Here is a 72089-nt window from a genome sequence, read left to right as displayed (position 1 = left end):
TGCAGCCTATGATCTATGTCTATGATCAGCACTTCTGTCAGCCCTAAAATAGAGCCATTCTAACCTTCTGAGATATCAGATTCCCATCTGTCTTCAGCAGACAGATGCCAGATAGTCCCAATGGCAGTAATTTCATAGTATAATGCAACTGAATGGCCATCCCAAGCACCTCTTACGTTATATAAAAGATATAACCAATCAATAATTGCTTGTGTGTTTGTGTCTGGAGCAGAGGATTTTGCAATAATTGTATACATTCAGTTTACAGAGTATTTTTTCCTTCCATGTTGGTCCTTAAATTGTTCATTCTCCATCTCAGGGTACGTCTACACTGGCAGAGTTACAGTGCCATTCAGAGAGTGCTGAAGGGAAACCACTGTTGTGTGTTCACACTTGTGGCACTTGTATGGGTATTCAGAGTGGTGCATCTGGGCAACTATCCCACAGAGCATCTCTTCTTCTGCCGTTAAGAGTTGTGGATCACTCAGAGTGCATCATAACATCACGTAGAACGTCCTCTTTAGTTCTTCGTGGCCGCTTTCTAATTCTGCACAGCTGTTCAGCTGGTGATAACAAAGAGGGAGGCTGGGCTCACAAGGTCATCTCTGTGAAGCCAAAACGCAACACTTTACAGAAGCAGTATTGTTTGCAACACAGAAAACGCTGATTCAGTGATTTAAAATGCAGCCCGTTTTCACATACCTGTCACTAACTGGCTGACTCCAGGCAAGCACATATGAGCCACAAGACTCCCAAAGTGGTGACTAACCTCAGGGGCAGGAGAAATCAGTGCTCCTGGACCCTACTGTACACTGGGCACATGGCTCTTGGGGAGAGCCAGCACTGTGGGGGGAAGAAGGGGTCTGATAATCATTCCTGTCCCCACGTTTTCCACAGGCTGCGATCATGGAAGATATCTTGCTGCCGAGGGTGAACAGGGAATCAAGGGAGTGTCTTCTCCAAGACTGCGGCTTTCACCCAGCTGAAATTATAGTGGGAATCCAAACTCCAGCCATCCAAGGTGCAGACTTTGAACACACAACAGTATGGGAACCTTGTATGCAAAGCTGATTGCTTGTAAGCAGATACCATGCTTGTGTAGTTTAAAACAAACCACATTATTTTCCCCACAGTAAATCAAATGAATTGGTGAACTTTGTATTTTTAATGCAATCCATTTCTTTATATTCTACCAGTTAGGTTGTTTCAGTAGATGAAACCTATCATTTTCCAAACAGTAGGCATTCATATGTTGCCTACAGTGGTGTTTGTAACTAATGGTGCAGCTCATTAACAAGTTCCCTCTATCATCTCCCTTGTATATTCACAACATTATATCTGGTTTCAGAGTAGCAGCTGTGTAAGCCTGTATCTGCAAAAGGAAAAGGAGTACTTGTGGCACCTTAGAGACTAACAAATTTATTTGAGCATAAGCTTGCTCACTTAAGCTTAAATTTATTTGAGCATAAGCTTAAGTGAGCAAGCTTATGCTCAAATAAATTTGTTAGTCTCTAAGGTGCCACAAGTACTCCTTTTCTTTTTGCGAACATTACATCTGTCTCTCTGTGGCCTGTCTACATAGGAAAACTTACTGATATAGTTATACCAGTATAAATCCATGTGGACACTCCTATTCCAGAACAAGCTAACCAGAAAATTGGTCCAATAAAAGATATTACCTCACCCACACTGTCTCAGAAAAAGGCATTCATTCTGAAATAAGAGTGTCCACATGAGGAATTATACCAGTTACATCAATCAGTATAATTATGCTGGTAAATTTCCCCAAGACGACAAGCCTGAGATATATGTATGTGTGTGTGTGTGTGTTTCTTTTTTGTGATTAATCAAGCTTTTTTTAATTGAACATCTTTGGAAATGTTAGCAAATATCAGAAAATATGATGTTGCTGAAGTGTAAATTGTCCCTTATACAGATTAAACAATATTGCTATTAATCCACTGAAATATTTTACTTTATTTTAGTGTGTTTCACTGTGTTTTTAAAATCCATTGCACCTACTGAACACCACTATTCAGACCAGGCTTCATACATAAGAATGGCCATACTGGGTCAGACCAGAGGTCCATCCAGTCCAGTATCCTGTCTTCTGACAGTGGCCAATGAGAGAACAGGTAATCAAGTGATCCATCCCATCACCCATTCCCAGCTTCTGGCAAACAGAGACTAGGGACAGCATCCCTGCCCATCCTGGCTAATAGCCATTGATGGACCTATCCTCCATGAATGTATCTAGTTCTTTTTTTAACCCTGTTATAGTCTTGGCCTTCACAACATCCTCTGGCAAAGAGTTCCACAGGTTGATTATTGTGTTGTGTGAAGAAATACTTTTGTTTGTTTTAAACCTGCTGCCTATTAATTTCATTTAGTGACTGACCCTAGTTCTTGTGTTATTGTTATACCAATAAATTAAAAACCAGCAGGATCTTATTAAAAGGGAAAAAGGTCAAAATACCACATTTATTGTGAATATAGAAAGAATCATAGTAAGCAGTTAGTTATAGTTATAACATTCCATTCAATCTCATATTTATTCACACATTCATTCATACAAATACACACACACACACGTTCTACAAGGTTGTTATTATAGTTACCAGCCTTAGAGTTGCTCATACCAAGCCACTGGCCAGGTGGCCTGGACATGAGGAGGGAGCAGGGCCTTGTCAGATGCTCATCTGATGCTCCTGGAAGTTGGTTTGCAGAATCAGACCCCCCCCAAAGTTCTCACTTTGTAGAGTCCATTTTTATAGGAATTTCTTCCTATGCCAGTCTATGGGAATTGCTTCATCATGCTGTTGCTGAATCAATCAGTGGATGGCACATTCCTGAAGGCTCCGTGCTGCTAAATGTTATCTTGATCTTTGGTTCTCCCATTCTTGAGGCTGTTGGGTGGATTCCAGTCTGCCCTTGTGGGTCCTCTGATTATTTCCACTTGACGCCTTCTTCAGCCGATGGACACTGGATTCTTAGGCTGGCACCTCCCTGATCATTCAGTTATTATCCACACCAAGCATCCATCTCTATTTTAATCACAATTGTTAACAAAGCAAGATGAATACAACAAAAGGGCAGGGAGTCTCTGGGTGCTGTTTCTATTGTTACAAAGTATTGCTTTGAGTCTCTCTGTGTGTGAGTAGTTGTTGTTACAAAGAATTGCTTTGAGAACAGACTCTGACTTAGAATGTACTAACACAATTAGCAGCTTGCAAGTTTCACACAAAGCAGTACCAAAAACCAAGAGACCTCTTAATTAGTAATACCCTGGAATTTAAACTCTGGGGAATCAAACTCATTTGTGATTTTAATACAGAACTTCTTTAATATGATCCAACATTATGAGAAGGAGTAAAATAATACTTCCTTATTTACTTTCTCCACACCTGTCATGATTTTATAGACATCTATAATATCTCCCCTTAGCTGTCTCTTTTCCAAGCTGAAAAGTCCCAGTCTTATTAGTCTCTCCTCATATGGAAGCTGTTCCAGATCCCTAATCATTTTTGCAAAAAGAAAAGGAGTACTTGTGGCACCTTAGAGACTAACCAATTTATTTGAGCATGAGCTTTCGTGAGCTACAGCTCACTTCATTTGTTACCCTTATCTGAACCTTTTCCAATATATCTTTTTTGCGATGGGGTGACCACATCTGTATGCAGTATTCAAAATGTGGGCATACCATGGATTTATAGAGAGGCAATATGATATTTTCCGTCTTATCTATTCCTTAATGATTCCCAACATTCTTCCCTAAAGCTTACATATTACATTACTATCATGTATGGTACTATAACTTTATATATATATATATAAACCTATAACTTAGCTAGTAGCATACCTGGAAACAGAAATCAGGGAATATTTTCCTAGAAAATGTAATGTTACATGCTTTATGTATATTACTGTAACTCCTGGACTATACAGGAGTCTATACTCAATAGACTTCACGTTCAGAACTGATACTGACAACCAGGAGATGGAACTCTGGTACATGATAAAAATATATTTCAGCCAATGAAATTTCTTAAAATGAAGACTTCTTAAACTTCACTTAAAATGAAACTTCTGCATCTTTGGAAGTCAGTTGCCCAAAAGAGGAACTGCAGAAGTCTGAATCTCTCAGATTCTTTCTTTCTGACAGGTATTTTTTCAGTTGCACATACATCAAGTTCAGAAGTTCAGAATACAGTCAGATCCCACAGGCACAGTGTGCTAACAGTTACTGTGGGTGAATGGTGTAATGTGAGGTAAAGTTGTCTCTCTGCTTGGACCTAGGAAATGCTCATCTCTGCAGTAACACATGGCCTCAAATATGATTTAGAGTCTTTGAAACCATATTTAATATCCTGAAATAGAATAATAGAATATCAGGGTTGGAAGGGACCTCAGGAGGTCATCTAGTCCAACCCCCTGCTCAAAGCAGGACCGATCCCCGACTAAATCATCCCAGCCAGGGCTTTGTCAAGCCTGACCTTAAAAACTTCTAGGGAAGGAGATTCCACCACCTCCCTAGGTAACGCATTCCAGTGTTTCACCACCCTCGTAGTGAAAAAGTTTTTCCTAATATCCATCCTAAATCTCCCCCACTGCAACTTGAGACCATCACTCCTTGTTCTGTCATCTGCTACCACTGAGAACAGTCTAGAGTCATCCTCTTTGGAACCCCCTTTCAGGTAGTTGAAAGCAGCTATCAAATCCCTCCTCATTCTTCTCTTCTGCAGACTAAACATCCCCAGTTCCCTCAGGCTCTCCTCATAAGTCATGTGTTCCAGTCCCCTAATAATTTTTGTTGCCCTCCGCTGGACTCTTTCCAATTTTTCCACATCCTTCTTGTAGTGTGGGGCCCAAAACTGCACACAGTACTCCAGTTGAGGCCTGAGGCCTCACTAATGTCGAATAGAGGGGAACGATCACGTCCCTCAATCTGCTGACAATGCCCCTACTTATACATCCCAAAATGCCATTGGCCTTCTTGGCAACAAGAAATAGCCTCCTGCTAAAAGCATTCAGGAACTCTTATTTTTGAAAACAATCCTCTTTGAACACAAAATAATAAAAAGCCTGATTCTGCTTTCCTTGGCAAAACTCCCACTGAATTCAGACCTGAATTCATTGAATTCCCAAACCTGGAGAAGAGCTCTGTGTAGCTCGAAAGCTTGTCTCTTTCACCAACAGAAGTCGATCTAATAAAAAAAAATATTACCTCATCCATCTTGTCTCTAATATCCTGGGACCAACACGGCTACAACAGTGCCTACGTTGAATTCAGTTGTCATGTAAAATAAAGGCTTGTTACCAGGCGGAAATTGAGACTCACCATAAAAATACGTGGGGCATAATTCAGGCTCTAATCACTTGTAACTTTGACATTGGCTAGCAGACCATTATTGTGAGCTATTCAGACTTGTTGCAGCTATGTGCATTAGAGACATGGGGTGGCCAGGCCAAATCTGTCTGTCACCTTCACTTTGTCACTTACTGACTTTTGATCATTTAACTGTGCAACCTTATGGCCAGATTGTGTCTTTAAGGGCACCCAGCTCCAGAGGGAGAGCCGGGAGTCCTTGTATGACAGGTATCTTTTGCCATCAGAGTGCAAGGGGAGTGTGCATGCTGCATCTCCCTTTAGGACAGCGCAGTATGCTCTCCCCCACCTATCTGGTGCTGAGACAGTGGTTCTGTGGCTAGATACCCAGCCGGTGCTAGCAGAGGAAAGTCCCTGTGTGTTCTGGGGTGCTCCAGCACTGCAGTTGGGGTTGGCCCTTGGGTAGGTGGGAGAACAAGTAGGAGGAAGGTTCCTTATACTTACCCTTGCATAAGTGTGAGTACAGACTAAGGCACCATCTGGCCCTCAGTGTTTTCTTATTGTAGTTTTTCCGATTACAGTGCTAGAATATGGCTACCCCCTCTTTAATAAGGAGGGATGGCCCTAGAAGCTCCTACCTCTAGCATGCTCCTTGATGTGAATGGAAATCTGCTCAAAATAAGGGAGGGTATTGCACAGTCTTTGAGATCCACATCTCTGTTAAAGATGGGGGTAGATAGACGCAGACCGTCAGAGTATTGATAAGCTGCCAATGCGGCCGTGAGCTGGCTAGAACTGGGGGGCTCCTCAGTCTCAGATGTCCAGCAACCTGTGCCATTGATCAAAGAAGGTAAGGGCAGAGCAGCCGCCACAGGAAAAATACATTGGTTGACTGACAGCAATTTCCACAACTTGTCTCCCTGCAAAGTGCACAGGTGTATCCCCATAACAAGTGCAAGTTTAGATTGATAAGCTAGGCATTTTCCTTATGCATTAGGGACCATTCATTGTTTTAATCAAGAGCACAAAAATACGCTAGGGAAAAGAGAGGAGCAAATGTGATGTATATTTTCAGATTCAAAAGTGCTGGAAGTACTGGTCTGTCACGATATCATCATTTCTTGGCTGTACATGTCAGATGAGGCCTAAAGAAGTAAGGGGGTGGAAATAAGAGGACTCTTTGTGCTCTTAAAAAAGTGGCAGAAATAAAAACAATCTTGGTTTTTGAACACTGCAAACTGCACATTTTTATTCTAATTTTAGCCAGAACAGTGGAGCATCTGATAAAGGGATTAAATCTGCTCATCCACCACTGTGACACTAGCATGCACAAATGGGCCATGACCTCTCCAATTGTTATTAGCAAACTTTGTGTCTGGCTGCAGAGACTATAAGGGCCAAATTCATCCCTAGTGTAGCTCAAAGTCAGGGGAATTACATCAGGGATGAACATACCCCTAAGTGTCTGTCACTGTGACTATATGGCATGGGAAGCGTCCAACCGCACTCAGAGTGATTTTTTTCTCTCCTCACGTGATAGTTGTCTCAGTACTGATCACCAGCTATTTTTTTTTTAACCCGAGTGTTTGAACTGGTTAGTGCTGGGTGTCAAGGGTTATGTTACAGCCACACTTATTCATTGCTGCTGGTTGAAAACAGTGGAAGGGTCTGAGGAAGAGAGGTCAAGATCCAGAGAGGAGAGGCCGGAAAAAAAAAAGTGGAAGCAGGCTGGTCATTCCCCCATCCATTTGAACAATGCTATAACTTTGTATCCTAAATGGACAATGCACTAAGGGTACGTATTCACTACCCCCCGAAGAGGCGGGTAGTGATCAATCTGGGATTGATTTATTGTGTCTCGCCTAGATGAGATAAATCGATCCCCGAATTGATGCCTGTACTCCACCTCGGCAGGAGGAGTAAGCGGAGTCGACGGGGGAGCCACCGTGGTCGACTCGCCACCGTGAGGATGGCTAGGTAAATCCAATTAAGATACGCAACTTCAGCTACATGACGTTGAAGTGTCTTAGTTTGAATCCCCACCCTAGCGTAGCCCAGGCCTAAGCCAAGGTAGCAGGGAGTTTTAGCAGCACAGAGGACATTTAGAGTGTGTCTACACTGGCAGAATTACATCACCGCTCAGAGAGTGCTGAAGGGAAACCACTGTTGTGTGTTCACACTGTCAGCTGCCTTTGCAATAGCATGTTCATACTTGTGGCACTTGCACTGGTATTTGGAGCGGTGCACTCTGGGCAACTATCCCACAGAGCATCTCTTCCTCTTCTGCTGCTAAGAGAAGTGGGAAGGCGGAGGGGGTCGCGGGGCATCCTGGGTCCTGTCCCAATGCCCTATGATGCATTGCTTCGCATCCCAGGAATCCCTGTGCTTCCATCTGCATTTGGCACCATCTTTCAACGGTTTGTGTCCTGTGTGCTCTGCCTCTTCCGTCTGCAGGAATGGATCCCACACTGTTGACCAATATGAGCTCAAGCTCACTAACACATCACGAATGGCAGTGGAGTTATTCCTTAAACTACAAAGGTGCGACACTGATCTCACCATGTGTACTAACTTCGACACGAGATTGCTTGTGGTATTCATGGAGGTGCTGACCACAGTGGAACGCTGCTTTTGGGCTTGGGAAACAAGCACTGAGTGGTGGGATCACATAGTCATGCACGTCTGGGATGACAAGCAGGGGCTGCAGAACTTTCGGATGAGGAAAGCCACATTCATGGGACTGAGTGATGAGCTCTCCCCAGCCCTGCAGTGCGAGAACACGAGAATGAGAGCTGCCCTGCCATTGGAGAAGTGCGTGGCAATTGCACTGTGAAAGCTGGCGACTCCAGACTGCTACCGCTCGGTTGCTAACCGGTTTGAAGTGGGAAAGTTGACCGCTGGACTTGTGTTGATGGAAATGTGCAGGGCCATTAATCACATCCTCCTCCAAAAGACTGACTCTGGGCAACATGCATGACATTGTGTATGGCTTTGCACAAACGGGCTTCCCTAACTGTGGAGGGGCAATAGATGGCTGATAATATTCCTATGCTTATAGCCATGTGCTGTACGCGCCATACACCCTGTTCCACCACTCAAATTAAGCATGCGGTGGTACACACATCATACACAAGCCTGCTTTCTGCAACGCTTCTGCCCACAACAACTTGCTTTAGCGATTCCCAAAATCAAATCCACTTACCAGGGGCCTCCTCTCCTGTTTGCACTTTGCCAAGCTCTGACAGCTGTGACTGGCTAGCCTCCTCCGGCACAGAAAAGATCTCCTGGCTGCATGCATCTCTGACCTTCGAGTCGTCCTGTGCCTCTGGGTCCCCATCCCCGTCCAAGATTTCCTCCTCCTCATCCACTCTCAACTGGTACGCGAGTCACGGAAGTATCCACAGTGGCTTTTGCAGTGGAAGTGGGATCGCCACCAAGTATCGTGTCAGTTCTTTGTAAAACCAGCAGCTTGTGGTCACAGCACCGGAGCAGCGGTTTGCCTCTAGCGCCTTGTGGTAGGTGTTCCGCAGCTCCTTCACTCTGACCCTGTATCGCGGTGTGTCCTGGTCATGACCCCTTTCTGTCATGCATCATGAAATCTGTCCATAGGTATCATAATTCCTATGGCTGGAGTGCAGCTGGGACTACACAGCCTCTTCTCCCCATATGCTGATGAGGTCCAGCAGCTCGGCATTGCTCCAAGTGTGCGTGTGTGGGGGGGGCGAAGAGAATCACCTGGTGCGTGGAGCAGGCATGATCTGGAAATATATGTTGAGACCACTGCACCTATCACTGAGCAAACAGGAAGGGGACTTTAAAAATTCCAAAGGAATTTATGGGATGGGGATGATGGTTGGTCACCTGAGGGCAGGGCAGTAGAGTTCAAACTGATGACCAGAGAGGCAAGAACAGGCAGTGTGGGACACCTCCCGGAGGCCAATTGCAGCACTGTAATTGACCAGGGTGCCTAGACTGGCACTGCGATTCTGTACTCCTGGCACAGAAAGCTGTACATCTCTCGTCGAGGTGGTTTTTTTACCGCACTGCAACTGCGCAGTTTCTGCGCACTGAGTGGCTTGGCAGTGTGTACAGCGAGAGTTACACTGCAGAAAGCTGCTTTACTGCGCAGAAACTTGCCAGTGTAGACAAGGCCTTAGTTCATCCACATCTCTGTTTGCATGACTTACAAAAAACTAAAAATGGATTTCTGGGTTGTGAACTAAGAAGATCCAGATACAAAACATACCAACTGAAAAATGCCAGGACAGTATGTAAATGCCAGAGACAATGTTTGATATTCACACAAATTAGAATGAATATCAGAGTCAAAATGAACACAGAACTGACTCACTGTAAAAATGCTCTTGAAAATCTGTTGGTAAAGGCAAATATTATGGCAAAATTCATGTTATTTTTTTTGAAAGCTTGCTGTGGTGCCTGCTTCTCTGATTTGACCCTGTGTAACATCTAAACTGTAGGGCTACAAAGTCTGGCTGATACAGCTAAGATAGCCAGAGAGAATTCATTTACTTCCACGAATCTTGTACATATTGAAATTAGCAAGCAAGCTGAGTGTTTAAAGAGAAGCTTAAAGAGAAATTAATTTGCAATTTATAGAAATAGATGCACCTAAAAGACCAATTACCCAGTTACTGGATCTTTGCTAATGATAATGCTTTTCATTTTCAAGCTGCTTTGCAAACATTAACTATAAAATTAAGCCTCATAACACTTCTATTGGGGAAGGAAGCGTGACTGTGTGTCCTTGTTTCACTAACGGGGGAATGGAGTCAGCTATTAAATAACATGACAAAGGTCACAAAGAAAGCCAGTGTCAGAGCTGGGTTCCTTCCTGTGCTCTGTCAAGTTCCAGTTAGCAAAGTACAATGTTTTCATTTGGTTACTCATGGATTTTATTACATTTGATATTTTTAACCATCTTAAATGTGGTCTCTACGGCTATGTATTCACTGCAAAGAGGAGTGTTATCTCAAAATAGCTATCTCGGTGTAAAATCCTAGTGGAGACAAAACACTGTTCCCCCCCCCCCCAATGTAGTTAGTCATGGTCAACACTATACCCGCCCCACCTGGGATTAACATCCACTAGCTACATCAGGTTATAGTGTCTTGGCTCCACTAGGATTTTACACTGATAGCTCTCTCCGATTAGTTATCTCAGTGTAAAACACACACCTTCTTTTGCAGCGAAGACACAGGGCTAGTCTACGCTAGAAGCTGTAGCGCATCTGGTGAAGACACTATGCCGAAGGGAGAGAGCTCTCCCATTGGCATAATTACTCTACCTACGTAAGACGCAGTAGCTAGGTCACTGGGACATGGAAGAGTGTCTCCCACCACGCCGACATGGCACTGTCCACACTGGTGCTTAGGTCGGTGTAACTTGCGCAGCTCAGAGGGATGGCTTTTTCACACTCCTGAGCAACGCAAGTTCTATCTGCATAAAGCAGTAGTGTAGACTTGCTCACAGCCAAAAGTTCAGGCTCTGTTGATCTCAGTATTAAAAAAGTAAGACTGCAGATGTAGACTACAACCTCTAGGTTATAGTGTTGTGCTTCCACAACTGGAGACAGAAATACATAGCTCCCCGATGCTCTGCTGCTCACAGGATACAGGGAGCTTGTGTAATTTGCTGAGAAGGCTTTTCTAAGAAATGCTAAGCCAAGAACACTTCAGTAGATGGTACAAACAAGCTTTCAAGGGCTCCAATGAAAGCTGCAGAACCTTTTTTCAAACACATTTTTATAGCGCCTACAGGCCGCAACCAAGCTTGATTCCCCATTGTTCTCTGCTTTGTACAGATGCATAATGAATGAGAGACCATCACTGCCCCAAGAGCTTGCAATCTACATTTAAAGGCAGGTTAAAAAAATAATAAATGGTTTGAATGAAGCCCCCCCCTCCCCCCCATCTGATGGGTGCTTGGCAGCCTACGTGAAATGAGTTTCAAATTTATTTGCAGGGCAGTCCCTCCAGCTCAGGTTTGAAGTATAATGCATTGCTGGGAAGCTTGCACTGTTGCTGCCTATTTGCATCATACTGTCTCTATGCAAAATAAAGACCTTAAGCCTGATACAGTTCTGTCCTGGAACACTAAAATTCATTCTCACACGCAAAACTGTATGTAATGAAAGTTGACCTACACACAAAGCATTTTAATAAATAAAAGACAGTAGTGCAACATCAGTGGTTCTTGCCCTCTCATTTCATCAAAGCACAGAATGTAGATCCACGATATTAAGCAGTTAATATGCCACTTGCTATAGGGCAAACAGGTAAGTCAAAACAGGGGAACATTCAGAGACCCAAAGAGGCTCTTTTACCACAAATGCCACTCCTGTCTTTGGCATTGCTTATCCTTTTCACTCTAGAAGCACTACTTAAAGCAGGTTAGTTCTGAAAAGGCTTCTGCAGCAGCTTGGCTGATTCAGCAACGTAGTTCCCAGAACAATCACTTTTTGGAAGCAACACTCTCAGGAATGACGTTGCGGCACGAAGGCTCAGAGAGCACAGCCGTGAGCACAGTGTACATTGATACATCCTGGGCAGTAACACCATCCTGAAGTGCACACACGTCACTAAAGTTTTCTTTTTTGTGAATTTGGTTCTGGTGAACTGTCCCAGATCCTGTGCCCTAGAGTGAGCTCCTCTGTAACCACAAAAGAAGGAAATCACAGAAATTAGCAATGCAAGTTTCCTTGACAGTGCTAATATTCCCCCTTCCCTGTCAGGGGATGTACCTACTTGTATCATGTCCAGGTAATCTTTGACTTATTTTTTGCTGAAACTACCAACAAGTGGTGCACTCAAGAGTGAGGTTTTGGTGATGTGGACATCTATCCATTAGGGAATGGATTGAAAACATTGACACATTTCCCATAAACCAGTAACTGTTAACAGTTTTTGGTCACTACAGTACTAGGCTGAATTCTAACCTGTGACCTAGAGATTAAAGCCTTTGTTCAGTTACCAGTCCCTCGAGCCATATGCTACTCACCCAAAATATTTTTAAAATTACTCATTACTTAAGTGCCAACAATGTATTTGGCACTGTACAGGACCCAGCCAAGGAGCCTCTGCCCCATGGAATTTACAGTCTTTGTCCTTGTCTAGATTAGGAAGATCAATAGATTGATCTGTTCCATTGCTGGAAAGTATGTAGCTATGTAAAATTTTCCTCTCATTGACATTCTTCTGATTCCAACTCAAGAGTATTTCTGCATCAGCCTTACCGCCATTAACTGAATCCCGATGTGAACACTTTTCACTTTCAGGGTAAATACAGGGCATGCTAGGAGACCCAGAGCAAGGTATTAATTTAAACAATGCCTCCTCTCTCCCCTTTCTCCTCTTATAAAGTTGGTGTGGAGCAGGCATTTAGCTAATGTGGACTATATAAATTATTGCTTTGCAAAGCACTTTAAGATTCAGTGATAGTAATGAGCAATTTAAATGCCAGCTCAATACAATATTTATAGGGAGACAGATAATTACTAACTCCACTAAAAATTAAAAAGAATTATTTAAAAAGGACAGTGTGAATAAATGACCTCAAGAATTATGCAACAGAACAAAATATACTTGAGACACCTTCATCAATTTGATTTATTTAGAAATAAGATGAGCTTGTTTAATGCCCATTTTGAATATAATTCAGATGACTAAGACAAATATTTATGACAAAAGGAACAAGACAGAACAAAACGCTAGACTAGATCAATAACAGCTATTAATGTGGGTCACAGGGCGCCAACTCACTCAGCAGCACCGCCTGCTGGTCATCATCAGGGAATTAGCATCCAGCCTCCAGAGCACCTCCTTGAGGCTGGTGTCTCAGTGCCCCTGGCCCCCCATGTCTCTCCCAGACCCCAGTGCCCTTGTCTTGGGTGCTGCCCTCTGGCAGTACCCCTACAGTTCTGGGTCTCCCCCTCCCAGGGGAACCACCACCCTCTATCCCCACCTCACCTCACCGCAGTCTTAGGCTACTGCCAGTCACCAACTAGCCCCCATTCCCTAGGGCAGACTGTAGTATAAGCCACTCATCACAGGTAAGGGGGTTTGGACCTGCTGCCTCTGCAGCCCCCATACCTAATAGGCCTTCCCAGACCTGCAGCCTGGGGCTTTCCAGGACAGAGCTCCTAGCTCCTCTGGCCCTTCCTCAGCCCTGCTCCAATCTGGGTGTCCTACTCAGCACTTTACAGCCAGGCCCTTCTCCCTCTACAGGCAGAGGGAAACTCTCCTGGAGCTGCTGGCTCAAAGCCTTTATAGAGCCAGCTGGGCCCTGATTGGGGCATGGCCCCCAGCTGCTGCCACTTTCCCCAATCAGCCAGGGTTTTACTCCCTTCCCCAGCCCCAGCCCTCTAGAGGACTTTTCCAACTTCTTCAGGGCTGGAGCAGGTGCTCACCCTGCAATAATGAGGTACAGGTACAGGTACAGAAATAAGGGAATTAAAGATAGTGGTCTGAGAAAGGAACTGGGGCTCAGTTGCTCCCCTGGTGTAAATCCACATAGCTCAATTAACTTTCATAGAGCTACTCTGATTGACACCAGCTGAGAAGCTGGTCCCCGGACTCAGAAGTACTGGATGTTGTTTACAACTCTGTCAACAATTTGCTGTAAGACTTTGAGCAAGTCACTAGCCCCAGATTTTCAAAGTGGCCAGAATTTTGGGTGCCAAAAATTTTCAGTGACCAACTTGAAGCTTCATCTTCAACAGTGCTGAGCACCCAGAACTCCAAATAAAGACACTGTTAAAGGAATATTATCCCACAGTAATGTAATGAGGTTTCACTCATATATGTTTGTTTTAATATTGCTTGAAAAGTGATCCATATGTTTATGTTGTGATCCCAATGTTTTAAGAAAGAGCTCCCACAAAAATGTCCCCTAGCTGTGTACCAAGGATGCATGTGCTTACAGAAAGGAAAGGTGAGGGAATAGGGATCTATTCATTTGCTATCTCATAAACAAAAATGCTTTCTTTTAACTTGAGCCAAGGAAGGAGGCAATGCCACTTGCCAAACAAACAGTAGGCAGCACTTTGATGGGAACATTTATGTATAGCTCCTGAAACATTTAAATAGTATATTGATTATAAAACAGAGTCCAGTTTGCACAACCATTTGATGCAGTGTGTGGGGATGAAGCAGTTGTAGGGGTGGCATGAGTCTATCCCTCCCTGGGAAATGTTTTAATAGTACCCGCCATTTGGTGAAGCCTGGTCTGTTCCAAAGTTTTTTTTAAAAAATGCTTTCCAGGAGTAGTTTTACAAGCCCACTGAGATGTATTAGCAAAGTCCAGAGAAGGGATGGGCACTTCTAGTGCAAGGAAATTATCAGACCTTCTTTTCAATTTGATGATCCCGAATATTTTTCAAGGTGCTCACATGAGCCACCAGAACTGCCCCCCACCCAGCACATTACAAACACCAGTACAAAATATTATAGTTCAAAAGTACTAAACCCAAAAGGACCTATACTGCCCTTCTGAGGAACCACTTGCATACTTGTGAATTTTCCTAAAGGTCTATACCTGGCACAAGAGCTTACTGAATGTCTGATTTTTGGTAAGCCCACCATTACAAACATAGATGAGGGTGACAATTCACACAGCGAGCTTCCTATTCATTTATTTACCTGCAGCAGCATCGACTATTTTAGTAACTGTGAATAGCATTATCTGATGAGTAATTTATGTTGGGAACAGCTGATCATATACCAAATTATTTCACCAAGCTCTCTAAACAATAGCTACAATAACTGTCAGATGTTGTAAATAAGATTAATATTACCTTATGCAGGATTTTCGGTCACGTAACAAGGTTTAATGCTGGCTTTTGGGAGTCTAGTGTTTCAGCCAAACAGTGATTATCATTTGGATAATGGTGTTTTTAGTTAGCAAGACATTCAGTGCTATTTCTCCTGCCAGAAAACAGTTGAGGGCCAGCACGTTATGAGCCTGATTTACAGAGGTGCTCCGTGAGCACTTGCAGCTCCCTTTTACTTAAACTGGAGTTGTGGTTGTTCAGCACACCTGAAAATCAGGCTTAGTATGTTTTTAGAGAGAAATGTAAAAAGCAATTTTCAAGAACTACAAGAAATCAAAGACTCGGTATATCCACACATCCTCAGTAATTCTTTGGAGACAATATATCTCCTACAAGAAAATGCAAGATCATGCATAAATATTACGGTTTCTTGGATTCTAATAATGTCTTTGGAACGCAAAATAAATATACTCTAGTGATATAATATACCTGACAGCTATTTATTGCATTATTCTCTACAAACAAGGTGTTCTCTCACATATTGTGTTCTTAAACAATTAAGGTAATTAAGAAAAATATGAAATTAATGGAGCAAGATAATGTATTCCAAGTTGTAATTATTATATTTATTCCATTCATTAAAAAGCTAAGTTAATAAGAGAACATTAAAGCCACAAGATTAAGCACTCAGACAGTGCCAAAGTTAAGGTTGCATGTACAATCAGAACTCTTTCCCTCTGCATGTGTGCATTTTGATACTCTTTAAATACCTGATAACATACTATTTTTCAAATACAATAATATCACACATTTTCCTACAGCCTTATGATACACACATAGCATTTTCTAGTACAGTATATATGTCAAACAAAAGAGATTATGACAATGATTTACATACAAGATATGCAGTGCATACTGAGCCTTTGCCATACAGTATTCACAATGAATGAGGCAAGTTTTTTACAGGATACAAAAGGCTGCAGAAAGAATTGTCTGATATGTTGTATTACTTGAAATATAGAATGTGACCATTTAACTAAAGCTGTATATTTATTTTGCATACCTACTGGGGGCAGACTTCAGGCTGCATATGGCCTGACTTTTGAGCACTTAACAATACATCTTTCTTGTTCTCTTTACTTTCTCTTCAGGCAGACACACCAGGCCTGGAGACCTTCTGTCCAACAGATGGAAGTTTCACAAAGTTATGAGAAACTCAAAATTGGAGCTTAGAGAGTACATCTTCAGGCAACCTTTACTGTAGCTGTCATTAGCACCACAGCTATATCATAGCACCTTTCACCCCAAAGAATACCAGTGTTTTATACAAATTACACAATATATGAAATGCAGATGTGTCTTGAATGGAACACAGAAGTTATTCAACAGTGCAGAGTAACACTACACAGCAGTTAAGCAGAGGAAGAATAAAGGGCTAGATCCTCTGCTCCTAGTAGGTTGTTTAACAGTGCTCCGGCAGCATAAAGCAACATTAAAACTGGCAGATCCTGACACATGTGTAGGGGAATCTCTGGGTGGCGCAGAAGTATTGTAGTGGTTCCAACGCCAACTCCCTCTCAGTTCCTGATGCAGGGGTGGGGCGAGGTAAAAGGGAGCTTAGTCAGGTGGTCCTCAAGCCCTAGTGATTCCCAGTTGCCAGAATGGCTCCTTAGAACCATGGACAGCCAGTGTAGCCTCCCCCCAGGACTAATCTTGCAGACAGACTAAAATCCATCTTTGTCCCATTCCTGACCTGTGCTGCTGAGTACAGCTCAACTGCAGTTCAGTATCTGGACTATAGTATTTAGCTGAACTACAGGGAAAATGTAGGTAGGCAGAATACATTTACCCCAAAAGAACATCAGGGTTAAACATGCCTATTCTTGTGAAAGATCTTTAAAGCCTTTGTTTTACATCACCTCCAACAGCACAGTGCTTACTAAGGGCTTGTTTATGTGGGGAAATTGATTGAAATAGCTATAATCTGCAATAACTATTCCAATCCATTTCCTCGTATAGACGAGCCCTAATACAATGCATTCATGTAATACTGACTCCGAGGGAAGAGTGTCATTAAATCATCCAGTGCAACACCTTGGCTCTTCCCCTTAGAGATCTTCCATTCAAATACAGATAAGGCCCAATCCTGCTTAACTTGGCAAGACCACAGCCCAAGCAGTAACTGCTGCTAGCCATATGCTGTACCATAAATTTTAAAACAAAGAAATGTAAATAGGAAATGACAAGTTTCTACCTCAACACAAGACACAGTTTTATCCCTAATTTAAAATTACAGGAGTAAAGGCTCAGAGACTTTAGAAACACATGTAGCCAGACAGTTCTTAAGTAACTAATCATCAGTACAGTCTCAAAGATGTAACACCATAAGAAGTCAATTGGGAGGAGGGAGTGAACTGGAGTCTAGCAACCATGAAGAAAGAAATGTTCCTAGTTAGTTCCCGAGTAAACACAAGGGAAAAAAGCCTGATATAACCTTCATTAGATTAAGGATGGATGCTTTGCAGCAACTTTGTGGGTCACAGCCACAGCTGGGTCCCAGAATAAGAAGTCATGCCCAAAGCCAAGGACAAGTAGGTCCAAAGGGTTTCTTTGGACTTAAAACTCTAGCACTGGAATGCTCATTACAGCAGCCATTTTGCTTTTCTCTTCCTTGCTCAACCTAGAAAGCTTCATCCAAGAACTTTCAGAATTACTCTGCCAAAACAGATGGATTTCATACAAAAATGTCCTCCTGAAAATACTGACAAAAATAAATGATTGTGAATGGATTTATGTCCAAGATCTAGCAGCAGCTGGATATGGTGGAAAGGAACATAAGGAAATAGTCAGTGAAAGAATTAAAATCAGCATTTATAAAAGACAGCACAGATAGAATTTACAGAAAACCAAATCCAAGCCCAAAATAGGCAAAGCCCTGGCATTCCTAAAGGAAAATCCAGATCCCTTTGTTATCTTGGAGCAAATGATTCCCTCAATATTAGATCTGCAAGTGCAATGTGACCTTATATATGCTAAACACTATAGGATTCTGGCCAAAGAATAGTCTACAATGAACAAAACAGGCCATACTATCATTGCTCCAATTTCAGATCACAGAAAGAGAGTGAGATTTTAGAAGCAGTTGCAGGGAGATGGGGGAGGGAAGAAGGAAAGAAAACAAAATTTTAATTTCCCCAAATCTTAAACTCAGTGAGATGGTCCCACAGGATAGAGCTAGTGGAGGTCAGGAGCCTTCCAAAACGAAAACACAAAAGCTACAATTCTGTACTATTCAAAGCTTGGAATATGCAACAGAAATAGCCCATTGTTTCAGAACACAAAATTAACTTAACTAAAACTGCCTAAAGATGCAGATAGGCCCCTAGTGGGATTTTCAAAAGTGCTTAGCAGATTATGCTCTATGTGCCTAAGTCACTTGAAAATCAAACCTAGGTTTCTGTGTCACTTAGGCACGTTAGAAAATTTTATCCATAAACCTTTGTTCTGTTTGTTCAAGTGTTTTGGTGACATACCTGAGTAGAGGTTTTTTACTGCTTCCTCCCCAACAAAATGGACTAATGTATCTGGGGACTACAGAATATGAAGTTATATTACAAAGACGGAAAAAGAAAAGGAGTACTAGTGGCACCTTAGAGACTAACCAATTTATTTGAGCATAGGCTTTCGTGAGCTACTTGAAGTGAGCTGTAGCTCACGAAAGCTTATGCTCAAATAAATTGGTTAGTCTCTAAGGTGCCACAAGTACTCCTTTTCTTTTTGCGAATACAGACTAACACGGCTGCTACTCCGCAACATTACAAAGAAGGTAAACTTGACATTTATGTATTTATATATTTACGTATTTATGTATTTATATTTGATTAAAGGATCTTTGGGGCAGGGACTATGCCTTTTATGTTTATACAGTATGTACCACATGGTGGGCTTTCTTGAAAACAGGTAATAATCTTCCTGCAGCTCCCATTGGCCGGGAACAGCGAACCACAGCCACTGGGAACTGTGGGTGGCCGTGCAAATATAAACAAACAGTCTGGCAGCTGGCCAGCAGCTTACCCTGACAGGCCACGTATGGCCTGCGGGCCGCAGCTTGCCCACCACTGCTTTAGACCCAAGTTATATTTGTGCATCTTGGATTTAGTTTCCTCTGTATTAAGATATTAAAAGAATAAAGTTTTTTTAAAATAAAAAGTCCGTTGTGACTTATGCATCCAAAATTAGAAGAATGTGACTACAGAAAATGAAAAAAAATTGGCATTTTAGTAACCTGGATTTTTTTGGTTTGTTTGTTTAAATGCACTGCTATGCAGAGATTCATTTCCATTAATGTGGGTAGCCTGGTTATCTCAAGATGCGTGAATTTTAGAAGACAGATGAAATCACACAGATTGCAAGATCAAACAGGAAGCAGATTCCAACCCTCAGCAGTTTAACTTATAAATAAGCAAGGGACATGCCAGAATAGATTTAATAGCAGAATTTGGCCCCAGGTACTCACTGACATTTGTAAATTTTTATATCAATCTGCAAAAAGAAGAGGAGTACTTGTGGCACCAATATATCAATCTGGTCTGTGGTTACAGCTTTGGATGGAGTGAATAATGGATTTAAATCAGTTCCCTAAAGGACATTAGATGAAACCCCAATCCTTAACTTCTCGCATGTTCACAAGAAATTTAGCATATAATTAATTTTTCAGCTTCAAGTAGAGACTTCTGGGGCATGTGTGTATATGTTGGGATTTTACAAATCCTTTAAGAATCATTCACAAATCTAACAAAAATGAGCTCTGCATTCCTATGACCAGGAATATCATTTGCTGATCACAAGGGAAAATGACTGATTATTTTTTCACCCCAGCCAATATTCTGTAATAAATCATGACAATGTTTAAAACCAATGATTTTAAATTAAAGCGAATAACTCTTTTTCAGAGCACTGCTTCTCATCCAAACCTTCTCATCTAAACTGTGCCTGAAGCAGTTTAGCTCTGCTGCATGCAACTAAAACCCAATCTTCATTTTCTGTTTCTGCTTTAGTTTTAGCCATGTATGCTATTTGCAATTTACCTAACCATTTGTAATTCCTTCGGCATCTGATCTGATTTTGTATTGGTTAAAAGGTGCCTTTTGTAAATAGGTTTCAGAGTGGTAGCCCTGTTAGTCTGTATTAGCAAAGGCTGTGGGTTTTAGCTCACGAAAGCTTATGCCCAAATAAACGTGTTAGTCTCTAAGGTGCCACAAGTACTCCTCATTCTTTTTGCAAATGGGAAAGCCTTCCAGACTTATCAAAAAAAGATATCAGCCCAGGTTAGAATGGGTTAGCTAACATATGCTGTGGGAGCCATAGGCTTTGTCTACACTGCACTTTTGTCATTAAAACTTTTTTTATATTTTTTCATATTCTCTCTGTATAAATAAAGTCTGCTGCAGTTTCCACGGCATGCATCCGATGAAGTGAGCTGTAGCTCACGAAAGCTCATGCTCAAATAAATTGGTTAGTCTCTAAGGTGCCACAAGTACTCCTTTTCTTTTTGCGAATACAGACTAACATGGCTGTTACTCTGAAACCTGTCATTAAAACTTCTGTCACTCAGGTGTGAAAAAAACCAAACCCCGAATGACAAAAGTTTTGACGACGAAAAGCGCCAGCGTGGACAGCGCTTCGTCCGTGGGAGCCACTCTCCCGTCGACGAATCTACCGCCTCTCGTTCAGGGTGGTTTTATTTTGTTGCTGGGACAGTTCTCTCCTGGTGACAAAGAGCGACTACGCTGTGCACCTTACAACAGCACGGGTGCTGCGGCACAGCCATGCCACTGTAAGGTGCGCAGTGTAGACCTAGCCTAAGAGAGGTCGCTATCATTTTCCAACATCACACCTTTACATCCTAAACTGCATCTACACTAGGAGGGTTTGCTGGTACAACTATACCAGTATAGCTATGCTAGCAAAACTTTTCTAGTGTAGCCCAAGCCTATACTACCAAGTTTTGTAAGCATAGCTGTGTCAGTCAAGGATGTGAAAAAAGCACACCCCCTATCGATGTAGTTATGCCAGCAAAACCCCCAGTGTAGATGCAGCTTTAGTCTAGATAAGGCCATAGAAAAAAATATCTATTAACCTACCCTTGCCATGACACTAGCACATAGTCCCTCCATTTGCCCCACCTCATGTCATAAATACCCCCTATAAAACCATACATATACCTCAGGCCTGTCTATATTGGTCTTATTTGCACTGATGTGTTTTTCCCAGTGACACTGCCATGTGTAGATATGCTGCATCAGTGCAATTTACCCTGGTATATTACTGGGGTAAGTTGCACCAGTTCACACCCTGTTTTACCCCAGGACAATGTGACTACATGAGTGGTTTACATCAGTGTAATTATGTGATTACACCACTACAAATTTCCTTAGTCTAGATAAGCCCTAAGTGCACCTACATATACACAACGCCCAGACAGCCACTCTCTCTCTCACACACACACTCCTAGACTTTCTTTTTCACACACAGTTCAATACAGTAATACTTTATTGTCATGAAAAGCTTCTATGCCAGTGTTGCTACTGTGCAAGTACATCTGAACACAAACTCACACTCATGCACACGCAAACATTCACGCCCCATTAACTCATTCACTCTCACAGTCCTAGGCATGTACACACAACCAATTCTCTCTCACACACACACACAGGTATCTGTTTCTCACAATCACACTTCACTGATGTTCGCTCACTCATGGCATGTCTACGCTGAAAACTATGGTTCACGCAAGTTACGTCGGCATAAAGCTGCCCCAACTAGTACATCGCTTGTGTGCATGCAGTCTTCTCTCCTTGTGTCAGCGCTGCACATACTCTCCAGGAGTGCTTATATCGATGCACGGTGCAGTGCCCCACAGGTAGATGTCCCAGTGTACAATGTGCTAGCATCTAGCTCACCGTCTTTTGAGAAGTTTTCGCAGTGCATAGTGGGGCAGAAACAAGTTACACAAGGATTACTGGGAGCAAAGGGTCAACTTCCCATCATGCAACTGTCTCCATCCCACAATGTCATCTATATTCCATAATTTTAATGCCTTCGTAAAACATCCCATGAATCCACGGCCCTCCTCACTGTCTACCATCTGTAACAGATGCATGAAGCCTGCACAGCTCTATGTTATTGTCATAAGCATTGCAAGCACGATCCTCCAGGAAATTTGCAGAGTCATAAGAAGAACCAAATCAGCGGGGAATATGGAAGTTTCTTTGAGGACTGATTGCTGTGGGACATAGCATGAACCAATTTAAGTTAGCTGGTGGCATTCACAGAGCACCTGCAGATGGTGGAGTGTCGCTTCTGGGCCTGAGAAACGAACACTAACTGGTGGGATTGCATTGTAATGCAGGCTTGAAATGACGAGCTGTGGCTGCAGAACTTTTGGATGTACATGGCCACATTCCTGGATCTGTGTGCCAAGTCTCACCCTAGCCTTCAATTGCACTGAGAGCTGCACTGACAGTGAAGAAGCAAATGGTGATTGCACTGTGTAAACTTGCAAGGCCAGATTGCTAATGGTCAGCGGGAAGTCATTTTGGAATTGGAAAATCCACTGTGATGCAAGCATGCAGGGCCATGAATATGTCTCCTGTTTCGCAGGATTGTGACTCTCAGCAATGTGTAAGACATAGTGGATGGATCTGCAGCAATGGAATTCCCAAATTCACTAGTTCGATCCTCTTCCCACAAAAACTAACCAGTTCCCTTCCCTCAGATTCATCAATCTCTTTCTTATATTTTCACCACGCATTATTACTTGCATGATAGCAATGCCTAGCGTCTCCAAGAACAGAACAGGGCCCCACTGTGCTAGGCACAGGTAACAAAAAAAGACAATCCTAGCTTGAGAGAGTTTACAGGCTAGGTTTATGACAGGATGCAAGAGCAGGATGAAACAGGGAGATAATGGTCAAGGGAGCACCCCAGGGGACAAAAACAGTAAAACAAGCAAGTTTTTGCATAATAAATAACTAACCACCTAGCCTTTGGCATAACCTATCTCTGAAGACAGGGATAGCCTATGCTACTGTATTTCTGCATCTGCCATTGATCAGAAAAAGAACAGGAGTACTTGTGGCACCTTAGAGACTAACAAATTTATTTGGGCATAAGCTTTCGTGAGCTAAGCTGTAAGGTGCCACAAGTACTCCTTTTCTTTTTGCGAATACAGACTAACATGGCTGCTACTCTGAAAGCTGTCATTAGATCAGAGTGGCATAGACATTTGTTTCCATCTTTTCACAAACACTTGGCATTTGAAATGTAAATGAAACTGTAAAAAATCCTTTTACATTCATTCTCAGGACTGCTGGAGACTCTATTAGGTATAAATGATGACAATGTTAGCATTTTAATGCTTGCTGTATGACATAAGCAACACTTCTGGCAAAGCAGGGTGATTTCAGAAAGCAACACTGCAGTTTTGGACGAGGAATTCTTCCATGTTACTCCCATCCTTTGGAAGTCTGAATTTAACATAACAAAGAGCCTGCTGGGCTGAGCTACTGGATCTCAATGTCCCATTAGTTCAATGACTGAGTAGGCTCTTTGTATTGATTGGTGACTTCTTGTAGGCTAGAAATTACTGCCATTCTGCTCTACTAGGCCCTGGTTACACTACAGAAATGAACTGTGGCTAACTGAACTGATGGGATATCACTGTTCTAAGCACCAATGGTACAGTGTATCCACACTAACCATGCTGTTTTGAGATAAAACCCATGACAGTTTTGTCCTCATCTGCAGAAGTGCTGTTCTACAGCTTTGCCATTGCCCTACTCCCTGGGTATCTCTCACAATTCCTATCACAGGCTTCTGGAACTTATTTTTGCGCTGCTTTCACTGGGGAGTAATAGCTTGCCCTGCTACTGTTGCTTAATTGAATAAGGTGGTAAATTCCTGATTTTGGGGAAGGGAATCTCAGTTTTCTAGGAGTCTCTCATCTTGTCACAATTCTGGGGAGTTGCAATAACATAGGAAGGAAGAGCAGAGACCTAATTCTCCTTACTGTCCCCTCCTGCGTCCCTCTGAAATGAAAAATATTTCTGAATCATTCATAGCCTTTGAAAACCTTTTGGGGCCAGTGTTATTTTGTCCCCAGTACACATACCAGAATATACAGAACAATTCTGAAATGCAAAACTGGGATCTTACCTCTGAAGTGAAATTGAAATCATTGCAGAGGGGCAGGTTTTGGAGTTAAGGTATTAGTAACTCAGCAGCAAGACAAATCTCATTATTCTGTAGAATACTGGAAACAGACATATTCAGCCCTGGGGGCTCCTAGATGGTTGCCCCTCTTTCAAAGCATGATGGCCTCAGGAAACAGTATGCAGGCCTTTAAAAATATGACCCAACAAAATGTTTAGAGACGGTTTAGGCATTAACATTAATGTTGGATAGTTCTGGAAAACCCCCAGATCGGCTTGGTTTTGTTTTTAGCCACAAATCATACAGCCATGAGTCCAACTGCTGTTTCTCCCTGACAGAGACTGACAAAGATCCATGCATGATGGAGAATAAACACTACAATTCAATATGCTACTCTGTAGTACTAACCTCCTCACAAACACATATTTTATTTCCAACCACACATCCCTTCAAACAGTAAATTGCCTGAGAACATGGTAGATTGTATAATACTGAGCTATTCAACTATTTTATATTTTAAAATTTCATTTAACTCAGGAGCTACATTTCTAAGGCATTTTCTGTCTCCAGAAATGTATGTACACATAAACCCTTTACAAACTATATGAGGCTGATGCTGTAAGCACTAGGACCTAATTCACTGTTGTCCTGCAGCTTGTACAGTCAGTTACACCAGTGCAAAGTGAGGGTAAAGCATTATCAAATCAGAATGGTGTTTTATGCCTTCCTTGCATTTGTGCAAGTCACTACACATGATGGATAGCACTGGGATGGTGAATCAGGCCCCTGGCCCTTGGGTCTACAACAGGACTACGTATGTGGTAATATGCATTATGATTGGCAGTTGCAGGATCAGGTTCTGTTTACATACAGACTCTCCAGCCCCTTCTGCTGTGATGGGAGGCTTCAAACCCAGTTCTTGGTTTATAAGGTTTTATAAGAAAGATTATTATTATTATTACTTGCATTACGGTACTGCTATAACTGCATGACACTCAATTTTCCCAGTGTGGAAAGACTAAAGGCAGTGTATACAACTAGGCTTTGAAACTGCGGAGGAATTTGCTCCAGTATCCTTTGCCAAAATTTCACTACTCCCTCACCGTCATTGCTTTATGTCAGTTGCCTGCCTAATTACTGCCTTCCAACAGAGAGGTGGCTACATTTCAGTGATGCTATAAATCACTTTAGAATCCTTCAGAAAAGACAACTATAAATCATTAAAACTATATATTTAAAAAAAAAACCCTCAAAACATTAGAGATTCAGGTAATTTCTTTTCCACAAATTTCACTCTCTGCCAATAATTTATCCCCTATAATTGCATTGGGGAGGATTAAGGCCTACAAATTGTATTCATGCTTAGCATCTCTCTGGTCTAGCTCGTCCCCTTGCTTTCTGTCTTTCTTTCACAGATCTTCTCCTTCTGCCCTTTAACTGTCCATCTATCTCTTCTACTTCATCCATGTCAACTTTCCAAAATATACAATGGTGGCTGATTTATAGTATCCCAAAGGGTTTGAATCTGGCGAGGAATGACCAAAACTGGCAAAATTTTCATAGTTTTTAGGAAGAAAAGGCTAGTGTTGATTCAAAGTATCATATGAGCCAAACTGTAAAATATACAAGTGTTATTTGCTTTTTTCTCCCTTTTCTCCCAATTCTCCACTTCTCCTTTGATACCAAGTTTTTTCTTTGATCTCTTTTAGTGTCTAATTTTTCACCTTTTAGAAAACGTTATAGTTCACTCCCTCTTCCCCTTAAAATCTTCTTTCTTCCAGACATTTTTTCTTTTCTATTTGGTCACCCTTTTTTGACTTTCCATATTTTTTCCTTCTCTTTTCCCATTTCTCTCCATCTCTGGTCCCTTTTGCAATGGGTCCTGCTCACCGTCCCAGTGTGGGTGCCTTGAAACTAGAGTTGGTAAGATCATTATATTATTTGTGCTGGAGCAACACCTGAGATGGAATCAGGACACCAAGGTGCTAGGTGCTGTATGGACAAGAAGACACAGTCTCTGTCCCAATAAGCTCCTAGTCCTGAATATGAGGATACTACCCTCTCATTGCAAGTGAGTTAACCTCCCACCTCTGTACCCTTCCCTCCCCTGCCACTCAAACAGGAATCTCCCCTTACACTGAACTCCAGGCCTAAGGCGCCCCATCTCAGTTTGATGGATGTAACTCTGCACCAATTAACAGCCTCTCAGAGCGCTGAAGGGGGAGGAGAGTCTTCCCTGCGCCAATAGGAAGGGACAACTGCCTCATGAGTAAGCCCCTTTGATCTTTAGCGGTATTAAACTCCGCCCCTTCTTCCTCTTCCCGACCCCTGAATGAATGAAGTCTCTGCTGGCCAATGAGAAGTTTTCGTTCGGCTTGATGGACTTTCCCAATCTTCAATAGGAGTTTAGAATCGTGGCGTAGCCTCCAATGAGATGCCAATGCTGAGCAAAATGGGCGGGCTCTGCCTCCCAGGCGGGCGGAGAAGGCCGCGGTTATCGATCCCGCTGCTGGAGGGAGGCGGCGGCGAAGCAGCAGAGAAAATGGCGGCCATGGCTGCGGAGGCGGCGGCGACTGCAGCGGTGCCGGGTGACGGGGGAGCCGGCGAAGCCGAGCCTGAGATGGAGCCCATCCCGGGCAGCGAGGCCGGCGCAGACCCCCTCCCCGCTGTCAGCGAGGCTGTGGAGTCGGCTGTGCCTGATGGGGACGAGGCCGACGGGGGAAAGTCCGCTCCGGGGGAGGCCGAGGAGCCGCCGCCGCCCGTAGAGCTCGCCCGGAGCCCGGCTAGGACCCAGGAGCCGGAACCTGAGAGGACGGAGCCGGAGGAACCGGAGCTGGGTTCGCCCAAGGCCGAACCTAGAGGACCGCCCAGCCCGGAGCCCGAGGAGGCGCCGCAGCCCTGCCCGACGCCTGCTGGGCACCCTGAACTTCCCGAGGAGGAGCCGCAGCCCTGCCTGCCGGCTGCTGGGGGCCCCGTGGAGCCGGAGCCCGGGGAGGAGCCGTGCCGGCCGGAGGAGGAGGAGCCGGATGCTGCTGATGCTGCCGCTGTAGAGCCGGAGCCCCCGGCCCCCGGCTCCCCGGTGGCCCCGGCCGCGGGGGAGGCGGAGGCTCCGCTGCTGCCTGGCTCGGAGGTGCGGGTCACCCTGGACCACATCATCGAGGACGCGCTGGTGGTGTCGTTCCGGCTGGGGGAGAAGCTCTTCTCCGGGGTCCTCATGGACCTCTCCAAAAGGTGAGATGCCGCTGGAGAACAGCTCCTCCCTGCCGGGAGAGATCAGCACTTCGGGGGGATCCCTGGGCCTGACCCCAAGGCCCTCAGGGACTTCCGCAAAGGGTGAGAGCGGGCCCGGGCTCCGCAGCTCTCGGTCAGCCGCCTCCCTCCCCCCCCCCCCCCGTTGAGAGATGGAGTGTAGGGGACTCAGGCTCTGTACAGTAGTAGCCCTTGGCCCACCATCCTTCCTGGAGATGGAGGCGGGGTGTTTGGAGCCGATTTACCCCCTTTAGCTCTATCTCGTTGTGTGAGGGTGGAGGAACTGCCCCGTGTTAATTACTCCCTATCTAAAGAACCCGGCCTTATCGCAGGCTAAGCCCCAGGCCGGGCCATGATGGGTAGGAACGGTGCCCCCGCAGCCTCGTTGCATTGAGACAATGCCTAACAGCACCTTCTCCGACCGCCAGTTCTGATGCGATGTAGCCTCTGCTGCTGCCACGCACGGTCTCTGGTCTTCTGGCCTACTACTGGGTTAAAGGTAAGGGAGAGGCCCTTTCATTTTAAGTAATAAAATAGGATAAAAGTTGGTCACTGACCAACAAACCTTTACTTTTCCCCCCCCCACCTTTTCGTGCTGCTGTTTTAAATAATAAGAGTTGTTGCCTTGTGGGAATTAGAAAACATGAGGTAGGCAGGAAGAGCACATGGTCAATTCCCTCTAACTCAGTTAGGATTCATCTTGGGCCTTCTTAATTCCATGGTCCTGTTAACAGTCATGAGCTTGAACTGCAGAGAATTGGCCTGAGCCTCCCCAAATCATAGGGGTGTTCAGATCTAGAGTTCTGTTTTGGGTGCTCATCTCTTAATTTACAGCTTGCATTGACCAAGTCATGTCATGCTATCCTTTAAAAGCCCGCTGACACCTTTTGGATTACAGCAGTCTTCAAATTGAAGATTCTTGGAGTCCTGAAGGGTTTACTAGTATGATTCTCCTTGCATCTGGGGAGGGGCTTTCTCTTCAAGGAACCAATATCCACCTAGTAAATCTGGGCCCGAAGAGACAGTTTTGTTAGTTCAAGTCCAGCATTTCGGGGAAACTTGCACAACTTGATGGGAGTAAAAATTGTTCAGAAAATTCTAAGGAAAGTATTTACAGATATTTATATTTCCCCAGTGATATCTTCTTTAGTGTTTGCTTAATGCTGAAGTATTAAACTACAAGTATAGAACAAAGTGACATTGACTAGGCTATTTTCATTGCCTGTTCTAAGTGAAGTGCAAAAAGTAAAAAACACAAATCTTGGAAATCAGAATTTGCAAATGTTCTTAAACTCTAGTAATCCAAGATAGTGGTTGTGACATAGAGAACCTGTATCAATTTAAATAAATTATTTACTTATATAGTCTCTCTGCTCTTAGTGCTTCCTTTAGAAATGGGGCCAATGGCTTTCTGCATTTTTGCTTTCAACCAGCTTGTTTTTTGGGGGGCAGATATTTAGAGAGGTGTATGGCCTTTTCTAAGATCAATGAAGATGATTTAAGATGTTGGAAACATCTTAAAAATCGTGGAAGCTAATTCCACAGCTCAGAAGTTAACCACCTATAGTTTGAAAAGTCTAAAGGCACTTTCACATTTTATTAAATTGATTTGAGGCTGATCTTTAAGTGTGTAATGTACATTTCTAGTGTGAAATACTGAAAAGCCCCAAACCAGTGACGGGTGCATTCAGTTAACTTATTTTTTAATTCTATTCTTTTGTAGATCTGAAGTCCAGACCCTCAGAATTGCTGGCTTTCACTCTGTTCAGTCACTTGCACTATGTGGGTGTCAAAGCACTTGCCATTAAATGACTCTGGATCCTGTATGTATGAGTAAGGAAAATCCTGATTTATTTCCCCTCCTGAAAAAACAAACAAATCACCTGCGTTTTATTAAACATGTACATTTGACCCAGTGTATCCCCATAGATGTAAATGTCTGGGGTTTTTGGGTACAAAAATTGTCTCACCACTGAGGATCCTCCAACATGTGAATTTCCAATATCCCTTTGAGGCACAGGGCCATCTGCATAGAAGCACTATGGCTCCACACGGATGAGGAGGGGCTCCTTGATTCCTGGGTAGTATGGCGTCAGTGGATCCATGCTTCCAAGATTGCCCCAAATCATTTGTTAAAGGTAGGGGGAAGCATTCCTCATCACAGAGGACTTTGTGGAAAAGGTAGTACAGCTAAGGGTTGTATTACCTCTTCTTATGGGCTGATGAGGGAATGATGCATTTTCTGTGTCTGCCCCTCTGTCCATGTGCATCCTGGACTTCATGGATGGTCCCTCTTCAGGTGGATGTGGAAGATACAGTTTGGACTCTCTCTCTCTCTCTCTCTTTAAATCAAAGCTCTGGAGCGGGCCTAGGGTGAGAATTGGGCTTCCTTACATACAGGCTCTGCAATGTTTTGCTAGTGATACCAGTGTATGTGAGCTGGCAAGTGAGATCTGGACTCAAATCCCCAAAAGAAGAATAAAGTAGTATGTTAACTTTAGAAATGTACTAGGCACTTTTTACCTATAGAATATTTCAGCACTTAATGTTAAACACATTTTTTTAAATAAACTCCACTTCTGTGCTATTTTTATTTTGCTGCAATTAGCTTATCTAGATTTTTACGCTTTGGTGGCCTGTTACTGCCTTAGGACAGTGCTGTCAATATCAGAAAACTATGATGGTCCCTTCATTTGACTTTTATGAGATGTATAATTCATGTAGCAGGACTTGTTAAAAACATCAATAGTATACAAGTTTTGACTAACCTTAACTCTTTTGGGAGTCTCTGTTTACTGAATGTTGCAGTTTTTTATAGGAATCATTACACAGGGGAAAAACCAAACCAAAAGCCCCCACAAGTTCTAACATTGGTTTACTTGAAACGGTGGGAATCCTAATATAGAAAAAAATATGTCCATTGGAACTTTGCTCCCACCAGTTCATCTGAATTTGTGGGAATTTTTCTAAACTTCTCCAGTGCAGACATGGCCACTGCCTCCAAATCTGCTTCTCCTAGAAATCTTAAACTTATCAGTTCCTATGAAAGTCAAGTACGTTTTTGGTAAGAATAAAAAAAAAATTCTAATCTAGTCCACTTTTTTTTTAATGGTTACCAACATCTTCAGTTACAGGTGCTAACTCACCCTACCCACAGTGAACTATGATTCCCCCCACCCATCTTACTCTCTGAAGAATAAAGATTAATAGCACTTGTAGTCTAGCAAATGGAAATGAGGCTGCTGTTTGCCTCATTATCGTATGGCAATGAGTTTGAAGGTTAACTTGTGTGTAAAAAATATGCATTTCATACAGGCAAGTTTACTGCCCCTCTGAATTTTAGTGCTGTCACTCCTGTATTGTGGGATGGAAGCACAGCCGAAATGCTTTCGACCAATTTTGTTGTTTTTCTCTGAACCTCTACTACTTCTGTTTCTGCTGCTGAAATGAAATGCTAGCCTTTTTATTTATTCCAGCAGAGTTTTAAATGAGGTCAACAGTGCATATATAAGGGAACATTGTCAATTACATTTTTAATTGACAAATATGAACATTTTTTCTGTTGGAGTACCCCCTTTAAATAGAATGTCCTATTTAAGTATTTATGGCCCTCATCACTGAGCAAGTGCCCTAATCACTAATGAACTTTATCCACACAATATCCCTGTCAGATAAGGATGTATTATACCCACTTTTACAAATGGGGATTTGAGGCACAAAGTAATTTAGCAGCTTCTCCATGGTCACATAGGAGGTCAGAAGTTGCTCTGGGAATTCACCTGGGTCTCCTGGATCCCACTCCAATTCCCTATATAATTCCAATCGAACATTTTTCATACCCAGGACCTAGTTCTTAAAGGGAGTTTTTGTACCCAAGCTGATGTTCTGAAGTGTCTTTTTGGAAAATTCAAGAACAAGCATCACTGAGTCCACTCTCCTCCTGTTTACATTCCCACATGCCTGCCTGCTGCTGATTTTAACTCTAGTAGTGCTGCTGCTATTACCGTTAAGCTCCTTGCATAGTCTCAGGAAGGTAATGCTTGAGAGCTCCTTCCCAGTGCATAAGCGGTGGTATCATCTTAATGCATGAGATGGGAAGTGTAGCTGACTATCAAAACAGAAATTGATCATGCACATGGTGACCTTGGATAGATATTTTTCTCTAACATTTTAATTATAGTAATATCAGTTGCCATCTGCAAAAATTGTTAGACACAATCTCCTTTTAAATTAATGTATTTCTACGCATGCAATGTATTCTGAGGGTCTTATGAGACTGCATGCGGCTATATTGGTTTGTGATACATTAATGCCACCTGCTGGCTCAGAATTGCGGCAAGGCTCACTCTGCACCTGGAGAAAGCAAACGTTAGTAAGTATAGCACTTCTAAATCTTAAGAGGTGGTGTGGGAGTGCTTTTCATCCTGTTGGAACACTATTCCAGGATTGAAAACTACATTGGGCGGGGTCTTAAGACTTCATCGTGCCGAAAAAAAAACCTAGTCCCTCATGTCTAGTTTTTTTTAAGTTATATTTTCTTGTGAACAATCACAGAATTCTTAGCTTAGAAACAGAAAGATACCAGGGCTAGAAACAAAATATCATGATGTATTGAACCTTAATCACAATTCTGACATGCAGGGTTTTCCCCCTTTTTTGAATTTCATCATAGCAGCTCTGGAAAGAACAACCATGAGAGCTAGAAACCAAAGTCTTTTGCCATTTGAAAGCTTGAGATACCAGAATTCAGAGGAGAGAGCATTAATCTCTAGCAATCTGACATATAACTTTGTCTGCCAATATGAAAAGAGGGTTTTGGTTGGGAACAAAATGGTAATGAAAATGATTTTTTAAAAGCAGAGTTGTCATGTAACTTATCCATTTGGCTTAACTGAACTTTATAAATCTTTAACTCGTTTTGTAAAATTGCTTTTTGTTGCTTTGTTATGGTACTGTCTCCCAATGATACCTCTAAAGTGGTTAGAATCTTATGTTGCTTCTGCTCACATAGAACTTCTACTTCCATATGGAGAAAGAATTTGTAGACCCCAGTGAGGTTACATGAACTGTCACAGTTGGCCCAAAGATTGTTTGATATAAACACATTTTCTCAGTGTTTACAGCTCAAACATGGCAGCTTAGTGTTAATTAAAGCATGACCTTTGTAAAGTGAAACTGATTAGTCTCTCTTCACTTTTCACCCCAAAAATAAAACGTAAGATTAACGTTGAATCTGAGTTCTGAGAATCTAAGGTTGTGGCAATGATATAGGTAAACTGTCTTTAGATATTTTTTATTTGACTGTCCCTGAAAGGGTAAAGAATTTTCTCCAGTCAAACCAATGTAGCTTCTATTAAAAAATACAAGAGTAGTGAAAAATTGTCCAAATCCCATGTTGTCATGAACAACTGCTTAAATTTTGGTTTTGGGAAGGAACTACAGTGCAGGTTGATATTGCCTTAGATTTTATGGAAGTACTGAAGTTTACAAAGCTAATATTCAGTCACAAAATTTGGGGGAGGGGGTACTAACTTCTGCCCATCGTTTGACTCTGTAGCATTGTTTCGTCTCCCTTGCGTAATCTGCAAGATGTCACAAAGGCTATGGCTACACTAAAGTTTAAATCGATATAAACTATGTCACTCAGGTGTGAATTAGCCATTCCCTTGAGCGACATAACTTATGCTGACTTAAGCGCTGGTGTTGATGTTGCTGGGAGAGCTTCTTCTGCCGACATAGCTACCGCCGGTTGCTGGGGCTGGAGTAATTAAGCTGATGGGAGCTATCAGTTTAGAGCAGCTGTGCAGAGAGTTTAAAGTGGTGGAGCTGTGCCTCTTAAGTTTTCTAGCATAGCCATAGCTTAAGAGTCACAATCTCTTTCTGGTGACTAAAGAGTATGGAAACGCAGTTGTTCTTTGGACTTGTCAAAAAGCCAGGTAGGATAAGCTGTTTAGGAAACAGCCACAAAAGTCAAACTTCTCTGTAGTGTCTGCTCTTTCTTTGCCCATAATTATGGGCCCTTGGGTGCTATTGTAATGCAGATAATTAAAAAGAATTATGGAGGTGTCAGTCATGGTGGGACTGAGTTTTTCAGTTAAAGTAGCGATTCTCTGATATATGAAAATTACAGCATATTCTCCCCCAAAGCCTAGCACTTCTTCCAAGTATAGAGCAATATTTTTGGAAATTTAAATGCATTAATCAAATTAAAGTTAATTTAAAAATGAGTCTCCTAAGGTATTATGTATCCTGTCTGACCTCTTTATTGTTCCTAATGACAAATTCATTTTAATAATGGAATAAATGTGGACTGCTCAAAGTTCCCATAGAGTAAAAAACTTCTCTGGAATCTTGTACATAGACTACTTTTGAAAGAAATAATATTAAGATTTTTCGTTTTTCCTCCTCACAAAAAAGAGGCTGAACAAGATCTCGTCCAAACTTAAATTTTGCTGGCATAGCTATTCTAAATAAAGCAAAATAAACTGTATAACTACATCTGCACTAGGACTTCAGCTGGTTTAGAAAGAAATCACACCACTGACACTCCTGTGCTGGCAAAAGTTTCCAGTTTAGACTACAGAGAACTCCACAAAGAACTGCCCTATTTTAAAATGGCTGCCATCTTCTGTTGTTCTCAGTTGGACTGACGTTCATATGTATGGCCAGTGCAAATATCTGCTTCTTCTAGTGTTCTTCTCCACCTTCTGACAGCCTAGGATGCCACCATGTTTCCTGAGGGCAACTTGGCTTCCCTTCACTTGAGGGAATGTGGGGACAGGAGGGTGGACGGGAAACTTGGGTGTACAACCTGGTATGTTCTGACTGCTTTATGTCTGGAGCATAACTAAATATGGTGCTAAAAGTTAAAATTGAAAAAGACTTCAGTTTAATCTTTAGATCATTTGAAATAGTGCATGATAGTATTTTCTCACTTTCTGGTTTAGTGTTAGTGAGCTGTAGCTCACGAAAGCTTATGCTCTAATAAATTGGTTAGTCTCTAAGGTGCCACAAGTACTCCTTTTATTTAAAAAAGAAATTCCCAGACAAACTACACTGAGGTGAAGTGAAGGTTGAGCATATACATCGGTGATTCTTTATTGGTTGAATGACTGTAATCAGTGCAACATGCTTGTTGAACTTTTAAATTAATTAAAGAATGTCTACTAAAAAGGGATTGCACAATTTTAACAAAACCAATTTAAAAAGAGTTTGAGTTTATAGGTGTGAAAATTGTCTAGATCAGCCCAGAGACCCTAGCACTGTGGCATGACAAAAGAAAAAAGCTGTACTTGGTATCCAGGTAAAAGTTCAAAAACAAAAACCAGTTTCAAAATTGGCATGTATTTTTTACCAAAGTGTAACCTGGTTATCTAGACATGCTGATGTGGAGATGAAGCTGCAGAAAACTTTACATGGTGCTTCCTTCCAATTCTTCCAGAAGGAGAGGGGAGGGACTACATTACCACCTCTGTGGGAAAAATCAGGGGGTTGGACCTACCCCATACACAGATCCTTCGGACTTCTCGGAAGATGGCCCTGTGTGTCTATACTGAATGTGGTTTCACGAAGCTGTAGGCTGCTGCCCGTGGGGTTCCCCCTATTTCAAAGAGAGGTTTTTAGCTTCAGGCTTGCACTCTTAAGTAATACAACTTTTAGCTGTTTTTACATCAGTATTTTCTACTGTTGGTTAGTGAGCTTCTTTCCCCTCACTGTTTGAAGCTGTGGATCCACAGGGTCCTCTGTGGGTGGGAAAGATGCAGTGAAAGAAACTGATTCCTCTGTACATAAGGGGACCTACAAGCATGCAGCTGCAAGCAGTACAGTGTTTTCTCAAATTCAGTGTGCGATGTGAAGCTCAATCTGGGCCTTCAAAAAGCCCTGTTGAATATTGATCCACTTCCTCTGACAGGTGTTAACTGTTAATCCCTGATGTAACTTTGTTAAAACACTCAACTCGGTATTTAACTAGAAATCTTTGACTTCAGTTGGAAGATGTTTACATGCTTAGAAGTTATACCAAATAAAGACTTTTTGCGATTGTCATTTACATGTAAGAGAAATATGATTCCATAAGTATTCTGTTTACATGTAGAGTCCATCAGTCCAACCCTGTCTGCATAGGACATGCATAATTATTACTACTAGCAGATCCTAATAAGCAATGTTTTGGGTGGTGAAAGGCATTGGCCACTTACTTCCATTTCTGTAGAAACAGCACATAGTAACTCAAATTGGAGGTGCAAGCCATTGTTCTGGAACTTTGACTAAATGAAATACTGCATTTTCTGAACTGTGAACTCTGGTGCCATATTACTCTGGATGGAAATAAACTACTAAGAACATAGTTCAGCTTCTGTGGATACCTACTCAGTAAGGTGTCCCAGTGGATACTTAGTGTATATTTAGACACTGAAATTCTACACTAAGCAGAATAATAGTGAAATGTTTGGGGTATGTTCTGGATACCTGTATTCAGGATATTGTGCTTCGTATTAAGTAGCTTACATAATATATAACCAGTATAGCTATTCTGGAATACTAATGTGCATAAAGTCAGATTGGAGCTTTATTAAACTAATTCCTTCAAATTCTAAGTGAAATATTTCAATTAATCAGGTAGATGATGCATGAAACAAAGATGCTCAGAACTAAGTGGTGCTAAATATTTTAGTAAATGTAGCCAATAGGCTACAAAATGTTTGAACCTTAAACCAAATGATTCCTGTCATGGCTTCTGTGGAACACACATAAGGAATGCTGTATGGGTCTGAACAACAAAAAAAATAAACAGAATATTTTAATTTATAATCAGACCATTGTAGGCTGACTATCAGTGATAACACATCAGAGGTCAATGGACTTCTTGTAAATGATGTGTTAGATCAAATCTGATTCTTTCCTAAAATATCAACTTCCTGTGCTGATTCAAATTAGTGATCATGCATTCTGATAGTTATGCCAAGACACCATGAAATCATAAGTCTTTTCAAGAGACTGAAGGAACATGGTTCACATTCAGTCATTAGATTTAAAACCGTCCTAGTTGGCTTCTCTCTGCAGGAGGCGTTAGCTTGCTAGAAAAGCTTTTTTTCCCCCTTCTACTCCATTCCTCCCCCATGTAGTTTGCAAATGCAGGAAGGGTTCACTGAAGTCCTCCCCATTAAAGTAAACCTCCATGCTATCATTCATTGTTTAAATGCTTGTGTGCATTTGTTTAGTCTGAAGAACACAACAGGCAACTCCTAAATAGGTTCATAATCGTAGAAGAGTGTTTATAACGTATACCCACATTTCTTGCTTTAGTCTTGACTTAATTGACATACAGGCAAAGACTCAAATACTTCACATTTTTGTGGTAGCTCACCCCACTTGAGAACAGAATGCTGAATGTGTACATCATTATTTTCTTCTCGCTACCCTTCAGAGAACTTGAATTTTGATAAACTGATAACTAGAAAAAAGCAAAATCTACATAAATTTATGTGAGATGCTTCTGCAGCTTTTGGTTTTACTGATGTCACTTAACTAGTCTATACATAATTAAAGAGGACACATAATTAGCTCTGAATATTCATTAATTCTCATAGCTTACAGGACTTGCACAAAAACCTTATGAAGTACTTGACCAGTGATGACTTCAAAAAGTTAGTGACATGGTAAACTTGGTAGTATCAGAAATGGTCTTTGTTTTAAAAGTAAGGCTGATTATGCTCCAGAAAGTTTCCTTATTTTGGTACAGGTAATCTGTCTGTGCCCTACTTCTGCTACTTCATGACTGAAACATTCTTCACTCTTCTCTGGGATTGCTAAATCTTTCTTCATTTATTCTGTTTTTAACACTTATTCTAGTCATCCCCTGATACCCTAAGCACCCAGCATTAATACTTGTGCACCCAGCTCATTATCTCAGAGGCTGAAATGACCTCTGACTGATATGTCAAGCTCATTACTTAAATGCAGCAGTGCATTACTATAAAATGTTAATAGGAATAATAAAGTCTTTCCTCAGCTATATATTGCTGAAACAAGGGGACAGGTCCTGATTCCTACTCTGTCACAAAGCCTCAGGAAAGCCAGGTTAACTGTCCCTCTGAGGGGAATTCTTTGGTAGGTGGCAAGAACTGGCGTAGCATTTTCTACATCAACCCCTTCCTGATATTGGTGGGGCTTTTTTGACACAGGCCTGGAACACATGCTGGAGGCTCACATGCAGCCATTTGTAATTTAGAGTAGCTACAGGTCTGCTGTGAATTATGCCAGGCCTGGGCTAAATACCTGGTTTAAGTACTCTTAAACTACCTTTTGCTCTGCCCTCCTCTAGTCCTGTGCCAAGCACAGCTCAATTACATAAGAGGCTCTAGCACAAGATCTTTCCTGCTTTCAGATAAGGACCTAGGGTGTAGTTGTAGGTTGTGTAATTACATCAAAATGAATGAAAAGCTATAGATTACATTGTCCTATGAACAATATAAATCACTCATCACTGGAATTTTTTCTATTTAGCAGATCATAGAAACTGTGGTGTTAACTTCAAGGGATGGCATTCTGTTAAGTAGAAAGTAATATTGTACCTGAGACAGGTTGTTTCTGCATGGAATGCTCTTGCTTAGCTTTACCATTGTGTTTGGATATGAGGACAAACTGAAGATATCACTTGCAGTGTTTGCCACTTTGCATTTATTTCAAACTGAATGGTTAGACAGGCCTTACTTATGTTGCCGAATTGGTTTTGGTTGTTTTAAAAGATGGCATTCATTACAACAAACCTTTTAGACTTGCAGGATGTACTCCAGTTCAGAGCATAGGCCAGTGAAGGTGACTCATGATGTCAAGATTAATCTGAAGAGCGGTGATGTGCTTTTCATCTTTGAACTTTTATAGTGGCATTTTTCTTGTGGTCCTTGTTCACCTTTGCTAATACCAGTTAATCAAAACACTTTCTTTTAGAACTTGTAAACATGTAGAAATTGTACCAAAATTTAAAACCGTTTGCTCTGTTGTTCGTTTGAAACACTCTAGTCTATATAATACAAAGAAACTGAGAGTGGAGCAAAAACACTTAGCAGAACATCTCTTTGAGGTCTTGTGATTAGTGAGTGACTACAGAAATAGAGATGGGACTTGATTTTTATTTTTTATTCAGTACATTGTGTTGTTTCATCTGATAAATTAGTGAAAACTGAATAGTATTTGGCAAGTTACTTGATTAATCACCCTTACTGTATCCCTTGCCTTTGTTAGATCTGCTCTCTTTCTGTCTTTTTCTGCCTTTTTTTCTCCTGCAATAAGAGAGAAATACTGTTTGTCGTCTTCAGTGTTTTCCTTCCTTCCTTTCTCTCTCACCCCTACTCTCTTCTTCTAGTTCTCTCCTTCCCAAACCTTTCCACTACAATTCTCTTTTCTAATTTACCCTGTCAATCTCTTCCTTTCTCCCACCCACATGCTCTCCCCACCCATGCATCCAGACATAGGCTCAGGAACTTTACTAGAGTCCTAATAACCAACAAATTAAACCTATTAATGACCGAGAGATACAAGAAATGGAAGGTAGCCCGTTGCTATGGGGCAGTGTCCAAGTAAGAAGCCAGCACCCATCTAGCTGTTGGAGAAAACTGGCTGTACCGAACCTGATTTGGGAGCTTCGTCTTTCAAGGCAGACAGGGCCAAATTTTGGCTCCACTGAAGTCTTTGTACTAGAAGCGTGGAATCTCCATAGTATTGCCTTATCCCATGTTTGAAAACATTGGGGGAAGTCTTGACTATTGTTAAAATACTATAAACCAGTTCTGACAGTAGCAAGTTACAGCAAACAATGCAATGACTGTTCCTGGTACATCCATTATAAGCACTGCATTTTATAATGGAGAACCCAGCTTCAAAGTGAGTTAATACAATGGACTCTTAAGTTGGTATGTACCTTTATTTAAACACTTCCCAGAACTGTCCCATGGGTCCCGTGCTTCACTAGCCCCTACATTTCACAGAATTTTGAGAGGGAAGAGGATAGGATTTGTTAAGTAGGAACAATTGAGCATCATTACTCCTTGTTTTTGCAGCATCCACTGTGGACTAGGTGTTATGTGGTCTTAAAACAACCCCCCAAAAAAACAATATCCCTGTCTTGAAAATCTTACACTCTATAAAGTGATTTTAAAATTGTTTCTGGTTGCTAGATTTATACTATAGCAATAGAACACTTTCCGGTAAGCACTTGATGACCAAAATAAGAGAGAGGTTACTGAGCGTAAAGCTGACCTTAAATTGAGGCTTCTGATTTTGTCCCTCTTTCAACAAGGTCAGACGAGTGTGATTGAAGTCATTAGGTGAACTACTTATTTGTTACAAACTGTCTAAGTTAGAGCTGTTTGTGGTATTCACATCTTTATATAAACTTGACTGACCTCTGTTAATCTGATGGGACTTAAAAGCCAGCTCTCAGTGTTATTTACCATGGTTCTGCAATACTTGCCTCAAACAAACAAACAAAAACAAAAAACCTAAGAGTAGAGACCTCCATCCTCAAAACTAGCTATTGGGAAGGTTTCCAAACTGTCCGTGCTTGGAATTGGAGGTAAGTGGACCTGGGTGGGAAGTGGAGTTTTTAAAAAATCTATTTAATGGCAGATGGGAGTGAAACCCTGCAACACAACAGAATATAGTTACTTCATAAATTAATTTGCTGTCCTTTGTTTTTTGTTTGAGGAAAGAACCTCTTAATAATAACCCAATATCATCTAATCAAACTATTGTTGTCCTCTTTAGGAAAAATGGCTGGGTTACTGGCTCACTGAGGCAGTAGACAGTTAAGTCTCTGTAAACTAGGGACTAGGAAAAATATAGAACTGGACCCAGGATCTGGGAGTGGGGAGAAAGGGAAGGTGGATTGTAAAATGGCTACTTTTGGTACTTTCTTGTCTGGTTATTGCCACTTGACAATGTAGGCCCTCCTCTTGCTCTGATCTGGTAGCTCTTTGGGGCTGACACTTATCAGAAACCCATGTATGAAGGAGTGGGTAGATGTGGAATGAGTGGATGTAATTTAGCAAGGGAGAGAGGGAAGAATTGAGGAGACAAGATAGAAAAGTAGGCTTTTAAGAATATGCAGGTAATTTTTGTGCGGGAGAGAAATGGAAGAGACCAAATATAGGAGAGGTGGTAAAGAGCATAATTGTGACTGTAGTAAAGGGATTGTATTCCTCTGGTGTCAGAGGCCAGCAGCTGGCTGACTAATTAATCCTACCTGCCACACTTGGGAGAAGACCTGGAGCTTAAAGGGCTGGTCCTCATAAAAAAAGGAGCAGGTAGCAGTAGCCAGTGGAGCAGGGGTGGGGAAACTGAGGGCTGGATCCGGCCCATCAGGGCTTTGGATCTGGCCTGCGGAAACGCCACCCCTGTGGCACTGCGGGCCCCGGGCCGCTCCCGGAAGCGGCCAGCACCACGTCCCTGCGGCTCCGAGAGGGGTGGGGGTGGGGGCAAAGGGTTCTGTGTGCTGCTCTCGCCTGAGGCACTGCCCCCCGCAGCTCCCATTGGCTGGGAATGGAGAACCATGGCCACTGGGAACTTCAGGGGAGGTACCTGCAGGCGAGGGCATCGTGTGGAGCCCTCTTTCCCCCTCCCGCAGGGGCTGCAGGGATGTGGTGCTGGAGCAGCGCAGGGCCAGGGCAGGCAGGGAGCCTGCCCTGGACCTCGTAAGTGCCACTGCTACCCGGAGCCGCTCCAGATAAGCAGTGCCGGGCGGGAGCCCACACCCTGAACCCTTCCTGCACCCTGCTCCCCAACTCGCTGCCCTGAGCTCCGTGCTGCCCCCCTCCTGCACCCTATACCTCATCAGCCTACCCTGAGCCCCCTCATACATCCCACACCCCTCCTCTGCCCCAACTCCTTACCTTGAGCCTCTTCCCGCACCCCACACTCCCTCCCACACCCCAACCCCAGCCCTACATTCATGACCCTGCATGCAATTTCCCCACCCAGATGTGGCCCTCGCGTCAAAAAGTTTGCCCACACATGCAATAGAGGCTGGAGGTACTGTTGACTGGGAAATCCTGTTATCACAAAGGCTCTGAGGTAAAAGTCAGGAACTTTTGGGCTGAGGAACTTATGGGCTTGAGGGACATGCTAAGAAGTTGTTTTGTTGCAGAAACTTGAAATAAAAGAAACTGCAAGAACTGACCCTGTTGGAAATGACCTTCTCACAGAGTCCAGGGCAGGTTCACAGGGAGGGTGCTGGCTCAGCCAGAGCAGAGGGCTATAAAACAGGCTTCAATCCTTTACACCTTTTCCCCTACATTATTGTAAAGAGAGAACACGTTGGAAAATGCAGGGAAAAAAACCTTTATCTTTAAGAAAAATAGCATTTTTAAAAATAATTAAATGGAAAGCTTATCGAGGCTTTTTAGTTACCATTATCAAGAGTACAGCTCTCTTGTCCTTTTAAATTGTAGGATCTTGGTGCATGGCAGCTAATGTACAGTACTACCATATCTTGTCTGGTAGGTTTACTTCTTGGGATAATGTCTATTGTAGGCATTTTTCAAATCCTGATACCTTAATCTAACTGATCAAAAAGTGGATAAAGATCTTCCTTTCCAGTATGGAAGAAACATAATGGTCCATTTGGTGGACCTTTAAGGCAGTTAGAATCAGATTTTTAAACATGAGTCCCACAGTGGATTTATGCCTGATGTACTCTTTCTTCAAATAACTGTAGCAGTATTTGTTCTTTTCTGTGTGTGTGTGTGTGTGTGTGTGTGTGTGTATACAGTGTCTGAAGCCTTCAATAATGCATCAGAGAAATAGTTAAAATGAACAGTGTTCTTCTGAATTAATGGAGGAATGTCTAAACTTTAGATATTAAGCAGGTAGAGGACTCTGAACTGAATTTCAAAGGGAATCTAGTTTATTTTGTGGGGAAGGGAAGAACAATACACACTAGCATGTGTAGAGGTTCACTGTAGTGCTTAAACTGTTAACATGCTATTTATAGCTCAAAGGTCAGATGAACAGTAGCTGGTGTGTAGGTAACAGTAATGACTATGTCAGTTTTCTGTAAGTTTTCAGGTGTTTACTTTCAGCACTTTTGTGGAAACCAAACTCATTGAGGTTGCTCTTCCTCTACAACTGGGAGGAATAATGGCCCATGTGAGTTTGGATGTGGCATATTCATTTCAACTTTATCTGAAAATTGCTTTGTTTATAACCTATAACTTTTTTAAACCACATTTAATCAGTATGCATTAAAGTAAATCAGTAAAGACTTGTGTTGACAATGTAAGGAATCTTCTAGCACATACAACGCCCTGTTTCATAATAGAGCAGCAAGAAATGAAAGGCATTACATAGGCATTTGTTCAAACAGCCTGCTTCTTGCAACAGTTTGAAGCATTCAGCATGTTTGCATTTAGTTAAGGTGTATTGGTAAGTGACACCTGTCTGTAAGTACCTAACTTATTTACTGCAATTATGCACTTAGTTCATGTTGAAAAGAAAGAATGGTACAGCCAACACTAATGCATGCTGCATGACAGTCTCTCATCTATGGGCTTGAGCAATGGTTCGCTCAAGTTAATGCACTGGAGCGGTTGGATTAGCAGCTAATGAGTTGTAACTATCTGTTAATCCCCACTGCATTATTAACTCCTGGGAACCTCAGTAGCACTTGAGCTTCAAATCATATCCCTAATGGTCTAGCTAGCTTGAGTTTAAAATGCCACTTAACTTGAGCTAGAGATCTTGTGTGTGAATTGGAGTCAAGTTAGGGGCAAAACTTGAGTGATACCTTAAGCTAATAAGGCAGTGAAGACAGGCTGTGTACTGTTGATATTTAAAATGTAAACACAAATGGAAAAGGGTTTAACCCTACATGCATCAGGGATATTTGAAAGTGGTTAGGTGGTTATGAAACTTGGGAAATTACCACTTCTCCCACTTGCTTTTGCCTCAGAGGTGTTGTAGAATGACAAAACATGGCTTTCTCTCTATAGCATGTGTCAGGAAATGTTACATGCCTCTGGGTGGTCACTGCAGAAGCATGTTGCCCAGTCAAAATTGAGCCAATGCCTACTGCTCTTTCAGGGATTTCTTTTCCATTGTATTAGAATTAAGCGTTTGAGTCTCCTGCACATACTCCACCAAAAGAGTTGTAGCTACAGTATAAATCTTAAAACTTGACTAGGGCTAGCTGGGAGAAATAGAATGGCTTAAGACATGGTGTGCAGTAGGGGGAAGAAAAGGGAGAGCATATTTGTATCAAGTGTATTGAAGTAACAAGGATATCTTTGCCAGAACAGACCCAAAGTTGCTTGGCATTCTGTCTCAGACTGTACGTAATGCATCAAATGATCAAGTACTGTTCTTAAGGAAAACTTCTTGTGTATTAAGCATGAAGGTTGCTATCGCTTACATTTTATTTTATCCATTATAACAGGTACTAGCATGTATATACTGAATACTTTTAAAACATACTGAATCTGCTTTGATAACTCTAAAAAAAATTCTAAATATTTTTGTATTGCACAAAAGACTTCTAGGAATTTTGTGTCTCATTTGGATTAGCATGCAATTTAATTTGTGCTGACTTTGTGGGGAGGTGATAAATCCACTCTCCTTTGGAATTAGCTATCTCTCAGCATTCATTTTCTGTCGAACTACAAAGTAGATCCTGTTTCTATTAGTGAGATCTTGAGACTAGACTACAGTAATGTGTGTTTAGGGCTTCTTGTGGTAACCACTTAAACTGTAGCTTCAGAAATTGATACTATTGTGTAAGATTTGTTCATGAGTCTGGAGCCTGTGTTCACTGACTAAGGGCTTGGCTACACTTACATTTTATAGCCCTCTAACTTGCTGGCTCAGGGGTGTGAAAAATCACCCCCCTGAGCGCAGCAAGTCAGAGCGCTTTAAAGCACTAGTGTAAATAGGCTCCGAGTGCTGGGAGCTAATCCCCTCGTAGAGGTAGACTATCAGGAGCGCTGGGAGCTCGCGCGTGGTCACACTTGCACTTCAAAGCGCTGCCACGGGAGCGCTCCCGCAACAGCGGTTTGAAGTTTCCAGTGTAGCCATGCCCTTATACAAACTATATATTGTTAAACTTATAGGTCCAGTGTCTTGTTTTGAGGAAAAATAAAACTACATTCTTAGACTCTGGATAGATAGCTAAAATGTCTTTAAAAATAGCAGTTCCTTAGCATGGACGTCTTAAAAATATCTTGTTTCAGTGTAGTAAAAAATGAAGACACTTAAAATTCTTTTTTTTCCCCTTTAAGGTTTGGACCCCATGGAATCCCTGTGACCATATTTCCTAAAAGGGAATACAAGGATAAACCTGAAGCCATGCAGCTCCAAAGTAAACCATTCCAAGATGAGACACAGGTGAAGTGTGAAGCCAGTGGTGCAGTCCCTGATAACTCCTCTTCTCCCATTCAGCCATCAGAACCTAGCCTCGCTAAAAGCCTATGGACTTCTAAACCACCTCCCCTCTTCCATGAGGGAGCGCCATATCCTCCTCCATTGTTTATCAGGGACACGTATAACCAATCAATACCTCAGCCTCCGCCCCGAAAAATTAAGCGGCCCAAACGGAAAATGTACAGGGAGGAACCCACTTCTATTATGAATGCTATCAAATTACGACCCAGGCAGGTCTTATGTGACAAATGTAAAAACAGTGTTGTTGCAGAAAAAAAAGAAATTAAAAAAAGTGGCAATGCAAGTGACTGCTTAAAATATGAGGATCATAAAAAGCGAAGGAATGAGAGTGTGACTACTGTGAATAAAAGACTTAAAACTGACCATAAAGTAGATGGAAAAAGCCAAAATGAAAGCCAGAAAAGAAATGCTGTGGTCAAAGTTTCAAATATTGCCCACAGCAGAAGCAAAGTAGTTAAAGTTTCTGCTCAAGCAAACACTTCGAAAGCTCAGTTAAATACTAAAAAAGTTCTCCAGAGCAAAAACATGGATCATGCAAAAGCTCGGGAAGTTTTGAAAATGGCCAAAGAAAAGGCACAAAAGAAACAGAGTGCAACTTCCACTTCCAAAAATGCACATTCAAAGGTCCATTTCACACGGCGTCTTCAGAACACCAGCTCAGGTTCCCTCCCACCCCGATTGCGTTTAAAACCACAAAGGTACCGGAATGAAGAAAACGACTCATCTCTCAAGACAGGACTTGAGAAAATACGGAGTGGCAAGATGGCAACTAAGCCCCAGTCTCGCTGCTCCTCCACCCGCTCAGCAGGTGAGGCCCCTTCAGAAAATCAGAGCCCCTCAGAAGGCCCTGAAGAGGCCAGCAGTGAGGTTCAGGACACAAGTGAAGTGCATGTAACTGTTGATCAGGATGAACACCAGACATTGGGCAAGAGAGGCAGCAAAAGCAATATAACGGTTTACATGACCCTTAATCAAAAGAAATCTGACTCTTCCAGTGCATCAGTGTGTAGTAGTGATAGCACAGATGATTTGAAATCCACCAACTCTGAGTGTAGTTCTACTGAAAGCTTTGATTTTCCTCCAGGCAGCATGCATGCACCTTCCTCTTCCTCCTCCTCCTCCTCCTCTTCAAAGGAAGAGAAAAAGCTCAGTAATTCCTTGAAAATGAAAGTCTTTTCCAAAAACGTCTCTAAATGTGTCACACCAGATGGCAGGACCATATGTGTAGGGGACATTGTTTGGGCCAAGATTTATGGCTTCCCTTGGTGGCCAGCCCGTATTCTTACTATAACTGTGAGCCGGAAAGATAATGGCCTTTTAGTTCGACAGGAGGCCCGCATTTCGTGGTTTGGGTCCCCAACAACATCTTTTCTTGCTCTTTCACAACTGTCCCCCTTTTTAGAAAACTTTCAGTCGCGCTTTAATAAGAAGAGAAAGGGCCTTTACCGCAAGGCCATCACAGAGGCCGCTAAGGCTGCTAAGCAGCTGACTCCCGAAGTTCGGGCCCTGCTGACACAGTTTGAAACGTGAACGTGGAAAGTAAGGTAGGCAAGAATTTGGAGGCTCCACAAAATTTATAGCCTAGTTAGAGAACTACCATGAAGGACTTGGCCAATTCAGAACGTTGCACTCAGTTGGCTGCTCTTTTTATACTAAAATTGTTCTGATTTGTAGCAGTTTCTTAAAAGTTAAACTAAACAAATTGAACATGCAATCAAAATTAATCTAAAGTGAGAACTTCAGTATTTTTCAAATGAGAATCTTTTTTTAAATTAAAAACTCCTCCCATGCATAGGAGCCATAGCCTCAGCTGAAAGGCAGTTTATTTGCAGGGAATTTTTAGTAGTTTCTAGCCGGTATGTATCTAGTCACTATATGGCAAAGGGTAAACAAGGGATGGAAGTAATAGCTGTGACCTGGGTGGCCCACCAGGGGAAGTGCAGAACCTTAAGTCCTGTTTATATTGGCCTTTAAACCTTGTTTCAACACTTCTGCATTAAGTAGTTTCTATACATATAGCTGGTCAGTGTGAATGGGGCCAAAGTGAGTTCAAACCATATTTAAAAACATGCTTGGTTTCATCCACACTGGCCAGTTTAAATTATGTTAGAAACCAATTTAACTAAACCCTTTAAACAGAGTTTAAAGGCCAGATTAAATGGGGTCTTGGTGACCACTTTTTTCCCAAACGCTCAGCCTTTCTATGCACACAGGGGCACAAGTACGACACTTCAGGGTCTGACAAGCTGAGGGGATGCCTCTTGCCCAAAGGCAAAGCTGAAATGTTTCTCAGAATTTTGGGATCAAGGGCTGTTAATGCTGCATAGGTGTGAATCATAACTTCCTGTCTTTCTTCCACTGAAAAATCTTCCAGGCCACTTGTCTGGGAGTTTAGAGCAAGAGAGGTTTTGTTTGAATGTGTAAATAATTGATTGCTGAAATTAGTCAGATTTTCTTCTGACTGGTTGTTACTAAATTCTTAGGATACGTCCTAGTAAATTACACTTTGTGAATTGTCAGATGTGTAATTGTTGCATTTTGGATGTATCTAACTTCATATTTTTTTTTAATATTTCCGTTTTAAGGTATCTGTTTGCAGGTCAGAAAATGAGAATATGTAATTGTGTAATGCTCTGAAATGTACAAAAACTGTAAATAAAATCGACTAAATCTGAATTACTTGTGTGTGTTTCTCAAAAAGCTTTGAAAATTTTTTAGGGTGTTTTCTGTGTACATGATATTTAGAGGAGAGACACCCTTTAAAATGTAAATTCGTTCTCATTCAGCACTTTTAAAAGATTGTTTGCTGTAAAGTACTATTGGTATATACTTAGGGTTCTAATTTTGAGACTAAGCATTCATCTATTTCCCCAAAAACTGGCTCTTGTAGAGAGCTCTTGCCTTAGATAAAGCTTGTCAAATTATTTCTCCATAAATTCAGTTCTGTTCCATAGATTTGAATTATAGACAGAAAATATGACTTATACAGTAGGGAAATGTTTTCAATCACCATTTTTTTCATCTGTCAAAAGCTAATTAAGCCCAATCTCCACTATTGTTAGCTACTCTTGCATGTCTGTTGCTCAGTGTTGGGGCATTTTCATGCAGTTGATCTACATTTTTCCTTCCTAGTTTTGGTCTGTACCTGACCATTTGAGTTAATATCTTTTTTTTTTTTTCCCCCCTGTTTCAGCTTTGTACGATCTTGTGAAGAATTTGGCTGCATTCATTCCAGAACAATTCCCATCCCAAGTTTTTCCATTTTGCCCATATTGGCAAAGCAGAGATGAGGAATACAAATTTAAACTTAAATTGAATGTAGTTGTAAAACTAAAATACACAGTGTCAGGATTTAATGATTGAACCCATTAAAGAATCTTTATTGTGATGCAGTTTTAGAAGATTAATATGCCGCCTTGCAACTGACAAGTCAGTTGGTTTCCAAAACACTGAGTTTCTTCCAACCGTGTTCAGTTACTCTGATATCACATTCATGTAACTATTGAATATCTAGTATGTTTTCTAAAAAAACCCAAAAACCACACACACATACATATTGGTCCAAATTGATTTTGCTCGGATGCTAATTAACTTTCCAACTATACTAGGTTTTTTCCCTGAACAATTAAACAAATTCCAAGAGGTCAGTCAATGCTTTTTGAAAGTAATAAACACACAATGAAAATTTTCATAATGTGAAATCCTGTTTCACTCTGGTATTATATATTCTTTCCTGCAAACAGAAACAATTACAGTATTTCAGTAAATAAGCCTTACTTTGTGATTTAAAGCAGGCTGTTTTCAGAAGACAAAAAATTCACACTGTGGTTTTTTTAGACATCTCTAGATGTATAGAGCAGATTGATATCTAGTTTGTCAGGCACCTCAAAATGAAGTGATCCCACATCATAAAAGCCATCTGATGTTCTGAGCCAAAAATCTGAGGTAAAATACTTGGATATTTAATTCGCTGCAACTTTCTAAAATATTTAGAACTTTTGGATAGTATCTTCTGTAATACATATAAGAGTAGCATAGTACTAGCATATATAGTCAGTTTGCTCAGAGACTTCGTTCAGTGAGATGGGAAAGAAACAATCTATTTCAAATATAAGTTCACAAGAACCTCTGTGTGCTTGTCTTACGGAATGAGTGGTCATGACACACACACACTTTGTCTTTATAGTGAATTACTTTTTGTAGAACAGATAGCACAAATCTTGCACATGTAATATCAAGAACAAAAACTGTTCTCTAGTACTTAGTCTCATAACCTAAAACCCGTCAGTTCTTTGCACCACAGTACTTTATATGAATTGCCTAAAATGCTTGCTTTCACCACTGTCTTCTTTTTAAACCCTGGAAAAGTAGCTGTGGTGTACTCTCCGTCCAAAGATTTAGTTGAGTTAGTGGTGGAGCAAATGTTAAGGATTGATAAAATTTTTTAACTGTAGACAGCTGCAATTGTATCTCATACCTTATTATCCTGACCTTGGGGACTATTAAGTGGTGGAAAATTTGAGGTTAATCCAATGCAACCTGCTCTGTATTTGCCAGAAATTGTGTAATGTGCTCACCAGATCCCAATGGATGTTTCCACTTGTGAGCACAGGCTGTGCTGTACCTGTGGTTTTCAGTATATTCACAATCTAATACACCTCTACCCTGATATAACGCAACCTGATATAACACGAATTCGGATATAATGCGGTAAAGCAGTGCTCTGGGGGTCACGGCTGCACGCTCCGGCAGATCAGCGTGTCTGGCTCCAACACGTTGCTCTGAACGGCATGTTAAGGGTGCTGGGCTGGGGCCGAGGGGATGGATAAGGGACCGGAGGTCTCGGGGGCAGTCGGGACAGGGAGCAGGCAGGGTTGGATGGTTCGGAGGTTCTGGGGGTAGGGCAGTCGGGATGGGGAAAGGGGGAGTTGGATAGGGCGTGGGAGTCCCTGGGGGCCTGTCAGGGGGCAGGGGTGTGGTTAAGGGTCGGGGCAGTCAAGGGACAGGAACGGGGGGGTTGGGTAGGGGGTGGGGTCCTGGGGGTGATTAGGGATGGGGGGGGTCTCTGGAGGGGGCGGTCAGGGGAGAAGGAGCAGGGGTCTTAGAGGATGGGGTCTTGGGAGGGGTGGTTGGGGCAGGAGGTCTCTGGAGGGGGTAGTCGGGGGACAAAGAGCTGGGGGGGTTGGATGGGTTGGGGGGTTCTGAGGAGTCAGGGGGCAGGAGGTGACTATTAATAACGGAAATGCTCGAGCCAAAGCAAGTTCGATATAACGCAGTTTCACCTATAACACGGTAAGATTTTTTTTGGCTCCCGAGGACCCTGTTATATCAGGGTAGAGGTGTATCTTTAAATCAATTTTAGATCATTTTAATGACTCTCAAATACCTGATAGTAGGTGCATTTGTTTTTACAGTGCTGGGATGGTGCATCCTGTGTAACTAAGCTATGTAATTGTTAGCGCACATGGTACTGCTGGAATCATAGAATAATAGTTAGAAGGGACCGAAAGGGTCATCTAGTCTAACCCCCTGCCAAGATGCAGAATTTGTTGTGGCTACACCATACAAGACAAATGGCTATCCAGCCTCCTTTTCAAAATCTCCAGCGAAGGAGCTTCCACAACCTCTCTATGCAGTCTTTTTCTTTGTCCTACTGTTCTTACAATTAGGAAGTTTTCCCTGAGATTTAATCTAAATCTATGCTGTAGTTTGAACCAATTGCCTCTTGTCCTGCTGTCTGTGGCAAGAGAGAACAACTTTTCTGCATATATATATATATATATTTTATGGCAGCCTTTCAAGTATTTGAAGACTGCTATCATGCCCCCCCTCAATCTCCTCTCTTTCAAACTAAACATACCCGGTTCCTTCAGCCTTTGCTCATATGGCTTGCATTCCATCCCTTTGATCGTCTTTGTTGCTCGCCTCTGGATCCTTTTCAGTATCTCCACGTCCTTTCTATACACTGGTGACCAGAATTGGACACAGTACTCCAGCTGAGGACTAACCAGTGCCAAAGTGAAAATGTACTATTTGATCATCTGTCAGCAACCTGTGTATTATGAAGGAAAGTGTTATGCTGCAGTAAAGGGTAGCGGTGACTTGACTAACTTGCTGCCAGCCTAAGAGAATACATCACAGCCAGTGGATTATGGGGTTTGCAGTTCTTTTTCAGTACAGCTGTTATCTACCCAAATTATTTCAAGTGAGAAAATAGGTGTCAGCCATGAATGTGGATACAAAACGTAACTTTCTTTGAAGGCCTCTAAAGCTAAATTAGAAGCATCTGATGTGAAGGGGAGAGAATATAATCCCAATAAATCCCTGTAAGTACCGTTGTCTCAGAGGTTTGGAGTAAAAATACAGTCATTCATCCACATATGAAATTGAATGTGAATGTTGTTTGCATCTTCTATTGAGCAAAGTTCTACAGGAAATTAAAAACAAATGTTTAAGAACTCTATTTCATTAAATCTCTATGAGCTATAACTTTCAATACAGATATTTAAATGACAACATTCATGCTACTTAGCTTCTAATACTTGACTAGTAAAACAGTTTCTTCATTCGATTTCAGGATTGAAAGGATTTTTATTTGGCTAAACTGTATTAGGTCTAAGAAACTTCAAGATTTTTCAGGGTATGATAAAACCACATTTAAAAAAAAAAGTGTCTTGTTCTCAGGGTAGCCAGGCTCACCTTAATGGATCATGCCAATAGAAAATTGACATAAGACTTGTAACATGCAATGCCAGCTTAAGGTGCAATGCAAGCTACCACACTTTCTTAAATTTTGAAATGCCACAAGACTTGCATGCTGCGCTTCAACTTTTGCTTTTGGATGTACAATAGGATCACTTAAGTGGACCAGAGTAGCAGTAGGAAGGTGTATCATGATGTCATCCTGATGGGTGTTTTGTGAAGCAGTATATGGAAATAGAATTGGTCTATTTCCTGAGGAGATTAGGAAACAAGCTAATAACCAAGAACAAGCAATGAACTATAATAGGTTAATTCAGCTCCTGTCTCCTTTCATTTACAATTTATTCAAATGGATAATTACAAGAAGGGGCATAAAATATACCTGAGATTATACAGGCAACGATATGAATAGGAACAGCAGGTACATTGTCATATAAATGACTAAACACGAAGTAACAAGCGTATTAGCAGTCCATTGTTAGGGGGATAGAAGTTAACTATTTTGTGCAATAAATCAGGGGTTTTTCGCCTTCCTCTGTAGCATGGGGCATGGGTCACTTGCTGGAGGATTCTCTGCACTTGGAGTCTTTAAACCCATGATTTGAGGACTTCAATAGCTCTGACATAGGTGAGAGGTTTATTGCAGGAGTGGGTGGGTGAGATTCTGTGGCTTGCGTTGTGCAGGAGGTCAGACTAGATGATCATAATGGTCCCTTCTGACCTTAATATCTATGAGTCTGAGTTAGTAAACATGGAGGTGAGCAAAGTTACACACAACACTTACAATAATGAAAGGTTGAGATGAGATATCATGTCCGTTTATTTTCACCTAGGTGTTGTAAAGGTAGCCATAAGAACTGGGTGTTGTGGGACTAGAAGGAGAGCAAAGCTGAATGGCACACAGGATCAAGAATAATGTGGTAAGGAGTGGCTTGGGTTGCTTGTAGGGATATAGTTTGTTCCACTGACATAAGCACTACTGTGCACGTCACTATGTCAGCAGAAGAATTCCCACCGACATAGCTTCTGCTGCTCGCAGAGTGCTTTTTTTTTTTAATGCCAACAGGAGAGCTCCTGTCAGCATAGAGCGTCTTCACCAGATGCAGTGCAGCAGCACAGCGGTATCGGTACAGCTGCAGCGCTGTATGTATAGACATGGCCAAAGACACCACCTTATTCATCTGTGTAGGCTCCCCACATCATTGATCTGTGTGGGGGGGGGGAGAGCTGGTGCTTCAGGGATGTTACTCCCCATCCTGTGAAGGTGGAGACTGGATGTTTTATTTTTCTCCTTCAACCCTCAATCCAAAGAAGCTGGTGCAGAGGGTAAGTAAGAGGCACAAGGTATAGTTTGGACCAAAGGGGAAGCAGGGATCAAATGGTGACTCTGAATCAAAATATGGTGCCTAATGTGCTCCTGGGGTAGCCCAGGGCTTGTAGGTAACTCCATGATCTAGTCCTTAGGGAGCAGGTTCAGGTCCTGCTTCTGCATTATCATCAATAATAGATTCTGCAACTAGAACTCAGTTTAATGATGGTGATACACAAACTAAATTCTGCTTACTCTCCCACCTGTATTTGCTTTGTATTTGTGATAACAGGTGTATAAAATAGGGAAGACTTACTGTGATACAGCACAAATCTCTATTGAATTAGAAGTTATTGCTTTTCTGATTCTAACTGTGCCTAGACTTTTTGCTGGGCTCTGGAGAAGATATTTATATTTATGGTTGGTATTTGATTATGCCCTGCCAGCATTTCAAAATTGTAGATACCGTGAAACAAGTTCTGATAGTTCCTCTGAAGATGAGCCAAATTGTAGGTGTCTAAGAAGAGTTAGCTTGAGTCTAAGGTGTAATGATGTCTTTGCTCAGGTGTGGCCAAACTGCAGCTCCCGAGCCACATGCGGCTCTTTTACAGTTAAAGTGCAGCTTGTGGAGCCCCGCACGTCCCTCCCCCACATTCACCCTTCTACCAGACTGGGGAAAGGGGGGGAAGCTAGGGGCTTCTGCCCTGCGGCATGGTGGACGCACCTGTCAGGGCTTAGGACACACCTGACTGGGCTCAGGGCTTCAGCAGGAGCGGGGCTGAAGCCCAAAGCCCCAGCAGGTGCCTCTGTGGGGCTGAAGCCAGCAGGCATGCCCCACATGGCTAAAGCCCCAGCAGGCGCCTCCTGCAGGTCTGAAACCCCGAGACTCCCCTCTGCGCAGGGCAGATGCCCCAGCAGGCATGTCAGGCTCTTGAACTTCTGAAGATTATCGTATGTGGCTCAGAGGGTCAGTAAGTTTGGCCATCCCTACTTTAGCTGCTTTGTGGTTCTAACAAGAACCGAAGAAATGCTTTTTAAGGACCAATAAAAAGTAAAGGCAGGAAGTATATCTTCAGATGATACTGGCATCTATGTGAATAAGCACTTCATAAAGAATTACATGTTATTTAATGTTCTTTTGTCTTTTTGAGACCAAAACTCATCATTTCAATATTGATATTAATAAGGTGCATGTTAGGACCTGTTTTTCTAAAACATCCAGCACTAAAATTAACATTATGTACTAATTTATTTTAATCAATGAATGATTAAAAAAACTAGTAATATAGTTAAAATTATCTCTGTCTTAGTGGTCTTTCTGCACAGGATCCTGGGTTTAATACCTTTTTAGAGATTTAGATTTGATTGGCTGGAATGTAATGGAAGAGTCTTATACCTTCTCAGAGAATTACTTTTCACAGGAAGGTAAATGTATACAGCAAGTTTCATTATAGCTGCTGGAACTGGAAATGGACAAGTTGCCTTTTGCTGACAGATCACATGGTTTCAACCCATCAGGGACATCCATGAAAGCTTAATTTAAAGGTGACTGGCAAAGAGAATCAAAAATTCATTGCACCCTTTTTATGAATTAAGGAGATTCCTACCTTGTTTCTCTCCCATGGGAAAAGTTATTTTCTCTTCTTTTTTCATTAGAAATTGTAGGGCATATTGAGGATTTCTTAGTAGATTGTGGAATTCTAACATCAAAAGAGACTTAAACATAGAATCATAGAATATCAGGGTTGGAAGGGACCCCAGAAGGTCATCTAGTCCAACCCCCTGCTCAAAGCAGGACCAATTCCCAGTTAAATCATCCCAGCCAGGGCTTTGTCAAGCCTGACCTTGAAAACCTCTAAGGAAGGAGATTCTACCACCTCCCTAGGTAACGCATTCCAGTGTTTCACCACCCTCTTAGTGAAAAAGTTTCCCCTAATATCCATTCTAAACCTCCCCCACTGCAACTTGAGCAATTACATAAGCAATTGTAAGGGGAAGAGATTTTTTACTCAGTTTGGTGGTGTTGATAACACTCATTTAACTCGGATGCCTGGAAGACAGTGGGGAAGAAAGCTTGCAACCAAGGGCTGAAGGAGCTGCCACTTCAATCCTGTAGTTGTCCAAGGAGTCTCTAGAAAACAAGGGAGACAAAACTTGATGTGAAAAATGCCTCTTCTCAAAAACAAGTTTTCATGTCATCTTTATACACAAAAAAAGGAGAAAAAAAGGTTGCAAACACATTTACTTTCTTTGCAGGCTGCCTTTAAGAATGAAAATAAAAATGGCTTTGGGCCAATGCTTGCTTCAGGCTGGAATCTCATGCTAACATGATATTTTGCTGGGATTTTCCAAGACATTTAAGAGAATTGGGTACCTAAATCCCATTCAAATTCAATGGGAGTTGGGCATTTAACTCTCTTAAACTCCATGGAAAATCCAGGCTTTTATTTTTAGCTGTCAGTTGATGTTTCAGATTATATCATAGAGCTGGTTTTGCTATGTTTTGGAAATTCTCAGTGTGTATGTTTGAGTGAGTGACAACTGATGTAAAGTAAGGAAAATATGAATCTGTTGGTAGGTCGGCTGTAACTTAGTCAAAAGCCAGAACATTTTCTCAGATAGGCTTGGGGGAAGGGATGCAACAGCCAGACTTACTTTTTTGTAGTTCATTCATTGGAGAATAAAGTTAACTTAATTCCAAAAAACTAATTAAAAGATGGGTGTTTATAAACTAGTAGCAGTAATACAGAGTGTACTGCTTCTCCTGTGGTGTGGTTTTGTGTGTAGCAAAACTTTACTATTAGTTCTCTATGCAGAAACAGACAATTTGGTAATTTTAAGTACTGTTTTAAATTTTTGGGCTTCCATTTGAGAACCAGGGCTCCTTCCTCTTTTCAGATCCTCCCTCCCTTTTTCAGGCACACTAGGGGGGATATTGAGGTTTTAACTTGCCTTATCATTCTGAGCTGCATTTTTTCTTTCTGTGTCTTTCCCCTTGCTGACTGCCATTGTCTCTGCTCCAGAATAAGTAGTGTGACGCCTCTTGGATTCAAGGCCACCTCTGGAGAATGTCCATTAAAAAAATTAGAACCTGTGTTACAGTGATAGCAGTGATGCAGCTACACTAGTGCTAAGCTCCAGGTATAGGCATCGGTCAGGTAGAGCAGGTTTACGTGATAGTGGTAAAAATGCCGAAGCCCTGTTTATATTAGTCCTGCAACAATAGCTTGCAGTTGCTTTGATAATGATACTGTTTTTTAATGTGGACAAGATCAAAGAGTATTACACTACTTTTATTCATAGTCTCCAGCAGTCCACATAAATAGGGCCCTCCCAAATTCACAGCCGTGAAAAATGCGTCACGGACCATGAAAGCTGGTCTTTGGTCTTCTGTATACTTTTACCTAACACTATACAGATTTCACAGGGGAGACCAGCGTTTCTCAAACTGGGGGTCCGGATGCAAAAGAAGGTCATGAGGGGGTGTCACATGTTTATGGCAGTGGGGTCACAGTATTGCCACTCTTACTTCTGCACTGCCTTCAGAGCTGGGAGGCTGGAGAGCGGCAGCTGCTGGCCAGGTGCCCAGCTCTGAATGCAGCATCCCACCAGTAGCAGCACAGAAGTAAGGGTGGCAATACCATACCATGCCTTACTTCTGCACTGCTGCCTTCAGAGTTGGGTCAGGACCCCTACAGTTACAACACCCTGAAAGTTCAGATTTAAATATCTGAAATCATGGATTTTAAAAATTACAAATTTCTATGACTGTGAAATTGACCAAATGGGACCATGAATTTGGTAGGGCCCTACACATAAATAGTCCCACCGTACTGTCTAGACCACTGTAGGTCTGTTAATAGCAGTCAAGTGCTGCTGTCAAAATGTCTTTCCTATCAGAGATCACTGACTGTACGATGCAGTGAAGCCCACTGAATGAAATAACTGATAAAACAGATAAACAGTTGCATTCACAGGGGTGATGGCATTTAAGGAGACAGACATTATACTGACACAGGCAGCTTAGAAATGTAGAAGCATTGGCCTCTGAAGATCCAATCACACTTCATTCTTTTCAGCAACTCCAGTTTTCAGTCATTCTTTGTACCTTTTGTCCTTTACATCAGCAGTCAGCATTTTGCATAACTCACAACAAGCGATTCCTCAGGATGAGAAATGTTCCTCCATGGTATTTGTTTTGCGAGCCTGGAAGGAGAGTAGGAAATGTGTGACAGCACATATGTGGTTTCATTTTGTAGTTAGTACATTTTAAAGAGAACGTGGTTCTCTAATCTTGCTAAGTCAGGCCTTGTCTACAAACAAAAGTTGTACTGATTTAAGTAAATTGATTTAGAAACCAGCAAAGTTAAATTGGGGGAGCCCCCGTGTCTGGATGCTCTGCAATTGGTTTAAGTCCTTATATCAATTTAACTCATCGATTCCTTATTGACCTATGATAAATCAATGTAAGGCACTCTCAAACCAATTGAAGGGTACCTTACAGGGTGGTTGCCCTGATTTAACTACATTGGTTTCTAAATTAATTTAGTTAAATTAGTATAGCTTTTATGTATAGAGAAGGCCTCAAGAAGTGAAAGGTTTTTGTTTTGTTTTTTTGACGCCACTGTTTTCTCATTACCAATAGCTCCTATTAAACCTGTTTGCTGGAGCATAAGGAACTTTTTACTAAGTGATCTAGAAAATGAATCACAAGTGATTTCCTAGGTGCTTGTTCTACACTATTTTTTCAGTAATGCTGGTGGCAGGACAGCTAATACAGCTGTTGTGCCCTTCTGATGTTTTTGAATAAGAATTTGAGGCCGCAAGAAGAGAAACTCTGCAATGATAAGAACTTATTTTGATGTAACTGGTTTGTTAGGAGTGGACTCGGTGAATCTTTTTGTTTGTACAGCATCAGACACACTAGCACCCAACCTGGTGTGGCCTTTAGGCATTACAGCAATTTACATGTTTAATAATAATAATAAATAATAGCTTTATTGTGCAAGGAGTGGGCTGGTGATAAGGCATCCTAAGTGAAATTTCTCATCGAGATTAATAAAACACTGGACCAGTGTCGGCTGGACCAGTAATCACTTTATAGAAAACTTAAAAATATTTTCATTAACCACTGGGAGACCCATTGCAAATTCTTGAACTCTACAAATTAGCAAATGAACAAACTCAAGAAAACAAAATGTACCTTTCATTTTGCCAGTTGTAGTTTAGTTTTAATTATTTATTATAGTACTTCATATTACTGCAGTATTAGTAATATGGGAGCTCACTAAAACACCTCCTATTAAATCATTAGTGGGAGTGAGGTAACACCATCAGGTTTTGGGTCGGTGGATTAGTAAGGCTTTACTGTATTCAGAAGCAGTATTTCTTGTAAATATGTTTTTCTGGATTTTCCTTTACTTGTCTTTTTACTAAGTATCTTTCCCTGAAATCAGGACCCTTGTTTCCTAAGAGAGCAACTGCCCCATTTGCTTTTTCACCATGTGCGATCATAATATTCTGTCCTACCGTACTCACGTCAACAGACATCGATATCCTAGGCAGAACGTTTTTTACTTCAACTGAATAATTGTTTGAAGGACCACGTGCTCTCTTAAAAAATAAAGATCATGGAGGTTTTATTTGTATGTGATTGCTCTTAATAAAGAATGAGAAGCAAAATACAAACTGACAGAGTTTATTTACCATCTGTTGTATTTTTAAGCAAATTACCACAATTAAGAATACAGGTTTTGGTGGTTTGTACAAATACAATGTACAGCATTGTGAAGTGTTTTTACATGTATGTAGAGCCCTAGGTAAGACACAATCTCAGCTTTCTACCTCTTTAAGATAGGATTTTCAAGCTCTGAAAAACAGATTGGTGTCCTTTCTGTGGACCTTCTTGCAAGGGAGAGCAGCAGGTATTTTCGTGATGTCCTTTCTTAGGAAGCAAGAGAAATCTAGGACAGTGAGCATAGTGATGGTTAACCATGGATGTAGGTTAATAGTCACTCTGCCACCGTGGCAAGTCAGATGTTTAATTGCCACACTCTGCTTTTGACTATAGTGAAAAACCAAAATACATGGGCCTGATAAACTTTTGCCCTGCTCCTTATGTTGAGAGTTAACACCAGTGCACAGTGGGTGTAAAACACTACCCGATCAAAAGGTAGTGCTTTAGGCTCCCCTTACAGGCTTAAATGACAGCACCAGGTGCAGGTCCACAGTGAATCAAGCCCTGCTACTTTCAGTTATTCTAGATAATTATTTTGTCACATTGGATCTAACACAAAGTCCTTCTATGTGTATAACATATAAATGATGTTTGCTAGAATCTAGTACTCTTTGCTAAATGTTATTTCTATGAGAGAGACTTGAGCCCTGCAAGTCCAGTCTAGTTTAAGTTCTTAAAAGGTTGTTGATGCCGCCTTATTTTCCATTTGGTTTTCAGTGCCTTTTCATGTCGTTTCATGCTTTCTGTAAAGCTAAAGAAATCAACACGGAAGGAATTCAGGAAGACAGGCAACTAAATTGTGATTTTTTTTTTTAAACCATCGTGAATGAATGCTCTATTTTTGTTAACTTGGTTTTTTCTACCATAGGTCTCAACAAATGGCAGCATATTACATCAGACAGTGACGAGTCCTGCTGCTCCCTTACATTATCTGACAGACCACTGTGGATTCAGATTGGGGGCATTGAAGTTAACAGTGAATTGGCAGGTCTGTCTGTTTTAAGCCCTGCCTAAAGTGAAGGGGGCAGTATGTCATCAGTTAATCATCCCCCAAAACAAGTTAGGTTAGAGCTGATGAATTCATCACTCACTTAATTTCCTACTTCCATTTGAACTTGGTGCACCTGTACCTCATGTGCAGACCGTACATTTCAGCTGTTTCCACTGACACATATGTGGTGATAAGGTTGATGTGTATTAGCTTCAATTTATTCAAGAAAATTTCCTTTTCAGATTGGCTTCCGAGATTTGCATTTTATGATCATATTGAAATAACAGAGCTCTGGGTAAAGGTAAAATTGTTTTATAACAAAATGAGTACGGTATCTTTTAAGATGAGGATCTTAAGGACCCTTAAGATAAGGACACTTTTTTTCATAGTGTCGACAACATCTTAATAGAGACAGTCTTGTAGACACCTGCCCTTCCATTTGTGATCAAGTGGACTGCCTCTTCCTGCCACTGGCAGTTACATAACATATTGGTGGCTACTACAGCAATAGCTTACCTGGACAAGTAAAATTAGGAAAGCATTTAGTGTTGTTTAAGTTGCATTTAATGTGATTTAGCAGCTGGAACCAAGGAGGAGAATTAAAACCATGTGACCAGCCAGATCTCTGGAGGCCACTAGAAAGTGGTTCATGGACCACAGTTTAGGATCCACTGCTCAAAGAACATGTTTGACTGTCATTTTAAAGACTGACATTTTTTTTCTTCCAGGAGAGTATCCATATTCAGGATAGCACTTAACTTTTAACTTAATCCCATTGAAGTCAAGGGAATTTAAAGCAGATGCTTAAGTGATTTCCTGAATTGAGGTCCAAATTAGTATTTGCTACTTGGTAAGGTACTTTTGTTTGATATGGACATATGCATATTTTTATGCATTTTTCGGGAAGGTTTTTTATAGGACAGTGATAAGTGTTTCTGACTTACAAAATAAGCTCTATTTATTATAGTATGTTGCTTTCACTTCACAAGAAAAAGGGTTATGGTTTATGGACTTGGAGGAGTTTGATCCAATACTATCCCATTTTGTTAGGTGTAGTAAACCAGACATGCTTTGGGTTATTCTAAAAATAATCGAAGGAATTTTTGTGGTCCGCTGGTACTACAGAAGCTTGTGAACTATCTTAAAGGACATGAAGCTAGATTAGATATTATGAGAATGTCACCTGGGATGTTGAGAGGCCAGCTGTAAAAAGGTAAAAGGCAAAACTGTGTGTAACTTTAGGGTCCAAAATGCTGTGTTAAGCATCATTTAAAGGAAGCATATGGCCTTAAACTTAAATTAGAACTTCTACTAACACTATTAAAGGCCAGTAGAAAACCACATGGTTTGTAAATGCCATCTGCCTATTACTTACTTTAAACAAACAGTAATGTTAGTGTACAGCTTAGAATCATTAGGACGAATTCTTCCCTCATTTACTCTTGTGCAAAGCCCCTGAAGTTAGTTGACTGATCGTGGCAGTGTTGCTGAAGGGTAAATCAGGGCTGAATTTGGAATATGGATTATTGTCTGTTCATCTACTGACTGATTTGAAGACACAGGGTTCCTCTTCTATATGTGTTTGTGCTACTGGGTTTTTGAGCGAAGGCATTTAAACATGTTGGGAAAAACTGTACTCTTACATTTTTGTAGTATTGTTGAATTTCTGACAAGAATTTGTTTCTGTAATACTTGCATTATGGAGGTTTCCATCAGAGAGATTTCCTGGGTGCAGTGATGCTAATTAATACAATGCTTATCTCAGGGACTGGCGACCTTTGGCTCGCGGCCCATCAGGGAAATCCACTGGCGGGTCAGGACGGTTTGTTTACTTGCAGCGTCTGCAGGTTCGGCTGATCGCAGTTCCCATTGGCCACGGTTCGCTGTTCCAGGCCAATGGTGGCTGCAGGAAGTGGTGGCCAGCAGAGCCCTCAGCCCATGCCACTTCCCGCAGCCCCCATTGGCCTGGAACGGCGAACTGCAGCCAGTGGGAGCTGTGATCGGCGAAACCTGTGGACTCATACATGGCAGGTAAACAAACCGGCCCGGCTGGCAGCGGATTTCCCTGACAGGCCGCGTGCCAAAGGTTGCTGATCCTTAGTTTATCTAATCCTAGCCTGCTGCTATAGGCATTTGTGCTGCCCTGGGCCTGCCAGCCACGGAAGAGCAAGACCCATACTGTGTGTTAAGCAACCTGTCATATTTTTGAGATTAGAAAGTCTATTTTAACATTTGTGGAAAGCAAATGTAAATTTTTCTTCATACTCAGTGCACAGTGACCTGCACCAATGGTAAATGTCATTTGATTTCAGTTGCAAAATACACTTTGCAAAAATCAGCACTTGCTCCCTATGCGGAAGTGTAAGATTAGCATCCTTTTCTTTGTAGAAGCTCTGCTTGCTCAATTCATTCATCTCTGAAGGGCATGTGGACTTGATTTTCTTGCAAAGACAGAACATAGTACCCAAATGGAGGACGTATCAGATATTAAAACTAATGCAACAGATTTTTAGCCAAGATGCAGCAATTGGATGCATCTCAGCTTGGATCCACGATTCTATTAAACCTCATAATTGCGCCTCTCTTCCTTCCCTTTGTGCCCAATCACTCCCAAATTCCCACTCCATCTCACTTCCTTTTACTGCAGAGCAGAGGACCTAAAATGAGCTGTTTTTGAAACTTTTATGCTACTATTAAAGTCAACTTTCCAGGCACAGTAAGCACCTTCAAACTGAGAAGCTCCTTAGTATACACCCCTTGCCCACTCCTATGTCAGATCATTGTTCTTCTGGTTTTCATATCCTCTCTTCTCATCCCACCCCTTATGTATCAAGTGATTTCTTAAGCTTCCCTTCCCCTCTCTTCTCTGAAGTTAAATCTTTTCAGCAACAGTGTCAGGGCTTAGGCCCACCCATGGTCTTTTCTGTTAATCAGGATGTATTGTTTAAGGCATTGTGTTGGAGGGAGTGGAAAACATATGTATAGCTATCTAAAGCAATTCTAGTCTGAGCAAGCTCCAGCAAGATTGTAAAAAGAGTGAGCACAACTGGGCAGGTTTTGTTGGAACCTCCTTCGCTTTCCTAACCAGACTGAAATGGCAGGTGCACCTATACTGTAACACTGAATCTTCGTAATACTCTAAGTGCTTAGCTACTGGCGATGGTGTTGTAGAAGAATTGTTTATTGCTTGGATTGCTTCTGTTGCCATTTTCATCTGTGTCATGTGAGGCAGCTGCAGACTGTGAACCAAGTGGTTGCTGAAAGGCAGCGTGTTCAGTAGCTTTATTTTTGCTGTTCCATTGCATGCTTTCAGTTCTCTGTAGCCAAGTACAAATGTGTTGACACTCTGAGTTATAAGTCAGTGAGTTATAAATGGTCCCAAAGGCATTGTATATTAATCATTCGCAGTTGATTAACAACCTCTAAGCTTCTCTGAAAATTTAAATTAATGCTTGATGTTGAAAGTGGGTGATATTTAAAATGGGCTGGGCTGGTGGCTTGGGCTTTTAACTCCAAACAGATGAAGGATCTGTTAACTTGCATATGTTTTATAACAATTTTAAGACAGCCCTCCACCACCCAGCTTCTCTTACTGTGGAATGCACCAAATGTAACAGGTGAAACAATAACTGTTCTGACAACCTCAGATTCTGCTTGCCACATATGCAATACCCTGGAAGAAGTTTAACCGTTTTCCCTTTCTCTCCCCTTTTCAGCTCAGAGACACTAGGCACCTGCTGTTTTGATGGAACCTCACCACACTGCCACGAAGAACACCAGCTCATCAGAAACGACAAAAATTTGAGACTGAATTGTCATATTTTTCCTCTGAAATCTTAAACAGAGGGAAGAAAGGGCAGGGTGAATGTGTTAAACAAAACCACCCCCACTAATCCCATTGGGGCACCTGTATCTATTGTACATTTTCTTCAAAATTTAAAAAGATATTAGGAAATATTTTATAAAACTTTTTTGCAATAAATGATGCATGAGATGGTGAGAGACTATACAAAGTGTACGTGCAAGGAACCACTTGAATTATTAGTATGAAGAATCACTGCGAATAATTTTTTTTTAATGTGATGGTTTAATCAATATGTTTGACAGGCCCCAGTGATGGAGCCAATTGCCTGGAAAGATGACTGTAACTTTTGAACTCTTGTTTTGATTCTTAACTTTAGCACTGCATTTTCCATTCTCCAAGGCTTAGTTAGTATTTAGTATGGGTGTTAGCAGAGCTATAACGTGATCTAAAGCATGTCCGAAAGCAGCTGTATTGTAAAATATGAACAGTCTTGTTAAATGAGACCAATGTTTCCCAGAGAGGTTACGGGTAGGATGACAACAGTAACTCCATGTATCTCTAATTTATGGGAAAAATCTTCCCCTGTGAAAATGGTTGTTCTATTCTTATGCTGATATAACACTTTGGGAATTGAGGATTGTTGAAAACATATCAAGAAGGGCTACATCTCTGACAGTACAGTCATTTCGATTTGCTTGTGATGCTATAGCAGTATGGGATTCGAGAATGGATACTGCTAAGATAGGATAGCAGTCGTTTGCCAGGTCGTTGTTTTCCCCTCACCCCTTCCAGCCCAGAATAGAGGTCATGCAGGCAGCTAGTACAAAAAGAGTTTCCATCAGTGGTTCTAATGGTAGTTGATTTAATAGCATCAGAGAAATGTTGGGCTGGAGGGGACCTCAAGAGTCCAGCCCCCTGCTCGATTTGCATTGCATCAACTTCTTTGAATATCATTAAATCAAAATTAGAAGGTCAAATTTTTTATCCTCTTTCTTCCTTTCTCCAAAAGATGTTTAGTAATAGTTATTTCAGCTGAAGCTAGTGAATGTTGACCGTACTGCTAGAGTATTGGCTTGTTAATTTATTTGCCACTGATTGTTTTAACGTTGTGCGCACATTTTCTTGACAATATGGTTTCCTGTGCCCTTCTTAATGATAGAAGGGGATTCACAGGATGCCTGACTTGGGAGAGTAAATATTTATTTTGGAGAAATGAAAATGTGCACATAATCTAAAGATCTAATAAAGTACAAGTTCCTCTTTCCATGGAAATGCAAAGGCTTGTACTAAACTCTTTTCCTACTTACTAATATTCTGATCTTATCAGGGAATGTAAAATATCTTTCTACAGGCTATCTGAAAAGAGATCACCTTTTCCAAGTCTCTGGTTTCCAACGGCACAAATATGGTTTCATAACCTGTGTGCATGGATCGTGAATTAAGTAACCTTTGATTTCAAATCATGGTGACCATAGATGTATATTTTTTCCCTTTTGCTTTGGTATTTGGTAACAAATCCATATTTTTAGCAGAGCAGGGAAACAATAATCTATACCCAGGAAAGATATATTGGTGGTACATATAGTCAAAGACAGTTCTATATTAGAGATTTAGTAGTTATTTTAGTTTGATTCATGGTAACTTCATAATTTATTTATAAAACCAGAAACCAAAACCATAGCACCTGTTTCTTTCAAAAACTATTTTAGCTGCACGTTGCTGTTGTACAGTAGATTCAAATTGTGCTACTTTTCATAATAAACTGCAGATTTTTTTTTTTAAAATAGAGAATAGTAATTATTGTTCTGCAGTACTCTTCCTTTCTAATGTAGTCAAAGCAGAGGGTCAGCAGTCTGGTCCTGCTCCACTGCCCAAAATGTGACCAAGATATATTATAAATTAAAGCATCTCACTCTTAGGCTACATCTGCACTATGAGCTAGGTGTGTGATTCCCAGTTTCCGTACACATACACGTGCTAATTCTCATGGAGCTAGCGTGAGTATAAATAGCAGTGTTGACGCAGTAGCCTGGGTACCAGCAGCAGAGCCATAGCTTAGTGGAGCCTAGACTGTACCCACCAGTCTCAAGTAGGTTTGTATTCATCATGCTGCCACTGCAGATACGCATTCTACCACAGCTACACTGCTGTTTATACTTGCGGTAGCTTAGTGACACCTCATGCAAGCATGTGTAGCTAAGCTGGGATCACACCCCTAGCTCTAGCGTAGACATAGCCTTAGAGAGAGAGGGGGACAGGGTGCAGTGAGTTAATGTGCCAGCCTTTTACCTCTGGAGACCAAACTCTAATTGTATTACAGGTAGATGTTGGGGGGGGGGGGAGTCCTCATCCCCACTGGGGGAGTCCTTTTTATCCACGTGAAAACAAAACCACACCAGACAACATGGCACAAAACAGTTTCTGCTCAGGAAAAAGGCCCAGGACTGTAATAGCAGGGTTATTCCATGCTGGGATAGAAATGATGGATGTTGTGTGTGGAAGCCAGTAGTGCCTGCCTATATGACATCTGACTTTTAACCAGTGCTCTTATTGCCTCTCCTGCAAGAGTGCTAGCACACATCAGTTGGAGTATACAGAACATTATCGTGTGAGAGAAATGCAAGTCTCTGCATTGGAGAAGATGGGTAAATTAAGCAAACAAAGCTTAAAAGATAGACAAGGTAGCAAACTGTATTTGCTCATAAAAATGAGTTTATTTTCATGGGAAGTAGTGCAGCCATTTTGTTTGAAACCAGATTTTCATTTTGAAGTGAAACTGTCAGGAATATTTTAATGACTGGGAAGTACAGTAATGTATTGCTTTTCACTTTTTGGCTTTAGTTGCTTAATATTTAAGCTTTGCTCTGTGCTACCTTTTTGTCTGTATATTGAATGGTCACTATGCCTCCTTCATTTTGTAGACTTGAATGGGCGGGGAAGATTCACTTTTAAGGTTTGCTCAGAGGTAAATGTTAAAGAATGTTGTGTAACATTTATTCAAATAAAGCCTTGATTTTTTTTCAGCACTTGTTGAAGGGAAATCATGTGGAACATTTCTATGCTATAATTTTCCTTTATGTTTCCTTTTCCTTTCCTAAACCAGAAGGTTTTGATGACATCTTTTGTCTGTTACATTTTCTGAATTAAAGTGGGGATGCTGATCTGCTCTTGAGAGTGCATCCTCCAGACTAAATTCCTACTTGACTAACACTGTCCGACCTTGAGTTTGGCCCATGTGGCTGGTGCATGTTAAATCTTCCTTGACCGGTTGGATGCTTTCCACAAGAAATAGTAAAAGCCCCAACATAGACAATGAGAAAAGATACTGTACACCATGAAGAGGCAGAAACAGAGAAAACATGATGACTGTGATCTATGGCTGCTGTCAAGGAGCACAGGGTACAGCTCAAGATGGAGGTACGCCATGGCAGATGGGGATTGCTGCAGTGGAGGGACACAATGGCTATACCCCCTGCATTGGCCACAGCAAGAGCTCTGTGCCACCCATGTATCCCCCGATGGAGTGGGGAATCGTGTGGTGACCAGCTAAAGCTGTCTTTGGTACCACTTTGTTCTGATGGTGTCGCACAAAGCTGCTGGAACACAGGAAAGAGCTGAGGCCTTTGAAGAACAATCTTTGCATGCTGTTCAATCACTGGTTTCTTGTGATATTAACACTTCAGACAAATCCATCTGTTGTAGGTAAGGGTAATGGAATCTTTCTCCATTTAGGCAGGAAACTCCCCACATTGAGTTGCATTATCTCATAATTTTTCCCGAAGGAGGTGAACTGGTTATGCCATGATGGGTAATTCACTTAAAAAAAAGCACAGCATTTGTAGCGTAGGGTCAAGTTGTTGCATATCTCCTCAAATGCCAGAATCTATAGGAGCTGCACTGTCTGGTAAAAGAAAAAATTGCTCTCAATTCCTGCAAATTAAATCTTCCATACTTAGGGAAAACTAACACATCTTTTAGTTGTGTCTAGGTTAATCAAATATAAAGTAGGTAAGAAATCTGTTTGGAAATGTTTATTAAGCATGTTACTGACTAAGCATTTTCCTCTTTCAATGGTGTACAATTTGTCTGAAGTGACAGATCAGCTGTGCAATTCAGTAGATAATAGAGGTAGCCAGATACCTTTCCCAAGTATTAAAACTAATTTGTTGGAGTTAAATGATTGTGCAGATGCACCCAGTCTGTCGTGACAGCTATCTAGGATCTATTCTCCATGCTATTCAGACATTTTTGGTGACGTGCGTCATATTTTCTCTCCTCCAGTCTCTTGTGTGAACTAGAAATATGGCATATGCTTTTTCTGTTCGTTTTATAAATGTTCCTTTTTCTACGGCTTTTTTGATTATAGGAACTCTCATCTTCTTTCTCCCATTAGTCATTCATTCTTACAGCAGTCTCTCCTGGCTTGGTTTTCTCTCATTAGGCTAATAGGTGAAGAGAGGAAATCATGCTAAAATGTAATTGTACTAATAACTTCATGACATTGGCACTCCTCACTGTGGGAGTCATTTGCTTATGCTTCATGGCCATGGAACCCATGAGCATAATTAACAATATCTATTTCAGAGTTCTACAGATATCATACTGATTAATCCTCACTACGGTAGCACTATAATGAAGGTATAGAAGTAACACCATCCCTACCAATGATGATGTCATGTAGACTCCTGTTTACTGCTCCCTGGAAGCATCAACAAAGTGATGCTTAATGAGGGCGTAGTAGTATGTGTCACAGCTCCCTAATGAACTTCATGATGCAGGCAGATTTTATAAGCACTTCCCAGGTAAATAGTGGGAAGCCAGTATAAAGGGGTACCGTTTCCTCTGAGGGAAAGAGGAAAATGGATTCCATCAAGGCGAGCCTTCAGTCATGCAGGAGGAATTATAGAAAGAGAGGGACTATGGTAAAAGAGAATATTGGATGACCTCCATACTCTCAAATTAGAGATGTGGTAAACAATGCAGGACCAGAATTGCATTATAGAAATCTTCATCCATACCCTCAGATGCAGCCAAGAAACTCACAGGAGAGGGAGAGGGTACAAAGATGGCTTTACATTACCTTTATGCTCTGTGGTCTTGGGCTGGGTTAGTTGCAGTGGTGCCAGCAGTAGGAGGGGCTAGCCACCGGCGTATGTGCCCAGTGTCTTGGAAGGGTACAGAGTTAGGGCAGCTAGCCCCTCCAACCACCACAGCTACACTATTTTTTTGCATACTAGTTTGATCAGAACTAGTGCAAGTTTGTTTTCTCAACTTGGGAATTACATCCCTATCTCCAAGTGCAGACATACCAACAATGGTTAGTTACCCAGCATAGGTTAACAGTCTGGCTCCTGGTGACCCCATGGAGTGGTCAGCCTGGTGATTGCTGAGATACATTAAAGCCATTTCCATGCCCCCTTTTCCTCAGCCATGCCCTCCCCTCCAGCTGCAGGGGATAGTAGCCATTACAGCTGTTCTTTACTTTTGGAGGACTGCGTTTTCCCCTGATTGAAGTGAATAGCCCATCGTTGGTTATGGCAGCTTTAGGGCTGCTTTGCATAGAGCAGTCCTAATGCAGAGGAGAATACGGGCCATTGTTTCCAGAAACCATCTTTTCTTTCTCCATCCTCAGTTAGGTGGCAGAGAAATACACGCACTGACAAATGCTAAGCGTGTGAGCGCAAGGAAACTGAGAATGTCAACAGAATTGCAGAGCAGTGTCAGCAGCCCTGCAAGCAGCTGTTGGAATATCAACAGGTCACTGTGAACTTTCATATTAACTGCCACTCCCTCTTTTTTTTTTTCTTGCTCGCTTGTCCTCCCTGAAGTTGTTTTCAAATAGACTTGTCAGTCACCATCTTCTCACTTATCTCTTAATGCAGGAAGACTGCGTAATAATGACTCTTGAAAGGAAGTAGACATAGAGATACAACATGCTGCATGGTACAAGAAAAAGGAACAAACTGATTTCCTCTTTTGGACAGAGCACTGCCAGCTATAATACTTCAACTGCTGCCTGCAGCCCTGTTTATAACTCCTTTCTGTGTGACTCTGTCCCAAGCCCTGCAGTTTCTGTGGTCTTTACTTGTGCTGCAGACTCATAGCCTAAGACAATCTTGAAACACAAGCTGTGGAAATTGCAAAGGGAGCAATTTGAATGTGTAACAGGAACCATCTATGCTTTTTAGGTTTTGGCAATTCTGAAATTAGGATGAATTTTCAAAGCCAAGGATTAATGGTGGCAATTCTGAAATTGTACCCTTCAGCTAAGGCCTCTGACTCCAGCTGAGGGTTCAGGAATTTGATTTTCAAAATGCAGCTAAGTAATTACTGATACCTAGCTGCTGATGTGCCCACTTTTAGGTAAATGCCAGGGCCCCAAGTAACGAGCAGGGAAACAAGCAGGGACTGTGTAGAATCCATTGTGTAATAGGAAGAATCCACGCAGAATTAAGGTGAATTCCAGACCTCAGCAATACCAACATTGCTCAGCTGGTTCTGTTACTGATAGGTTCACATAGGAAAGAGAAATGGTACAGACTAAAGGCACCATATTATTGGGCCACTGTGCCATGCTTTGATCTCAAAATACAGCTTTCCTGGAAATGTAAGATCACATCAGAAACCATCCATTACCAGCAGTGTCTTGGCTCAGTGACTGATAGTACCCTAGGGGGCACAATCCTACTCCCATCGGGGCAAGTTCTGATCTGTGAGCTGCAGATGCAGTGGGAGAGGGGAAGGGATGCTGCTTGTATTACGTGTTTTGGGATAGAGATATACATTTGTATTGTATACAGTGGTCACTGTGAACTTGCAACCTCTCTTCTACGGCTAACTGAATCCACGCTGAGAGAAATGCCAGAACCTAAAATCCCCACGCTGAAATGAGACTGTTTGGACCTTTCTAACCCTAGGTCTAAAAGATGATGCACTGGGAAAAGCTACACTGACAAAGCATTTAGATAAATAGAATGCAAACATCCCTCCTCCTGCGTGCACATGTGCGTACTCTTTCTCTGCTTTTGGTGGACATTTTGCCACTGGGTATCGGTTAGCAGAAGTCTGGGAATGAAATCGGCCTAGATGCTGTACATTCAGAATGCTGTTTTGTGGCTAGCTGCTAGAAAAGCTATCAGCATCCAGGGCCCTGAATCGACTAGAATCCCCTCTTTCCTGCCCTCTCAGTTGACTGACGGGTCAGTCTGAAGCTACTGTGTTACATCTGCTGTAGCTCTAATAGTATAACATATCTTCCAACATCTAAGGTTCTAGCTACACGGGGCATTTTACATTCTAATCCCAGAAGCCGCTTAGAAAAAAAGACCTTGAACAATGTGTAAATATTTATATCAGATCAACCACCATGGTTAATGCTGGGGGTCTGAAAAAGGCTTCCTGTACTGCAGCTGGTTGCTAATAACGAGTCACATTCTTAGTCTGCTGTAGTTTGGGAATCATGTTTATATGGGACTGTTAGTTACTCCAGTCACCTAAAGAAGGGCTGAAGGACTCACCATGATGCAAACAGCAAGAAGTATAAAATGAAATCTGGTTTTCTAGTCCTGCCCAGGAACAGACTGGCCTAATAGTCTTAGTGGAGCTAAAAAAGGTAAACCTATTTCAAGCCACATGTTCAGTTAAATGAGTATCCACTTTCTAAATTCTCTCTCAAGGAGCCAATGGCTAGAGAGAGAGAAAACTGAAGTATGGATTTCCAATGGTGAGTCTCAATTGAAACTGGTCACAGTTACAGCTGGGAAGATTACCCACCAAACACACACAATTAGAAGTGAGAGGTTAACAGTTTTCAGCTGTTTTAAGTGCTTAATACACAGGTTTTGCTTTGTCAAGATAGGCTGTAATGACTCTGAGGGCTTAAAGCCCCACAAGCCTAGAACCTGACAATTTACTGTGTCTCAAGAAGCTGTTTCCTTGACAAACCCACAACTAGTCATACTGCCTAGCAAGTACGCCCTTTGGAGTAGAGGGCTGCACACATAAAGAATTCAACATGAACAAGGAAGTCAGCGCTGGGCTTATTCCAAAACACATGCAAAGCAACTGAATGACCCATGTATTAATGCTGCACATTAAATATACCTGTGCTAATTTCACCTACTGTTCAAAAGTTAGCACTTTAATGTAATTGATTCTCAGCTGCAGAAGCCAGCAATCAAACTCAGTTATCAGAACAATCTCTTAAGGCTGGTGTAGCTAATTAAAAGCTTGGGAATGTGTACACTGTGCAGTTTTTTCTTCCTGTATTGTTATGTTAGAGCTAATTAGCAAAACCTCATTGAAGGTCTGTTCTGTCTGATAGTGCCATGCAGTCTGGGAAGAATGCTTTGGACCCAGAGTTCACCTCAACCAGTGAGAAACTGGTGTAACTCTAATGGCAATAGTTATTCCTAATTTACTACCATATGAGAGGAGAATTAGGTCCTTAATCTCATAGGCCCAGATCATTAAAGGGAGTGAGGTGTTGCTCCACTCACTGTTGTAATATCTAACTGGTTAGGTTGTCTGCCACTCAGTCG

At 41.7% G+C, this 72089-nt stretch overlaps 1 protein-coding gene across 7 annotated transcripts; it reads left to right on the top strand.

The window, feature by feature from the left end:
- Positions 1-19370: 19370 nt before the first annotated feature.
- On the top strand, positions 19371-66575 carry PWWP2A (PWWP domain containing 2A). Of its 7 annotated transcripts, XM_084636226.1 has the most exons (4): positions 19371-27557; positions 44843-45813; positions 59622-59741; positions 63461-66575. In XM_084636226.1, the coding sequence occupies exons 1-4, from the start codon at positions 26761-26763 to the stop codon at positions 63472-63474; spliced, it is 1902 nt and encodes a 633-aa protein (XP_084492352.1). In that variant the 5' UTR covers positions 19371-26760; the 3' UTR covers positions 63475-66575. The 7 variants fall into 7 exon arrangements, with proteins under 7 accessions (XP_084492352.1, XP_084492353.1, XP_084492351.1 ...); XM_084636227.1 differs by lacking the exon at positions 59622-59741 and having other exon boundaries at positions 19372-27557; XM_084636228.1 differs by lacking the exons at positions 59622-59741; positions 63461-66575 and adding an exon at positions 29299-29408 and having other exon boundaries at positions 27420-27557; positions 44843-47700.
- Positions 66576-72089: the final 5514 nt, after the last annotated feature.

Source organism: Lepidochelys olivacea (assembly GCF_965140295.1).
Source record: "Lepidochelys olivacea isolate rLepOli2 genome assembly, chromosome: 8".
Classification (NCBI taxonomy): Eukaryota; Metazoa; Chordata; order Testudines; family Cheloniidae; genus Lepidochelys; species Lepidochelys olivacea.
Note: the sequence above shows the minus strand (reverse complement) of the source record. Positions and strands in the feature narration are given on the sequence as shown.

What these genes read in the sequence shown, in the direction of transcription:
- PWWP2A (XM_084636225.1), top strand. Translation starts at nt 26,761, where the DNA reads ATGCCAATGCTGAGCAAAATGGGCGGGCTCTGCCTCCCAGGCGGGCGG. An exon ending in CTCATGGACCTCTCCAAAAG is followed by an intron (nt 27,558 to 44,842) that starts GTGAGATGCCGC and finishes TTCCCCTTTAAG; the next exon opens with GTTTGGACCCCATGGAATCC.